The 61,326-nt window shown below is 41.6% G+C and overlaps 2 protein-coding genes across 5 annotated transcripts; one reads left to right on the plus strand and one right to left on the minus strand.

Moving 5' to 3' along the window:
• The first annotated feature begins 12,242 nt into the window (after positions 1 to 12,242).
• On the plus strand, positions 12,243 to 48,890 carry LOC119783685 (perforin-1-like). 4 transcript variants are annotated; one of them, XM_038285314.1, is made up of 11 exons: positions 12,243 to 12,393; positions 12,823 to 13,092; positions 13,170 to 13,249; positions 13,500 to 13,545; positions 13,642 to 13,787; positions 13,884 to 13,995; positions 46,356 to 46,382; positions 46,466 to 46,546; positions 46,746 to 47,239; positions 47,331 to 47,424; positions 48,446 to 48,890. In XM_038285314.1, exons 2-11 carry the CDS (start codon positions 12,832 to 12,834, stop codon positions 48,653 to 48,655), a joined length of 1,551 nt encoding a protein of 516 aa, XP_038141242.1. In that variant the 5' UTR covers positions 12,243 to 12,393; positions 12,823 to 12,831; the 3' UTR covers positions 48,656 to 48,890. The 4 variants fall into 4 exon arrangements, with proteins under 4 accessions (XP_038141242.1, XP_038141243.1, XP_038141244.1 ...); XM_038285315.1 differs by lacking the exons at positions 13,642 to 13,787; positions 13,884 to 13,995 and adding an exon at positions 42,391 to 42,533 and having other exon boundaries at positions 46,244 to 46,382; XM_038285316.1 differs by lacking the exons at positions 13,170 to 13,249; positions 13,500 to 13,545; positions 13,642 to 13,787; positions 13,884 to 13,995 and adding exons at positions 41,928 to 42,007; positions 42,246 to 42,291; positions 42,391 to 42,533 and having other exon boundaries at positions 46,244 to 46,382.
• A 1,022-nt stretch (positions 48,891 to 49,912) lies between these two features.
• pin1 (peptidylprolyl cis/trans isomerase, NIMA-interacting 1) lies at positions 49,913 to 57,901 on the minus strand. Its single transcript, XM_038285359.1, has 5 exons — positions 57,745 to 57,901; positions 56,805 to 56,887; positions 53,685 to 53,793; positions 50,836 to 50,946; positions 49,913 to 50,729 (listed from the first exon to the last, which is right to left on the minus strand). Exons 1-5 carry the CDS (start codon positions 57,800 to 57,802, stop codon positions 50,620 to 50,622), a joined length of 471 nt encoding a protein of 156 aa, XP_038141287.1. The 5' UTR covers positions 57,803 to 57,901; the 3' UTR covers positions 49,913 to 50,619.
• Between the last annotated feature and the right edge of the window lie 3,425 nt (positions 57,902 to 61,326).

Consider the following 61,326-nt stretch of genomic DNA (forward strand, 5'->3'; position numbering starts at 1 on the left):
ATTGTAGAGTTTTTTAGGCCTTCAGTAGGCAGTTTGCTTCTTGAGAGTAGTGTATGCTTATCCAGTGTACTCATTACAGATTGGTATGCATTTCAGGCTAGAACAATGTCATGATCTCAAAAAGTTGGACCCAGAATTCAAGGTGAGACAGGCAGTGGGAAAGTTCAAAGAGTTTATTAAACAAACAGGAGTGCGGGGCTGCTCGTCTGCTGCGGGGCGGAACTCTGCAGGGATAGGAGAATACAGGTCAGTGACTGGATGTGGAGCTGAATACGACTTGGAGCTAGTCACTGACCTGATTCAAAGTTCAGTCCGTTCGTGGAGAACACAGCAGAATCCAGGAGGGAGGTTTGACCGCAGTTGCGGCGGGCGACGCCCCCAGAGTTCCTAGAGAATGAGCGGAGCGGGCGCCAGCCGACGCCGAGCAGCAACAGAGTCCAGAAGGGAAATCCAAGGCCGAAGTCAGAAGACAGTTCCAGGTTCAGAAGCCGGTAGAATCCAAGAACAGATATGACAAACAGAGCAGAAAGGGTCAAGGCAAAGCTTGAGATCCTCAGGGCAGAAACTGGTCAAAAACAGGAAAACAGACAGACTAAAGAACACTAGGAAACGTCTCACCAAAACACACGAATAACCTGGAACTGATGGGAGGCAAACACACAACATAAATAGTAGAGGAACCAGGTGGAAATGATCGGCGATAATCAGCCATAAAACCAATTAGACAGGGGAGCAAGGAGCAAAGGAAAAAAACAAGATCATGACAAACAATCAGAAAATAGTTTTAAGTGGAATAGACAAGGAGCAGGGAGTACCAGAGAAGGAGAGAAAAAGATACAGAATTTAAGAAAGGACTTTTATGGAGAAGAGAACACAAAGAAAGAGGGCAGAGGGAGGAAAATAATATGTTATCTCAGAGAAAGATATAAGAGGCGATAAAAGAAGATTTTGGAAGCAATAACAAAAGGAGTCACAAGAATGCAGAAAAATAGCACAGGATAGTCATCATAGTGTAGATATCCTGCCAGAGTCCAGCAGATTCAGATTTTTAAGAGCCATGGATTAGTAGGCAGCAAGGCTGTGTAATTAAGTTGCAAAATTTATCACTATATTACCTTATCATGACAGGAGCTCTATTTTACCCTATCATGTCAGCTATCAACAAGTAGTCATAAGAATTATTTGTACCTACTTGATAAATGACAAGTGAAAAAAAAAGATTTTTTTATTGTAACCCTAGCCCTACTTAAACTTAACCTTTTACCTTTGAAAGTAGGTCAGCTCTATTACCAAGCTTCCTCATTAGCTGTGAGGTTGAGAGGCTAGATCGTTATATCTGCCTATATATCCCAGAATATATAATTCAGTGGAATTATAAAAAGAAATATTGGAAATGATTATATACTGATAGTGACAGGTTGTCTATTGGGATATATAAATTGTGATATATATATATATATATATATATATATACCCAGCCCTGGTATCTTTTGTTCGGTACAAATTCTAATGCAGTACAACATAATGCACTTTTACTACTAATGTCATATTTGTTCATGCTTTTTTTTTTCATTTAAATAGAGGCATGCATAACATTTACACCAGTGCTTAAAGTTTAAGTGGCTGTTTCTGTACTGACCCTCGCCCAGAACTTGTTTTGAGCATGTAAGTTAAATATTTTTGACCTTACATATGAGTATATGTTGAAACGAATGTTGAAACTCTCAGTTTCAGAGGGTTGTCAATTCCTGATTCCATATTTCACACAGTGGGTAGCACTGCCGTCTTGTAGCAAGAAGGTTCCGGGTTTGATTCACGGAGTGTGGTATTTCTGCATTGAGTTTGCATTTTCTCCCTGTGCATGCATGGATTCTCTTTGGGTACTCTGGCTTCCTCCCACAGTCCAAAAACATGACTGTTAGTTTAACTGACTTCTCTAAATTCTCCTTAAGTGTGATTGTGTGCCTGAATAGTTGTTTGTCTCTGTGTTGCCTTAAAATTTTCAGTAAAATCCTGTTTGTGTCTAAAAACAAGTACACTTTACTTAATTCGTTTACATAAACCTAACTTACAACTTGGATGTAATGAAATAAATGTCACTTAACATCTTCTTAATTGTTGTGTCTAATGGAAAGTAAAATTTACTTGATAATGGCAAGCCTGTGTTAGTTTATATTGCAGCATTACATTTTACTTAAATCATTTGTCTGCAAATACTTATATATTATATTTTTTAGGTAAATTTTATGAGTTGTTTTTTTCAGTGTACTTTCAAAACAGATCAAACCTCTAAAAGAAAACGTGTATAAAATCCCAGAAAATTTGTAAAAATAGACATAGTTAAACATATGTTTAACTGGACCAGTATTAAGTTCTGTTGGGATCCTGAGGCTTGCCCACCAGAGGGCGCCGAGGATCCTCTTCTGTTTTTTGTTTTCTGTTAGGGACTGGGGTTACTGTTGGGATCTGGGGATGTACCACCTTTCTCCAGCAGAGTGCGCCGTGGGTCTCCTGGGCTGGAGCCCTCCAGCACACCTGGAGCTCGTCTGCTCATCAAGAACCCTCCCTACATAAGCAGCTGCCAGACCTTCCTTCAACGCCGCAGTGTTGACCTTAGTTTGGTTAGCAACCTGAGCCTCTGTTACCAGAAAGAATCTTAGTCATCTCAAGTGAGAAACTGATTCTAATCCACCTCTGTCTTTGCTCACAGGAAACCTGTCTCAAGTCTGAAGCTCTGGATTAGCTTAACCTGCCTTCCAGCCCTGGTGAGACAAACCTGAAGATTCCAGTCTGGATTCCTCCTGCTGCTCTCAGAGAAGAGCTGGAAACTCTGATCAAGGTCTGCCTTTCAAAGTCAGAAGCTAGACGCTGCTGCTGCTTGTGCACTCTGCTGAACCCACAGTCTCTGGAACCAACGGTTCCCTCTCTCACAAGTAAAGCCTGGACTTCTTCAAGGTAGACTCTGAAATATCTTAAAGACTCAATCAATCATCAGACTGCCTGGCTAATCAAACTGTCCATCTCTGCAGACATCAGTGAACCCAACCCGGACCAGTGCCTGATCCAGTTCTTGTCTTTGTGTCTAACATATTCAATAAACTCTGTTAAACTTTTACTCAGCCTCCTTTTGTGTTCTGCATGAGGGTTTAACCTAGAACCAATCATGACAGAACACTGCGGCCACAAACAAAACCCAGCAGACACCCTCCGGAGGAGGCTTGAGGAACAAGCTACTCAGATCCATAAACACGACTCAACCTTCCCTGAGTTAAATCCCAGTTTTGTGTTAAAGGAACAAACTTTTCAGGAATTAGCAGGCAACGTGAGGAATCACAACATGGCGCCAGCTCAACTTCCGGTTCCGGAGTCAACTCCGCCTCAAGGGGCGGGGCCAGTCTTGTCACGTCCGGAATTCCGCCCGTCACTTCCGGTTTCAGTTCCAAGGTCAGAACCAGCTCCGTTACTTCCTGTTTTCCGTCCCTCACTATTTTCTGGTGAATCTAGTGAATATAAAGGTTTTCTGTGGCAATGTAAATTGTTCTTTGAACTCAATCCGTCCTGTTTCCCTGACGACGAGAGTAAGATTGTGTTTATCCTCTCACAGTTATCCGGTAAAGCCCATGAGTGGAAAGAGACTCATTTTTCTCCTGAATCTTGTATAACCTGCACCTTAGATCAATTTCTAAATGAATTCACTTTAAAATTCTCCGTTAAATCAGCTGAGTCTCATGGTCTGTCCAAATTCACACAAGGAAATAGAACCGTAGAGGAATTTTCGATTGACTTCCAGGTCAGAGCCGCAGCTTCTGGCTGGAGTGATGCCATGCTAAAGAACATCTACAAAAACACATGAAATAAAGAAATCAGAATCAAACTTGCAACTATAGATGAACCTGCAACCCTGGAAGAGCTCATTTGTATAGCCATATATCAAGATCACAGACTACGAGCCAGAGCCAAGCCCAGTTCTAGGAAACCAGTTCAACCCAGCCCAGCCCAGTCCAGTCCAGCCCAGTGCGGTTCAGCGCAGTCCTGCCCAGTACAGCTCTGTACAGCCTTGTTCAGTCCGTCTCTTCGTCAGGTCAGTTTCTGCCACCACTTACATGATCGTCAGTTAGCACCATCCACCAAGAAGCTTAGAATAAGTCCAGTATACTCACCTTCTACAGTCAGAGCTCCCCAGATCCAAGAGTCGGACCTCTGGAACTTTTTCTATTGGGGTAGAGAGGATCTCTTCCCCTTTATGCCACCTCATACATCTCCCTACCAACCAGTTAGTTTAGCCTCTGAATCCATTAGCACACCAGTTAGCCTTTTGTCTGAACCAGTCCACGAACCAGTTAATCCAACTCTTAAACCTGTTAGCAATCCAGCTAAACCAGCACCTGAACCCACTTGCACACCAGATAGTTCGACTCCTGAATCAGTCTGTGAACCCATTAGCCCAGCTTCTACTGGATTTCTGAATGCTTCTCAGTGTAAAGTAAGCTTCCCAGTTGATATATACGATTTAGACCCCTTTCTCGTAGTGACATCTGGTGGTGGTGTGGAGGAAACGAAATTTATGACGGATTACCATTTAATACCACTGGTTATTGTGCACTTATTACCTTATTGTTACCTGTTTCAATCTATCCCATGTCAGTTGAACAGCTCCTGTCCCTCACAGACAATGTCATACCTGGACATTGGTCTAGAAGTAAGCGCTCTATTCCAACTTCATCTCTTGCTCCAGATCAGGGGCGTTGCTAGGCACAAAGCTTTACTGGGGCACTGGCCCCCTACCGCATATGCCCCTCCTGCCATACACAAATACAGACAAGCACACTGCCGCACCCTGATAAATTCCTACCAAAATTACCAGTTGAGATATTAATGAGTGTAAGAGCATATTTGTTTTAACAAACATGAACATTTTCAACATTGCAGCTATAAAAAATAAGACATTACCAACCTTAAAAATAAAAAGTTTCCTTATACACATTCTGAAGTAAACATTAATTCCTAGGTTTCAGAGTTTTAGTTCAGGGGAAAGTTTAACTGAACTAAGTTTTTCTTTTATATTTTGAGCATTAAAGTGTACCTCCTATTTTTCATTTTTGCAAAACGGTCAATCACTTGACTGTGACTCAGCTTAGAAAGTTCTTCCTTTTCAACTGATAAAATAGCCGGATGATGGTGCCTGTCTTGTCCCATTGTGCACCTCAGCCAAGTGTGGATCCTTCTCAACACACTGAATGACGTTTCACAACTCCAGTTGTTGATTATGATTGTGAGAGAGAGCTGGATGACCTGCGTTAGTGTGGGGAACATGGTGTTATCAAGCAAGTTGAAAACACACTGCATATCCTTGATGACAAGGATTTCTTTTTCAACCAGGAAAAGCTTTCAAACCATTTTGAATTAAATGAAAGTTGTTTTTTTTACTCCAAAATTGTGCTGGGGATAGTGGGACAACTTCACTTGTTTAGGTCCATCATGCTTTCCCCCTAAGTCACTAATGTCCCCTTCTTGTTTGTGGACGCTGGTTGTTGCATCCTCATCACCTTCATGGTCCTGTCTCTCTCCTGTCTTTCACCTGTCTCTTGCCTGTCAGTCTCGCCTCCTCCTCCCTTTCCTACTTCAGCACCTTCATTCTCATTCTCTACAGCAAACATTAAAAAACGTAAATGTATAATTATGTAAATATCAATCATATTGCTTATAACGTTCCTAATGTAACTAGTTAGCTTAAATCTCTAATTCATCACGGGACCTTACCTCCCTCTCTCTCATCTTGTTTTACTGCTTCCCTGTCTCTGCTTCGTGTGAGGAATTTCCTGATATCCATCTACAAACCACTGCAGTAATTTTCAGTTAGTAGCCAATAAATCATGTGGTTTCACTGGGAAAATAATAAAATTGACAGGTAAGAAACGTTACCAGAACTAAAAATGCGTCGCGGCCACACACTGTCCCATCCAACTCAGTTGAGAGCAGCGTGTTAGTTTACCTGCAGTTCATGCAGTGACATGCGCTGACGTGGGGGCGCTAATACATCCTCAATTTGGAGTTAACAATTCCAGTGGATAGGCAATTCCACTGAAAACGCTCTGAGGGCAGTCCATGAGCAACTTGCTGCAACATCCCTGATGGCCTTCCAAAACCGCATTGCCCTGGACATGCTCCCGGCTGAAAAAGGAGGTGTCTGCGCCATTTTTGGTGAGCAGTGTTGTACTTTCATTCCTAACAACACAGCTGCGGATGGAAGCCTTACGAGGGCCCTTGAAGGCCTGCGTACACTGAACAACAAGATGAAAGAACACTCTGGTGTTGACACAGAGATGTGGGACTCATGGATGAATGTGTTTGGTAAATATAAGACTCTAATATCCTCTGTTCTCATTTCGATAGCTGTCTTTACAGCTGTCTTAACATTGTGTGGATGTTGTTGCATTCCTTTTTTTCGAGCTCTGCTTAACAGACTTATAACCACCGCCATTGCCCCTATGGAAAAACAACTATATACTTTGATCCCATTAAATGACTTGGATCGTGTAGAAGATCCCTTATTGGACACCGACACTGATTCAGAGGAAGAAAAAGAACAAGAAGAAGAACCTTCCCTTGACTTTACAGATCTGTATCCTGACCCTGATGGTTTTGACAATTAACCCCTTTTCCCCTAGGTGTAAACATGTGTTTTGCATATTATGATCTTTCAGCTGAAAATCTTTAAGAAGAAGCTGTTCAGTGATTCCTTTTTGCAGTTCCATATGATAAACAGGAGGGAAATGTTGGGAAAATCATGTATATATTTTATCACATTTAACTGCGTTTCTACTTAAAACCTTATAACCTGATGTTTTTCATACACTGCTGGTTCCCATAGTAAAAAAACCAGCCCGGCTGCAGCCTGTGTGCATGCAAAGGCTACATGCACATGAAGATAGGAATGGAATGTTCCTATCTCACCGTTATGTTGTGAAAATTGTATCTAGGCGCTTCAGCCGTGTGTTCCCCTCCCTTACAAAGCTGATAGTGCCCATTTGTAATCTTAGGGAAAATCCCTTCAATAAAAATGCGAGGAGAACCAGAGCGTTTTTCAGAGTGTGTTGGAGATTGTAACTGAAATACGTCTCTGGGGCACTCTCCTTGCGAGTAAAACTCATCTAACTGTCTTTGTCTTTCTTTCCAGAGTTTGTTAATTGAATGTTACGGTATCAAACCTGACAATAACCCACATATTAACTGGTCTAAGAGACATGTCGAGTCCAGGTCTATTTCCTGTCACTGTTCCTGTCTCCGCTCCGCCGCTCCTCCGACCCAGTCGCCGGCCAGCCGTCAGGAGGCTGACCCGCCTGATCTTTCCGCCATACCCCATGACTATCATGATTTAGCTCCTGTATTCAGTAAGGCTAGAGCTCTTTTATCTCCCTCCGCATAGACCTTATGACTGCGCCATTGATCTTCTCCCTGGGGCCCCTCCACCTAACAGTCGGCTCTATAACATCTCCAAACCAGAGAGGGAAGCTATGGAAAAATATATCAATGAGTCATTAGCCGCTGGAATAATTCGACCGTCCTCATCTCCACTCGGAGCCGGTTTCTTTTTTGTCAGTAAAAAAGACGGATCTCTGCAACCCTGTATTGATTACCGAGGGTTAAACCAAATAACCATCAAGAACAAATACCCGTTACCCCTGTTAGCTTCAGCCTTTGAACCTGTTCAGGGAGCCACTGTTTTCACCAAGTTAAACCTGAGAAACGCTTATCACCCTCTCAGAATCCGTGAAGGTGATGAATGGAAAACCGCTTTTAAAACACCTCTGGGACCTTTCGAGTATCTTGTAATGCCCTTCGGTCTGACTAACGCCCCAGCTTGTTTCCAGGCTCTGGTGAATGATGTTTTGAGGGATTTTTTTGAACGTTTTTGTTTTTGTCTACCTAGATGACAATCTGATTTACTCTAAAAACATCTCCGAACATCAGAAACATGTCCGTTTGGTCCTGCAAAGACTTCTAGAGAACAAACTGTTTGTGAAGGCAGAGAAATGTAAGTTTCATCGCCCATCTGTCACTTTCCTAGGTTTTGTGCTCGAGGGCGGGCGGGTGAAGCCGTCGGAGGATAAAATCAAGGCGGTTCTGGACTGGCCCACTCCCGAGAACCTGGAAACAACTGCAAAGATTTCTGGGGTTTGCCAACTTTTACCGCAGATTCATCCCTAATTACAGCCAAACAGCCCAGCCTTTGACAGCCTTAACTTCTGTCAAAATAACTTTTCACTGGTCTGCGGAGGCTGAGGCTGCTTTCAAGAAACTCAAAGCTCTGTTTTCAAATGCACCCATCCTTATTCAACCGGACCCCTCCAAACAGTTCATTTTGGAGGTGGATGCTTCTGACTCAGGGGTGGGGGCTGTTCTGTCCCAAGTTTCTGATTCTGACCAGAGAACTCACCCGTGTGCATTTTTCTCCCGCAGATTCACCCCTGCTGAACAAAATTACGACGTCGGTGACAGAGAACTTCTCGCCATAAAACTGGCTTTGGAAGAATGGCGGCATTGGCTGGAGGGCGCAGAGCATCCCATTTTGGTATGGACTGATCACAAAAATCTTTCATACGTTGGTCTCTGTTTTTCTCCCGGTTCAACCTGATCATTTCCTACCGGCCAGGCTCTAAAAACATCAAACCCGACGCTCTGTCTCGCCTATATGCTCCTGATGAACCTGAATCTTCTGCTAATATTTTACCAGCTAGCTGTACTGTCGCTACGGTCTCCTGGGAGATCTCTGACCAGATTAAACAGGCCCAAACTTCCGAACCTGATCCTGGCACTGGTCCGCCTAACAAGACGTACGTCCCCTCATCGGTAAGGTCCAAATTAATTCACTGGATGCATTTCTCTAAGTTTTCAGCTCATCCTGGGGTCAGTAGAACTGTTGCTCTGATTTCCCGTCGGTTTTGGTGGCCATCTCTCCACAAGGACGTTAAGGAGTTTGTACTAGCCTGCACTATCTGTGCACGTAATAAACCGTCTCATCAGCCTCCCTCTGGTCTCCTCCATCCTCTGCCTGTTCCCAAACGCCCTTGGTCCCACATAGCAATAGATTTTGTCACAGGGTTACCGGCATCCAAGGGTATGACCACCATTTTCACCATAGTTGATAGATTCTCCAAAGCCTGCCATCTCATCCCTCTGAGAAAACTCCCCACCGCTTTTCAAACAGCTCTTCTTCTAACCAAGCACGTCTTCAGATTGCACAGCATCCCTCAGGAGATCCTGTCTGACAGAGGACCACAATTTACAGCCCAGGTATGGAAACATTTTTGTTCTGCTCTCGAAACCAAGATTTCTCTAACCTCTGGTTACCACCCTCAGTCAAATGGCCAAACTGAACGCATGAATCAGGAGCTGGAGTCCACCCTCAGATGCTTCACTTCTACCAACCCGACTGACTGGAGTCAGTACCTGCATTGGGTGGAGTATGCTCACAACTCTCATATCTCATCTGCTACCGGTCTCTCCCCCTTCGAAGTCTCCTTAGGGTACCAGCCTCCGTTGTTTCCTGTCGAAGAAAAAGAAGTCTCAGTCCCATCTGTCCATCACCACATCCGCCGATGTCGCAAAGTCTGGAGAAACACCATTGCAACCTTGAACCGTTCATCAGAACTAAATCGCTGATTCGCAGACCGGAAAAGACGCCCAGCTCCCACATACTCACCAGGACAACAGGTTTGGCTTTCTACCCGTGACATTCCATCGAAATCTATGTCCAAAAAACTGTCTCCACGTTTCATTGGCCCGTACAAGATCGACACCATTATTAATCCATCTGCTGTCCGCCTGCATCTCCCTCCTTCACTCCGGATCCATCCCACCTTCCACGTGTCCCAGATCAAACCCGTCCTGACCAGTCCACTTTGCCCTCCGTCCGACTCCCCTCCTCCCCCCCGTGACATTGATGGACATCCTGCATACACCGTTCGCCGGATCGTAGACTCCCGTCGCTGGGGCCGAGGTTGGCAATACCTGGTCGACTGGGAGGGCTACGGTCCGGAGGACCGAACTTGGGTTCCTGGTTCTTTTATATTAGACCCTGCTCTCATCTCTGATTATCATGATTCTCTGCCTTCCTGTTCCTTTGGACCGCCAGGTGACGGTCGTTAAGGGGGGGGTACTGTTGGGATCTGGAGGCTTTGTCCACTTTCTCCACCAGAGGGCGCACAAGATCTCCTGGGGGCATGAGCTGACTGCAACACCTGTCTTCCATCTGCTCATCAGGAGGCTCCATTTAAGGAGGAGGAGGCTAACACTTCCCTGCCAGAGTGTTTGCCAGTAATGGTAGAGCTAGACCTGAGCCAAATAACCTGATCTGAATCTCTGACTTTTTGAACCTGCCTGACCCTGTTTCTCTCTGCCTCACAGATTGAGTCCAGTCTGAAAATCTGAAATCCTGAAGAGTGATCTCTGTCTGGAATCTGCCTGCCTGCACTCAGTGATATCCTGGAGAGTTTCTCTGTCTGGAATCTGCCTGCCTGCACTCAGTTAAGCCTCTGCCTCAGCCCTCAGCCTGCCGACTAGCCTCTGGACCCTCAAGGTTCCCCCCTCTGCAGCTCCGTTCCACCCTTGAGCAGGTATATACTCCTACATCAGAAAACCTGCAGTAACCTGGATCAAACACTAACCTCTCGGTCCTCCTCAGTGGTGATCCCCTCGTCCCCAGTCTGCCAAACCAAGGACCAGTTTACATTTCATTGTACATTTTGTAAATAAACCTTTGAACTTTTTCTCTGCCTCCTGAGTGTTTTCTGCATGTGGGTTAGACTCCTTGAACCCAACATGACACATGGTGCGTTTAAATGCTGGTGGAAAACTGGGTTTTCTGACTTTTGTTTAAACTCTGGCATTTTTTCTACTTTTTCATTATTCTATGGTTGTTTATTTACATGCATTCCCAGACAATTTTTTTATTTTCTCTTTAAAGACAAAAAACAGACTACGCAAGTGTATGATTAAAAATAAAATATTGATTTAGATTAGTCAGGAACATGCATATGTAGCCTATTTAAAAGTATACAAACCTTTGTGCGTGTGTATGAATATTTACTGTATATTTTGCCTGTCATTCATTTTGTTTGAAAAGAAAACAAATAAATGAATAAATAAGTGTCATCTGTGATATATAACACACATTTGTATTGTATGGAATAGTATTAGTTTATTCCAGCTGTTGTCAAAATATTAATATTGAGGTGTTATATTAGAAATACAGAGAAATGAGGGAAATGATAATTTCCAGTTGGGGGAATCACATAGCATTTGTGCTCTGGGCCTCCAAATGGCTTTTGTCATCCCTGATCTTACTTTCAGGACTTCCCTTTTGATGTGGTTTTTCTAGCTCGCAGAGTCAGAACTCCATTTTCTTTTATAATGAAGAACTTTAATTTTGTGATACTGTTATCTGTAAGCTCTGTTTATCTTTGAGCCGTTTCAGAGCCAGGTAAACATCAGAGCTGTGATACTTTATTTCCTCCACTTTTCCTCACTTATTCTAAAGTCCTGGAGCTGCGTGAAGCTAGGGCAATTGTTTGGATCAAATCAGTGGATCTCTTTTGAAGCAATTTTTATCAACCATTCAGCTATAAGCTGCAAATGGGAGTTAATTACATTACATGAACAGATTTTAATGTATCTGCTAAAATCAAATACATTTTAAAAGTTTTAGGTACTAGAAGAAAAAAATGAATTGCTTTTTTATTTATACTTAATGATAAGCATTATAATGCCCAGTTGTCTTTTGCCTTTCTGTCATTTAGTTTCGAGATGGCACTAGTTAGTAGTCTTTGATCAAGTTAAATCATTAATTTGTTTGGTCAACAACCAGAGTTTCAACAAATACGATAAAGTCAACCCTTGCCCCTGTTGCCAAAGAGCAAAACTCTTGTGCAACTGATATTCAGAACTCTGTCCAGGTAGGTTTCATTAAAAATAATTAGCTTTTTTGAACCTTAACCACAAATTAATACATTTAATTCAAAATCCTGATTCTGTCCATAATAATATACACTTTTTTATTTTGAAAAAAAGGGAAACATTTGGTAAAAATCTCAACATTTAAAAGTGTTTTCATATGATCTACTATTTGGATGTTAAACAAACAGAAGGGGGGGGAAAGTGCCTTATGTAATATTTATCTTTACTAATAAGCTCATCTTATTTAATTATTATGCTTTACCAAGGACATTTCCTGTAACCCCTATCAATATCAGATGGTTCTATGTTTGTTAAGCCAACCATATATCTTTGGAGCTTTTGGTCCTCCTCTTTCTGTCCTCTTTATAAACTGTGGTCCTCAGCTCATTCTCCTCAGGTCTTGCTTGAGCTGCTGAATCTGGAAGTGGCTCTTCAACAGTAGGTTTTTCAACTTTTGCAAATGCTTGAAACTACCAAAACTAGCCCTGTTTCATTCTTCAACCAAAAGATAAAACTATAAGGAGTCAATTTGATCATTTTTGCTAATGCACTGCTGAATGACGGAGAAAATAAAGTTGAGCTGGGTTTTATAATGAGTGAAAGACTTGTGTTACTTCTGAATTTATATCATTACAGTTAATGTTTTTTTTTTCTTTTAGCTTTACAGTCTTTGAATTGTAAATTGAGAAGGCTTATTATGTCTGAATAACGGCCATATTAGTGTTAGTAAACTCACGATTTTGCATATGGACTATTTTAAAGTAAATTTTTGATGCGGTGTAATTATGCCTAACATTCACTCTTTATAGTACTAGCCATCTACTCTGAAACAGCAGTGATTCATGAACTTTTCCATTTCTTTTTTAGCCCCTAATCATGGCCGTCTGCTCGACCTTGATGCCTCTTCTGCTAAGCCTCCTCCTGTTTCCCTGCTCTGTTCTCTGCTGTCTGAATGGGACTCAAGCCCAATGTGATGCTACTCCATTTGTACCAGGCCACAACCTGGTAGGAGAAGGTTTTGATGTGGTCACACTGCGCAGAAAAGGCGCTTATGTGATTGATTTTAAGACTTATCTGAGCTCCAGTGGAACCTGTACCCTCTGCTCCAACCCTCTTCAAGGGAACAAGCTCCAGAAAGTACTGTCAAATCTGAAATAAACACTATTGTGTATTTCATTTGTCAAATATTAATTGTCCTGCTGTTTTATTTTAAGCTACCATCTTCTGTAGTGGACTGGCGTGCATTCAGCACATGCAGTGCTGATATCGAGAACAGTTTTCACACTTCTTCAAGGTACAATGTCAAAAAATATCATAACTAGGATTTAGATACTTCATTGATTTTCTGGAGAAACATTTGTTCTTAAATTGCTACTACTTCATGAAAATAGCTTTTCCTCATTTTGTCACATTACTAAAACAAAATGAAACCTACTTTATAGACAGTTACCATCCTCACAATTCTACCTTTTGCATTTTTAAAATTTCTTTTAATTTGCCTGTTGTTTTGACATGTGGTAATTCATACTAATATGTGCCAACAGCTCGATGGTTAATACTTACACAACCCAAGACAGCAGTGACTGGACGGTAAAAACACATTTCAGAACTACTTTGAACACAGAATGTCAGAAGCTCATCCCTAATTATCAAACAACTAAACAGCCCTTTTTGTCTTTTTATTAGTTTGGATTGGATATACATGATCATAGCGCCTCTGGCAGTCTGCAGCTGGGAGGAACCCGCTCCTCTGCCTACAATTTTGCTTCTGAACGAACAAGAGAGGACCGACACACTTTCAGCATGCACAGGGTCACCTGTGCCCATTATGGGTACAATAAACTTTAGATTTTTTTGTTTTAAGTTCAGAGGTCATATTCATTAAAATGGATAATGATTTTATGGTCTAACTTTCTCTTGGTGTTTAGCTTCCGTGTGTCAAGCACTCCATCCCTCAGCCCAGAATTTAGATCCCACTTAAACTCACTGCCAAGTCACTATGACTCCAACAGTACTGCTGCGTACAAGGATGTCCTAAACATCTACGGCACACACTAGATTGGCTGAAAATTGATGTTTGGGACTGGGACCCTGGATATGATGACCTTATGATTTCATGCAGTAAGCAACTGAGCCAGTGGAGCAACTCTTTCACCTGCTCTGGGATGGGAAACATAGAAGTGAAATACTCTCTGAAGTGTGATCCCTACCTCACTGGAGACAGATGCGACCAGTATAAACCTGCTCCACAGTAAAAAAAACTGGATGTCATCAGTTAATTCATTGACCTTAAACAACACACTACTTTATGTAGCATTGTAATCAATTATCTTTATACAAGGTCGATTTATCTTATTTTTTATAATCCATAATTTTACAGAATTAATTTCAGGATTTGTTTTTTATTGTAAACATCTTTAATTGTACTTTGCATAAATGTTATTAATGAACTGTTACAATTCCCACTTTTCCATCTGGAACCAATAACGTCATTTTGAACTGACCTGACTTTTATTTTAAGTAATTCGTTTTTGTGTTTTATCAACTACACTGTTGGAAACAATACTACCTTGATAATTACACGTATATATTATTTGGGTGAACCAAAATCTTTCCTGATGTTTCAGCAAATTTTTGAGATTTAGTCAGTGAGATCTTCTAGGAGCCTTGATCTGAATCTTATTGAGCATCTTTGGAAGGAGCTAAAACCTTGTCACCCTTCAAACCTAAGACAACTGCAGCAGTTTGCTCATGGGTATTGGACCAAAATACCTGCTGAGAGGACCAGAAGTATCTGTTGTAATACAGTAATTTGAAAATGCAGGTCAGGATGTGAAATACTGCCACCCACTGGTGCTTTGTATGTTCCGTTTTGTTCACTTCAACAAAGTTAAGTGAAAATTCAACAGTTTATCGGCCCAGTTGGTCACAAGTAGTTCCAGTAGAAGAGCTTAAAATAGTGGTTTTACACGGATTCTGTGTAGAGTACTCTGTGTTGTGGGATTCACAATGGAGGGCAGACTGTTTATCGACAAGCTAAGTGGACCAGACAACCGGGCTACGTGCAATAAAAACTCAAGTGCGTGGGGATCCACAGCCGGAGGAAATTGACAAATCCACATGGAAATGTTTTAAATTTGTCAAGGAGGGACATCTGAAATGAAATTGTCCAAAGATAAGAAATAAAAATCAAACCCAAAAGGCAAAACAAGTGACATGTGAGGAGAATGAAAATTCTGAGAGTACAACTGAAAGTGCATTTGTTGCCAGAGAGAATAATCAGGGTGAAAAAGTGAAACAATTCGAATGGCTGATTGATTCTGGAGCGTCAAGACACATGACATGCTCAAAAGAAATACTACAGGATTACCAGGAATTCACATAGCCACAATCAGTGAGACTTGGTGATGCTAGAGTAGTCGATGCACAAGGACTCGGCAATGTTAAAATGAGAATGACTTTCAAAGTTAGTGATGTCAAAGATGTCATAATGTATGATGTACTGTATGTTCCCAAGCTGTGTGAAAATATTTTCTCAGTGGGAGCTGCTGTGAAAAAAGGGAATACCGTGCAGTTCAAGAAGACCCGGTGCTACATGCGTGGGAAAGATGGAGGGGAGTACGCCTGTCCATCATGCAGCAGAAAGTGCATCAGTTGCAGCCCGCCTATGGCATCAAAGACTGGGCCACACTATCATGCCGAAGGAGCTGAAATCTCTGATGGGTAAAACTGACTTTTCTAATAATGAAGAGAACTCCTTCGGTGAAGTATGTGTGGAGGGCAAGCTGTCTAGAAAGCCATTCAAGTTAGTGGGAGAAATGCAATCCTATGCAGACTGAATCCATAGGAAGGTCAAAGTACTTTGTGACATTCATTGATGACTACTCTAAATGCTGCAAGGTATACTTCATGAGGCAGAAAAATGAAGTGCTCAGCAAGTTCAAAGAGTTTGAGAGAACACCCCCCACAAGGGGGGGTGGGGGGGTTGGGGGGGGGGGGGCGGTGTTGGGCAGTCCGGGTCTTCTCTGCTAGGTAAGAGAAAAAATAAGGGAGAAGGAAAGACAGTTTGCTCGGAGGGAGAAAAAACTGCCGGAGAGCCACTGGAGTTAATACCGAATCGGCAGGGCATGTTCAAGGGACATAGTTGCAGGGAGTGTTTTAGTTCATAGTTTCATAGTTTCGCCGAGTTTATAAGCCTCAACCCAGCTCGAGGGCTGGCTGAGAAAAGTTAGCCCTTGCTAGATGCAGCTCGGAGCTACTCAGTTAGCGCCCTGGTTTCCGAACAGCCAGTGGTTCCACTGAAGTAGCCGGCATGGGAGCAACGCTGCCCGGATAGCGCCCTGGTGACGAGGAACGCCAGAGGTTCCTCGGGCAACAAGGGAGGGACTTCATCAGCCACCCGGCTGGACATCTTGTGCGGCTCGCACACAGGTTTTCTTTTTTTGTTTCACTGGAAGACTGGGACTACGGTACTGTGAGTAAAGGACATTTGGAAAAGGATTGTTTCTTCAGTTTACACAGATAACAGGCCTGTAACAATTTATTTCGGGGGGTATTTTCTTTTGTGTGCCTGCTATTTTGTTTAGTACCTGTGCAGGTGTTTCGAAGTTTTTGTTCTAGTGTGGCCACACGGTTTTTCTGTCATTTTTAGAGATTATTTGCCCTAGCAAAGCGGCTGAGGAGTACTTTTTTTTTACTGTGAGGGGGAGTTTACTGGGGAATTATCGTTTGTGTTCAGTGTGTTTAAAATAAATACCTGAGTTTTGACCACTCACTGAATAGTTCCATAGTTTAAGGTATAGCTACAGAGAGAACCCCACCACACTTAAGTGATCATTGGACATGATTCGGGTTACAACAGTTGTGGCAAGTAAACTTGCTAGCAACCTGCCGGTGCATAGCTTTGACTCCGACACCCATGTTAAAATAAAACAAGCCTACTCTTGTGATTTTATCCCAGTTGACATGTCCAGCATTCCCACAAGAGAAACTGCACTTCAGTGGCCACACCTTAAAGGTATAGCCAACCAGTTACAGCCACTAGATACTAAGATTGTGAAGTGGGTTTGCTAAATGGCTATGACTGTCCATCAGCACTAGCCCCCCTAGAAGTTCTTACAGGACAACTAACTGAGCCTTTCGCACAAAGAACCATACTTGGTTGGATATCATTGGGTCTAGTGATCACCACTTAGACAGAGAGGGAAACCAGAGTTATGTGCATCGAATCGAAGTTAAAGAAATGCACACACCCTCTACAGCTGATATGCTAAAAGTCTTGGAGTCAGACTTGAATGAGAGAAACTTTGAAGATAAGTACGTGTCTCAGGAGGACCTCTATTTTTTACAGCTCCTCAGTGACACAATAAAGCAGAGAGATGATGGACATTACCAGATGCCCCTTCCTTTCAGGGATCACAAGTCACCAGCCCTTCCCAACAATAAGAAGCTAGCTACAGTTCGACTGCACTACCTAAAGAAAAGGCTCAAGGCTGACAAACAGAATCATGAGCTTTACATTGCCTTTATGAGACACATTATCAGCAGTGATGATGCAGAACTAGTCCCTCCTGTGACTGATGAGACTGTATGGTACATCGCACATCATGGGGTTTACCATCCCAGGAAGCCGACAAAGTTAAGAGCAGTCTTTGACTGTTCTTCCAGGTTTCTTGGCGTCTCACTGAACGATACTCTTCTCACAGGAACTGATATGATTAACTCCTTGGTGGGAGTGCTCTGTCATTTCAGAAAAGGGAAAAACTGACATGTTCAGTTTCAACGTAGATACAAAGAACCAGCCTCCTAGTCGTCGGAGCATACCATCAGTGATTTCATCTTTGTATGACCCACTAGGGTTTGTAGCCCCTTTTTGCTTAAGTGGTAAAAGTATAGTACAGGAGCTCTGCGGTAAAGGCATCGGATTACCGTATTTTCACGACCATAAGGCGCACCGGACTAAAAGGCGCACTCTCAGTTATGTGTCCCATTTCTGTATTTAACACACACATAAGGCGCACCGGACTATAGGGCGCGTTTTTTATATACAGGTACAAGTCCTCTACTACCTTTAAATACCTCTACTGCGTATTTAAAAGTACAGCGGGGGCAAAACTGAGTATGACTGTGCTTTATTCATGTATTTATTACAAAGTATTAATCAAACCTGGCAGCTGGCCGTGAGACAGACACATCGCAGATGACACAGCGCTGTGGTCACTCCTAAATTAACTTAAAATCCTGAAACCTGCTGACGGAATATGTTCGCTTTTATTGCCGGTATCCTGGTGCCTGCAGCTAAAATTATTTAGATGAAAAACACCTGCCAGCAGCCGCGGTGAACCCCAGGCTGCCCAGCCTACAGGCTGCTGATGAAGAGATTTCTGCTGTCAGCGCACCGCTGGTATGTGGGGGTCTGAGCGCCTCCGACAGAAATAGATAATCTGGATGAACTGACTGCAATTATTAAGTTTTCAGGTGGACTTTCTCACTTAAAAACATATTAAAACTACTTTATTCCCACTGATCACAGCAAATATAGCTGCAAGATTTAGATTATTTAGATGAAAAAACACCTGCCAGCCACCGCGATGAAGAGGAGGAGACGCGCCGGGGATGCTGTTGAATTAAGTTTTCAGGGAGAAAAATACAGCGGGAGCAAAACTGAGTATGATTGTGCTTTATTCATGTATTTATTACAAAGTATTAATCAAACCCATCAAAGTCATCATCCTCTGTTTCTGAATAAAACAGCTGCGCTAAATCAGACATGCCAGTTTCCCCTTCTTCGCTGTCAGTCACTTTCCGTGCAGCGCAGCTCCTCAGAAATAATGCCGGCTTTTGCGAAAGCTTGAACAACAGAGCCAGCAGACACTTTAGTCCAAGCATCTACAATCCATCCGCAAACGGTGGCGTAATCTGCCTGGCGCTGCCTTCTTATCCTGAAACTGTGGTCTCCGTCGGTCATCCATCGCTCCCACGCCGCTCGCAGCCTTACTTCGAACGGCTGCTTCACACCGATGTCGAGCGGTTGAAGCTCCTTTGTCAGACCCCCGGGATAACGGCGAGCACAGCGTTTCACACACATTTGATTCACCTTTTTTTCACATCGGCTGTGAGATGGGCACGCAGCGATGGTGATGCGTGGAAAAAACCACCTAGTCTTCTCACATACACCTGCCTCAGCCACGCATCCATCCAGCCTTTTCCATTTGCGTTAATATCATATGTCATCAGAGCGCTGTCTGTCTCGCTGGCAGCTCCCAGATCAGCTTCTCTGATTGGTTGATGCGGCGCGTCCAGCAGCAAAACTTCAATTTTTCCATCTCGAGCAGCAGAAGCGCGTTGGCGGCGCTTCAGATGCTTAAACGCTCCCGACGTGCTGCACCAAAATGCGCTGCGGGACCTTTTGCTGCACCTATATGCGCGTCAACCATTGACTTTGCATGTAAACACGCTGCTTCTGCTGCACCTGCTGGGTCCGGTTCACACCGATGTCGAGCAGCGTTAATTTGTTTCCCCATGTTTTTCACATCAGCTGTGAGATGGGCACGCATGGAGTTACATATTAACAGCGATGGTGAGGGGTGGAAAAAAAACACCTGGCCTCCTTACATTCAGCCACTCTTTCATCATCTCCTCAATGAGGTGGTCTCAAAAGTCGCAGTTACAACACACATAAGGCGCACCGCACCATAGGGCGCACCGCACATTTTGAGGAAAAAAAAAGACGTTTAAGTGCGCCTTATAGTCGTGAAAATACGGTAGATGATCCCATTCCTGACAACCTACGTTCAAGGTGGGAGGACTGGAAAAATAGTTAGGAAAAGCTCAAATTAGTTGAAGTACCCAGATGTTACCATCCACCAGAACTAAAGGACATAATTAATGTGGAGTTGCATCACTTTTCTGATGCCAGTAGCATTGGCTATGGGGCATGCTCCTACATTAGGTTCAAAAGTGATAACAACAAAGTACACTGTAGTCTGGTCATGGCTAAAGCTACAGTCACACCTACCAAAGTTACAAGCATCCCACAACTAGAACTCTCAGCTGCAGTCATCTCTGCCAAAATCAGTGTAATGCTAAAATCAGAGCTTGAGATGCACATTGATAGGGAGTTCTTTTGGACAGACTCCCAAGCTGTTCTAGCATATATCAACAATGAGGCACAAAGATTTCATGTCTTTGTTGCAAACCGCGTCTTGCTGATTAGGCAGATTACAAATCCTAAACAGTGGCACTATATTGATACAGCTCAAAATCCAGCAGATCATGCTTCCAGAGGCCTTAGTGCATCGGTGTTGTGAAAAAAAAAATAAACTATTCATCCTAGTTAAATAAAAGGAGATCGATGGATTTCACTCAGTCGGCACATGTATTTACATCTTTGCAAAGAGAGAGCAGTTCATCATACAGCCCTTATGGCAGCATTCTGCCCTGTTCTGCATGAGCAGCATTCGTTCCCCCTTACTTACAACAATGGGAAAAGTAGACAGAGTCAAAACAAATTACACACACTTTGGCTAACAGTAACATGTTATGAATAAACCTTGAGAAAGAATTTGGTTTGTTATGGGAAGAAGCTATTTCTGGCCTACAAACACCATCCTATAGAGAATTGTGTGGCCTTCAAGGTGAAACAGACTGAGTGAAAACTTTTATAATGAGTGAATAGGATGAATTAATATGTAATAGAAGAGAAATCAAAATTTTCTGACAACAATCGGAAATCATGAAAACTTGCTGGTTGTCTGGCCCAAAGTTTCTGTTTCTGCAAGAGATTTCCTTCCCAGCCACCCAGCCAGCTGAGGTGCTGGTGGGAGATCCCGAAGTTAAAGTAGCCAAAACCTTTAAAACTCAAACAAGTGAGCAAGACATCCTCCTCAGTCGCCTTGAAAGGTTTTCGAGCTGGTCAATACTACTTAAAATGGTTGCAAGAATAAAAAGACTGACAAATAAATCCCAGCATGGCAATATTATTACAGTGGATGAACGTTAAAGAGCTGCTGATATAGTAATACAACTTCTCCAGCAGCAAGCCTTTCCTCAAGAGCTAAAGTTGCTGAACACAGATGAAAGCCTGCCAACCTCTAGCCCTCTTTTCCTGCTGGATCCCATTCTAGATCATGGACTTCTCAGAGTTGGCGGAAGACTAAAACACTCAACGCTTTTCAAAGAGCTGAAATACCCAGTCATCCTCCTGAAAGACCATCATATTACAACATTGATCATAACTCACTTTCATGAAAAGATTTGTCATCAAATCAGAAGCCAGACACTCATGGAAATCAGAGCAAATGGGTTTTGGGTGATTGGTGGGAGCAAGCAAGTTGCAAAGCTAATAAGCAAATCCGTGCAGTGACGAAAACTTTGTCGGCCCTCAGAGGAACAATAAAGGTCAGAACTACCAAAGGAACGAGTCGAAATCTCAGATCCTTTCATTTACTGCGGAATGGATTGTTTTGGACCTCTCACCACCAGACAAGGCCGCAAAGAGCATAAAAGGTATGGACTCCTCTTTACCTGCCTCTCTTCATGTGGAGTCCACATTGAAATGTTAGAGAACTTCTCTACAGACTATTTCATTAATGCCCTTAGATGCTTTGTCAACTTAAGAGGAGCTGTAAGCTGTACTGTGATCAAGGCACAAATTTCAACGGGGCCAAAAATAAGTTGAAGGAAGCACTCAAAGAATGTGATACAAATGCTCTGGAGGCGTTTCTTGCAGACAAACAATGTGAATTTGTATTTAATGCCCCCTCCACTAGCCATGCTGGAGGTGTGTGGGAACGACAGATTCGAACCATAAGGAACATTCTCAATGTCACCATTGCCAAATCACAAGGCAGGCTGGATGATGCTTCTCTAAGAACAATGTTTTATGAGACTATGTCTATCATCAATGGTCGACCACTCAGTGCTGATGGAATTAATGACCCCAAGTCACCTGAACTTCTAACTCCAAACCATCTCATTTTAATGAAATCAAAGGTTGCTCTACCTCCCCCTGGACAGTTTGTCAAGGAGGACCTATATGCAAGAAAAAGGTGGCGCAGAGTTCAATTTCTCACTGAACAGTTTTCGAGTAGGTGAAAAATGGAGTACCTTCTAAACAAATCTATAAGACAGAAATGGCACCAGCCACGGCGCAATCTTAAGGTGAATGACATTGTAATCATCAAGGAAGACATGGTTCCCAGAGGCCAGTGGCAACTGGGTCGGGTTGCTGAAACTCCAGAAAAGAGGATGGCTTGGTGCGCAGAGTCAAGCTTCAGGTTGGCAATTGAAATCCAACAATGAAGTGGGACAAAAAACCCACAAATCTCATATAGTTGAGCGACCTATTCAAAAACTTGTAGTTCTTCTAGAAAATCACAAACACATTTATTGCTCTCATGTTTGACATATAACAGCAAGGTTGGTTATTAATGTTAACTGCATTTTGTTTGTATACTACTCCCTCAAATGTTTGTTGTTAAGCTGGAAATCATGTATGAATAGTTTATTTTTTAGTCATACATGATTTGGTGGGAGTTCTTTGTTTATAAGCTGAATCAATGTTGTTACTCCTACTGTACAGTAGGGGGTGCTGTAGCTCAGTTGGCAGTTAGCTGCGTGCAAATAAGAAAATTTCTGTTACCTTATTGTCAGTCAGTGCTCAGGGCTTAATATCTCACAGACGAGAGAACGAAAGAAGGCACTCTTTTTTTTGTTAGAGATTAGGACTGAGTGCACTTTTGTCTGAATGCATCTTGATGAGGCTCGATAGCAGCAGATTTATGGACCTACAGCTAAAAACCTTGCAGCCCTTGGACAGCTGAGCGAGATTGTCATGATCTTATCTAAAGCTCGGACCCACATGCAGAGAAACCAATTCAGATAGACCAAGGAAAAGGTTTAACAGGTTTTATTGAAGAAGTTAAACAGAGGACGAAGTGTTGCTCTGAACACTGCTCAACCGGAACTGTAAAGTGAGGGGAAGACACAGCGGTTTATTCAGGCTCAGTGGGGAATATGACTCTTGAACTTGAAGAAGAGGATTTGGTTGCCGACTCACTCAGAGAAGTTGTTGAATCCTTGACTCTTGTCTGTGTGCCGTGGTTCCAGTGTTTGTCTTGCATTTGACGCACCACTACAAGATGAATCGACAGATTCGGCGGTATTCATTGGCGGCAAATCATTGCAGCTTGGTGGCGGTGGCGTTAGCATAGTAGCATGGACGACGAGATGATTGAAAATGAACACAACGGAGATCTAGTCCTATTGGCAGACATCCATTTAAAATGTAGGCAACGGCATGAAAAAAGTGGTTTCTACTTTTACTTTTATACTTTAAGTAAATTTACAAGCCTGTACTTTGTTACTTTTACTTGAGTAAAGAAGTTTAATCAGTACTTCCACTTTTACCAGAGTATTTTTTAACACAAGTATCTGTACTTTTACTCAAGTACGGAAAGTGAGTACTTTTGCCATCTCTGGTTTTCTGCCCAAATATATAAATATATATTTGTAGATTTTTGTAACGGGGATAAGGATAATTCAAAACAGCTTTTTTTTTAAATTAACCTGTTCTCTACTCCCAAACTCCTCTCTTTTCATTCTTGTAAGTTTCTTTTGAATGGATTTGATTAAAGTTTAAGTCCCTCGGTATAAAATAAATATTTTGATGGAGATGAGAAATCTGCTTCCTGGTTGGTGAATAACCAATAGTTTGGATCCAATCATTTAAATAAACTGTGTTATTTTTATTTTTTTTATATATATATAAGAATTGTGCTATAATTTCTAGTCACCGATCTGTTGCTGCTATATTTTAATTTGACGAACCGGAATTTGTCGATGTTCTTTTTCCTGTTTGGTGCGATTGCAATTGCGGATCTTGACCTGGCCGGACCGGAGCAAAAAATAGCTCGGCTCCGTAATTTGTCGGTGACGGACGGAGAAGACGTACGTGGACGGAGACGTCTGAGGAGTAGCGGTGGATGTGGAACGGCTCTCATTGAGTTTCCATGAAAGACAAGCGCTCCGCACGACGTACGTCAGCGGGGCGGAGCGGAGCGCTGACGGAGTATGTGGAATCTGGGGGTAAGACTCAGTTGATCCCACTTGGGAGAAGGCGGTCTGAAAAGGTCCAGTTTGCAGGAAGGCTTCCTGCCAAAGAACAAACAAAGTTGAGACTCAGTGAGAAACAAGCGCTCAGTAAAATTCAATGTGATCTCAGCTTGGCTAGAGGACAAAAAACTCAAAATGCAAAAACTCAGATTAGACTCAGCATAAACAAGGCTTGGCAAGAGTACCCCAAACTGGCAAACACTCTGGCGTCGAAGTAGTAGCAACCAGCAGAGCACTCCGGTGCTTGCCATAGCGGGTGTGTGAGGAGGCGAACTGGAGCCAGAAGCCTCCTGGTGGTGGAAGGGAGAAACACAAAAGACAAGACAAACAGACGAACACAAAAACTGGGATCCTGACAGTCACTTTGTTTCACTTAAATCCTCTAAAAACCTCCAACCTATAGCTGCACCTATCCCCATCTCACCCTGACAGGATTCCCCAAGGTTTAGTGAAAAATTGGCAGCCCTGCATAATTTGTATATTTAATACATTTGACATTCCAACGTTTCTTTTTATGTTGCTGTAAATTGTTACTTCTTATGAAGAGGTGCCTTAAAAAACCCTACGGTTTTCTCAACCTTTCCTGAAGATTTTTAACTGTATATTGTTGTTTTTTTGTATGTGCAAATAAATCTAAACAGTAGAACAAAACCCCTAAAACGACTAGATGCAAAAATAAATGACAAAGTGAGAAAGTTTTAATTCTTTTATTTTCTGTTTTTGATTATTTTGGTCCTACATTTGTATTGACTTTTGCATGACTGGCTTTTATTGCATGATCTGAGCATACCTTTTTAGCACTTTAAGGCTTTCCAGCGGAGCAGATGAGCACACATACAGTGTACATTATTACAAAAACATTATCATTATACTTTTTTTTTTTTTTTAGCTTAAATTGAATATTATACTTAATTTATGTAGAAAAAAAGTAGATATAAAAATAAATGTGAAATCAGTTGTTGAAATATAACTTAAGAAACAACCTTGTTATTTTTTTAGTGGTAAAGAAATTAATCTTGAGCATTATCTAATCATGCCCTATAGTGTTTTTATAAAAACACTTTACCTCCAAAAGAAAACTATTATATTTTGGAAGGCAGGGGGCGCTCTTGCAGAGCTTAATTGACTCTGTGGTGGTGTGGAATTTTGGATCAGCTGCTTATTTGCAGGAAAGGAAACAGAGCTGAAGAGCTCATTCATTAAAAGACTGCTGAATCATAAATAAATAAACTTACTTTGACTAACTGTTGGACTTTAAAATTATTGCTGCTTCCAACAGATCAAATAAGTGTTCACAACTGAACTACTGGCAGGACCTTTATCCGATCAAGATATATTTACAATGTTTCTAAACCCCTTAATTTGGGTCTTACAGATCTTAATAATTTCTTTTTGACAGCTCTGTATATGTTGTTTTTAAAATCCCTTTTATTGCAAATGTTTTCACATTCTTGTAAAAATTACTGCAACATGTATTTTTTTCTTTTCAAATTAAATATTTCAATTTTTTTCTCTATGTTTTTCTTATGACTGAACAGTATTTTCTTAGAGGGGTGCTTCTTTTGTCCTCTGCTGTAAAGCATAACTTAAAATTTTTGTTTTTTTTATATTATTATGTTTTGCATGTAAATTTATGTCCTCTGACTACTTGTTTTTGCCACTGTAACAACTACATTTCTCAACTGTAGGACAGATATCAAGAATGCTGAACTAACAACAATTTCAAATGTATCTGCCTAAAACCAGGTCTCTACAAGATCTCTACAACTCAACCATCTTACCCAAGCCACCTGAATTTTTGGCTTTAAAAGCATTCATTCTATCATAGTTACTTCTATTTAACAAAACTACATTTAAAAGCATATGTTTATATATTAAACATTTTCTATATCAGTATCAGCAATGCTAAGTAAGTCATTCTTATTCTTCTTAACAAAACTTGCATAACATAATGTTCTCACACTAATATAAGGTAAGCCATACCTATCGAATAATAGAAAGATAATTTACTTCAGGTTCTTTGATCTTTGCAATTTTAGTTACTGACGATAGACAATATTTCAATCTGAAAAACTCACACAAAGAGAAAAGATAATTTGGGAGAAATGTATTGATACTTTTGCGCTCAGACCTCGGCAGGAAACATAGTTCCCCTAACTTTGATAGATATGCATGAACAGAAGCAAAGAATATGGCTGTGGAACAATGAACGCAGTAAAAGTCTGGGAGGAATGAGACTCTGATGAAGCTTTAGCTATGAAGGTGGAGGAGGGGCTGGAGGTGGGTTGAAAGGGTGTCATCTGAATGAAGTCATAGCGAATCCGCTGGCTGTGCACAGGAGCAGACAGGTGCATAGCGGAGGCCTTCTAAGATGAACTTTGAATATCGATTGGCTTTCATGGAGGTGTGGTTCAAAGCGGATTGGCTCTGTCGCAGGTGGATGTATAAAAAGCAATGAGTTTCTTCTATAAATAGTTTGGAACTTGCATGACTGACAAAAAAACAGTTGTATCACTTCCACCTCTTCTTGACGGCAATAAAGAGTTCGGTACTGCTGGTGTGAAGTCAGCTTTATTAAAATTCTTCTTATTATTTCTTTTCCACTGACACCAAAACCACCGTCGAACTAAAATACAACATAAACTTAAATGAGATGGTTTCCTTTGTACAAAATGACATAAAAAATAATATAAATACATATAAACATACCTCGCTGGCTGACCCTTCCTTTTGAGGTAGAAATGAGAAATAAAGGACCTTTTAAACTAAAATTTCTCTGTAAAACTTCTTGCAAATGTCATGCCTTCATGCTGTGTGCATCTTTTTCTTCTAGTTTTCCAGCGAACATGCTAGATTCCACTTCCTAAAGAAGCCTTTCAAAATAAGACTCATAATAACAAAAAATCTGCATAATACAAAATAAAACATGTAAACCAAAAAATATGGTAGTAAAAAGTTGTATAGAAAATACTTTGTGGAAGGAAAGAGAAACTATGAAAAAGTAAATTACCATAGTTCCAGCAAAAATAACAAGACTGCAATCAAATAAGACCATCTTATTGGATATAGATAAAAGCCTTTTACAAGTGCTAATAAGTGTTTGCCTAAACTACTTTCTAAGACAAATGCTAAATGCTTGATTAGTATCCTACATCAAACATCTTGTAAAATATATAATTTAATCTGAAAAAGAATGTTTGCTATTTAAACATAATCCTTTTTTCAAATTGAGGAAAAGTGTAAAATCAATAATATTATCAAAACATAATAAGTTAACTCAACTCAACTCAACTTTATTGTCAAATGTGCTACATGAAACATACAACACAGATGAAATTTCCATCCCCTCAACCCCACGGTGTATAATAAAATATAAAAATATATATATATATGAGCACGAAAATAAAAACCTAAGATATAAAATAAATATTAAAATATTAATATGTAAACAGTAGTGTGAATGGTGCAAATAGTGCATAGAGTAGCAGTCCTGGGGAGAGTAGTGGAAAGTAGTGGAGGATGGGGATATTGGGGGGTCAGGGAGGGGCGAAGGGGGGCAGGGCAGGGAGGGAATTGAGCATCCTCACTGCCTGATGGAAGAAGCTGTCTCTGAGCCTACTGGTTCTGGCCCGGAGACTCTGCAGCCTCCTCCTGGACGGCAGCAAGGTGAAGACATTGTGGGCGGGGTCACCTGCGATCCTGGTGGCTCTGCGGGTGAGGCGGGAGTGATAAATGTCCAATAGAGAGGGGAGGGGGACACCGAGGATCTTCCCAGCTGCTTTCACGGTGCGCTGCAGTGTCTTGCGGCAGGCTGCAGTGCAGGCTCCATACCACACGGTGATGCTGCTGGTCAAGATGCTCTCGATGGTGCCCTTGTAGAAGGAGTGCAGGATGGGGGACGGGGCTCTTGCTCTCCTCAGTTTCCGCAGGAAGTAGAGTCTCTGTTGGGCTTTCTTTCCCAGGGACGCGGTGTTGGTGTCCCAGGACAGGTCTTGAGAGATGTGGACACCCAGGAACTTGGTGCTGCTCACCTGCTCCACCTCAGCACCATTGATGATCAGGGGAGCGTGCTGGGCAGGCCTTCTCCTGAAGTCCACCACAATCTCCTTTGTCTTCTCTACGTTCAGATGGAGATGTTTGTCCTGGCACCACGTGGCTCACCTCACTCCTGTAGTTTGTCTCATTGTTGTTGTTGATGAGACCCACCACAGTTGTGTCGTCTGCGAATTTGATGAAGATGTTGGAGCTGAATGTTGGAGTGCAGTCGTGGGTCAGCAGAGTGAAGAGGAGGGGGCTCAGCACACATCCTTGGGGGGCCCCCGTGTTCAGTGTGATGGTGCTGGAGGTGTTGCTGCCGACCCGAACAGCCTGTGGTCTCCCCGTCAGGAAGTCCAGCAGCCAGTTGCAGAGGGAGGTGTTGAGTCCCAGCTGGACCAGTTTGCCGATGAGCTGCTGGGGGACAATGGTATTGAATGCTGAGCTGAAATCGATAAACAGCATTCTGACATGTGAGTCCCTGGTCTCCAGGTGGGTGAGGGCTGAGTGGAGGGCGGTGGAGATGGCGTCATCGGTCGAGCGGTTGGACCGATATGCAAACTGGTAGGGGTCCAGATTGGGGGGGAGGGCAGACTTGATGTGTTGCATGACTAGCCGCTCGAAGCACTTCATGATGATGGGGGTGAGTGCGACAGGGCGATAGTCGTTGTGGCAGGTGGGGGGCGACTTTTTCGGTACCGGGATGATGGTGGTGGCTTTGAGGCACATCGGGACGACAGCTTGTCTCAGCGAGATGTTAAAGATGTCAGTGAAGACATCCGTGAGCTCTGCAGCACAGTCTCTGAGGACGCGGCCAGGAATCCCGTCGGGACCGGGGGCTTTCCTGGCGTTGATCCTCCTGAGGGTTCTCCTCACGCAGTCCGAAGACAGTGACAGCACCTGGTCACCGGGGTGCGGAGGGATCCTTCGTGCTGGGGTGCTGTTGTCTACCTCAAAGCGAGCGAAGAAGTCATTCAGCTGGTTCAGCAGGGAGGGGGAGTTGTCACAGGTCTGCGGTGGGGGCTTGTAGTCCGTGATGGTCTGGATGCCCCGCCACAGGTTTCTGGAGTCTCTGCTGTCCCTGAAGTGGTCGGCGATCCTCCTGGAGTGCTGCCTCTTGGCCTCTCTGATCCCCCGTGACAGGTTGACCCTGGCTGTCCTCAGGCCTGCCTCGTCCCCAGCCCTGAAGGCAGCGTTCCGGGCCTTCAGGAGCCTGGGAACGTCCCCTGTCAACCAGGGTTTCTGGTTAGCCCGGATGGAGATGGTTCTGGAGACCGTCACGTCGTCCATGCACTTCCACATGTACGCTGTGACGGTTTCTGTGTACTCCTGGAGGTCTACAATGTCATTGTATGTGGCTGCATGTCTGAAAATTCTCCAGTCAGTGGTAGAAAAGCAGTCCTGGAGAGCCTCTCTTGAGCCCTCTGGCCACACCCGGATCTCCTTCTTGGCTGGTTTAGTCACCTTAACCAGCGGTCTGTAGCCTATGCAGGGATTAGCATAACAGTGGAGTGGTCTGAGGCACCAAGGTGGGGGAGGGAGAGGGCTTTGTAAGCTCCCTTCTGAGTGGTGTAAACATTGTCCAAGATGTTGTTACCTCTTGTGGGAAAGTCAAGTAAAATGAAATCATTCTTAATATTTGTTTCCAATTTACAGAGTCAATAATTGGTGCCTGTCATAGCAATGCAAGGAGCATAGAATGCCTCTGCGTGATTTAACATCTGGAAATGGACTCTATATCACTGCTGGGCATGACCTTTTCCTTAAAACACAACCCTGCCAGACTTTAAAAATAAGACACCACGGACTCTACAAAATAAAAGCCTCTTCATTATATACACTAGATGTCATGTCACAGATTAGCAGACCGCGGTCTGGATCTGGACCCATTTGCTGGCTAACCCAGACCCAACCTAATTTAAAACATTTGTAAATTACTGCATTTTGTCCAACAACATTGTCTAACTTCACTTGCACCGCTTTCCTGTTAATATGGTAAAGCCATCTGGAGCGTCCGGGAACAGGCTGCACGTGATACAAATTAGCCAATGAGCTGTGTTAGTCAGGGTCACTGCTGCTAGCCACTTTTAGACACAGCAGGCAAACCTGTGGAAAGCTGGGCGATGGGAAAGAAGGAGAAGATGATGAGAGAAAGAGAGCAGAGAAAGAGTGGAATGCTGGAAGAACTGCGGTGAACTAGTGAAAGAAAAGTGAAAGGGTGTGCTCAAAGATGACCCTGCACATTTTAAGTATGTTTGGCTCAACCTGCTGCTGTGAAGCAGGATTACCCACCATGACCATGATAATAAATATTGATCCAGGCTCAAAATGAGCACCTTGATATGTGCTTGAGAATGGCTTTGTCGCCATTCAAACCCAGTTTTAAAAGCCTTGCAAGACAGCCTCTTCTCTCATTAAGCCATAAAAAATAAAAAAATAATAAAAAAAAATAGGTCAGTTCAGGTGTTTTATAAAATATATGAATATACAAACCTGAAAGATTGTTGTTCTCTACTTCAAAAAAACTATTTAGTTTTTAAGATGGAAAAATGCTCTATTTTTTAAAATGTTTTTTATTTAAAAAAATCAATGTACAACATAAACACCTAATTTCATTTCAGTTTTAAATTCAGTTTAAATTAACAGATTATAATTGAAAATTTCTTTAGACCTTTACTGGTTTTTGATTTTCTTTATTCAGGGCCTGCGGATTTTTAATTGGTTACCCCTGACATACACTAATTCATTTCGCCATGAGGCCCATTGTTACGACCCCAACTCAACCAGTTTCTTGAAATTAGACTATCAGGGCCTTTTCACAACATACCTGAATGCACCTTTCCAAATAAAGCTCTCCCATTTTCTCTGTAATAAAGCAAATAATAATCTAATAAGAAGGAAAAAGTACTTTCAACAATTGTAAATGGATTCGATATCCCTCCAGAGGCTGACCGCTAACGACACAGTCCTGCTAGACCTTCAAAATAAGACAACAGGTCCTCTACAAAATAAAAGCCAATATAATATACTCAGCAATTTATTGCATTATAGGGATCTTTATCATTACCCACTCGCAATTGGGTCTGGCGACACCAGTTACCAGTAGGTGTGACAACACCAACCGCCACTAGCTGTTATGACATCAGTCAGCCACTAGGTGTGGCAATGCTAGTCGCCAACAGGTGTTTTGAAACCAGTCCCCAGTAGGTGAGACTACACAAATTGCCACTCGGTATGGTGATGCCAGTCACCATCATCCATGAACAAGTAATTTGCTACCTGGTATAGTGACATATGCCAATGTAAGGTGAATCCAACTAACCCCATTAGGCCTTTGGTTTGTTGAAAACCGTCTTTGCTTCAGAGGGTCCGTTGATTCGAGTGCAGGTCACTTAGATGGAGTGAAATAAAGAGACTGGACAATGAAGATTTGATTTTTTGCAAAGGGAGAGCAGCAGCAGCACGCATCTGCGAAAAGCAACTCTGATCTCCTCTCTAACACAGTCTCTTTTTATTATCTTCATCAAGGAGAATCTTACAATCACAATTTCACACAGTCCCACAGAGTGGTCATACTCCCTACATTCCTATCTCCATGTATGGAGTTGTTTCCTGTTTTTCTGCTTCAACAAAATCAGCTCTTTCTGTGTGTGTGTGTAGCAGCATGGTCATTCTCAGCCTTCCACCTCCACATGTTGTTTTGTACACTCTGTCCTGTAAATCTGCCCTGATACATGTGAACAATAAGTTTTGCTGCAGCTTTAACTTAGGTGTTTACTTCTTTTAGCTTAAACATGTATATATATCTTCAGGTGCCAGTCCAAATAATATGCACACATGTGGTAGGCACCTCCAAGATCTCCTTTGGGAATTTTCTAGTTCAAAATACTGGGCTAGAATTACAAAGCAGAAACATTGTATTCATTTTAGTATAATCATTATTAATTTTATATGATTATATAAACCCTTATATAAAGCTCCCCCTGTAACACATGGCTTTCTCATGAGTCAAAATAGCAAGATTGTTCTATAGGTGTGATGATCTGGAAAGGAAGAGCATTTCAGATCCAGGGAAACTTTAAGAGGCCCCTTATTTTATTTTTTTACAACACTGTTATGAGGTGGGACTTCCTCAGGTGTTTGCTGGATGCAAAATTATCAAATTAATGATTTTTAGTTATGACTAGGTGGGATACAAAAGGGATCAGATTAGAATCGCCCACAGTTTCTTAAGAAATGCTGGGCTAGCAGTGTATTACCCATCACAAAACCGCAGAATATGTGACAGCCCTGTTATTACAGCATTTAATTTTGAGAAGAAAGTTAACTATTGCCAATTTGTTACCAAATCATTGGAGCAATAAAAAAATCTACAGTCTCCCTCCTCATGCACTATTCATGGTTAAACAGACAAAGTGGATTGGAAAACACCAAAGTGGGAACCAATACAAATTTTTCTTAGGCACCTTAGGTAAAAAAAATACTCTCCAGAGGTCACATATTATGAGGTGAGAACACAGGCCTGTTTTATATTAGATAATCCTCAGAGATCTCTAACACAGCACATCATTAAAGGGGAACGCCGTTTTTTTTACATTGGGCCCTTGATTTTAGGTTATTACATCATGTTGTACTCACCCATATGAGTTTTGGATCTGTCCTGAAGATATCCTGGACAGCTCCAATTTTAGTTTGTGCCTTCAAGTCTTTTGCCCATAAGAAGATGTTACTTGGATATAACCTATCTTCAGAACATATGGGGCGCATGCGCAAGTGGTAGTGCTACCGTTTGTTTGTTTTTTGTTTGTCCGTTTAACAAAGTGTCAATTTCAGGTAAATAACTTAAACATAGTACACCACCAAGGTGCAACATGGAGTGTGTTGTTGTCTTTGCACTAATCTTACTATCGCTTGCTTTGGAGCAAGCTGGCATACTGCGACACATCCGACCAGGATTGTATACTCCAGAGACTTTCTTTTAAATTTTCAAGCGACCGCGGACAATGGGCCGCCTCCTCCGGATCTGCTGTTTCCGGACCTAACAGAACTTTATGCGGATACTGCAAATAGAAACTTTTCCAACTCATCACGCCTCAAAATCAGGAAGCGAGATAGGAGAGGCAGGGTGCGACAGCGATCAAGACGGCCCTTGGCACGCATTCCCCTGCCTTCAATCATCTTACCCAACGCGCAATCTCTACAGAACAAAATAGATGATCTCCAAGCTCTTGTGTGCTACCAACACGAGTACAAGAACGCGTGCATCCTCGCCCTGACAAAAACTTGGCTTGGAGAGAAGGACACGAACGGGGATATGGCTATCGATGGTTTCGGGATGCCACTGCAGACGGACCGGGATGCCACTACTACCGGGAAGATGCGTGGAGGAGGTGTCTGCTTGTACATAAATGATCGCTGGTGTAGAACAACACTAGTACGAGAGCAGCTTTGTACAAAGGACAAAGGACAAAACATACCCTAATAACAAGCCCTGGGTCAGTAAACACCTGCAAACCTTGCTGAAACAGAAAAAGAAAGCATTTAAGCAAAATAACTCCACTGAATTACACAACATCCAAAAACACATTAAGCATGAAATAAGAAAGGCTACGTTCGGAATATAAGCGCAAACTGGAGCTGAAACTGAGCACCAACAGCCTAGGCTCAGCATGGGACTCAGTGAAAACAATGGTTGGTTTAAATTATAAAAATTCTAAGAAATTGGCCTTGGATGATTACCAAACTGACTACATTTTAGCCGAGGAGTTAAACACTTTTTACACACGGTTCGATAGGAAATATGATTTTAAAAAGGAAATCTCAGATTTCGAACATGAACTGCTAACCACCACCATGCCAGCAATTTGTTATTCCCTACCAGATTTGGTGAAGGCCTTTAAATATTGCAAAGTTAAAACTAGCCCTGGACCAGACAAGATATCTGGTTGTCTTCTGTCCTGCTTAGCAGAGCAGCTTGGCCCAATTTTTTAACACATTTTTAATCTGTCTATGGCCCTTCAGACAGTTCCTGATCTACGGAAACAATCCACAATAGTTCAGATAGCGAAAAATAATCACCCTAGGACCCTGAATGACTTCAGGCCCATAGCCCTCACTTCTCTTGTAATGAATTCTTTAGAAAAACTGGTCAAAAATAACATTATTTTAAGAACTAATCACCTACTTAACCCCCTGCAATTTGCATACAGAACAAATATAGGGGGTCCTGGATGCAACCATAACCCTGTTAAATCTCATTCTCAAACATCTTGAGGGCCCCAAAACCCATGTCAGGACAATGTTTGTGGACTTCTCTTCAGCGTTTAACACCATCCAGCCCCACCTGCTGGTGCAAAAGCTTTTACACCGCTTCCAACTGGACTCTACCATCTCCGGCTGGATACTGGATTTCCTCAACAACCGATCCCTGCGAGTGAGAGTAAACTACCATCATTCTGGACTGTCTTTTACATTTACAGGTTCTCCTCAAGGTTGCGTTTTATCTCCACTTCTTTACATCTTCTACACTGATGACTGTTGTTCTAAAATTGACAATTGTCAAGTTTGTGGACGATACTGTCATTGTGAGCTTGTTGGAGGACAGTGAAACAGCACATGGCCCCATCATTGACTATTTCACAAACTGGTGCCAGGAAGCCATGCTGGAACTGAATGTCACTAAAACAAAGGACATGTGTATCGATTTTAGGCACAAGACCTGCAACCCCTCTACAACCATTATAAACGGGCAAGACATTGAAATTGTTTATCAGTATAAATATCTTGGGTCTATCATAGATAACAAATTAACTTTCAACAGCAACACAGACATGCTATGTAAGAAAGGGCAGCAGCGCTTATACTGCCTAAGAAAGTTAGCCAGGTTTCAGGTTGACAAAACTCTAATGAGCATGTTCTACTGATCTTTTATATAGTCCATACTTACCCTCTCTGCAATCTGCTTGTACGCTCTTGTTAATGTAAAGAACAAAAATGCCATGTCTAAGATTATTAAGGTGTGCAGTAAGATCATGGGTGTTCAACAGAAAAACATGACTGAAATGTATGAAGATCAGGTAATCAGGAAGGCTAAGTCCATTTTGGATAATTATACCCATCCCCTACATAACAAATTTCAGTTTCTACCCTCTGGTTCCCGTTTTAAATACCCACCAGTTTGGGAAAAAAGCTAATTAAAACCTACCCAACTGTTATTGAGAGTTGTAGTTACTGGATATCCATTATTAGATGGAAAAGGAATATAAATTCAAACATGAGATCAGCAACTCACCGTAGTAAAAAATAAAAAATATTGTCCAGAAACTAATACATGTCCCTTAAATGTACTTTGTGGGTGTGTGTGTTACTTGCAGTCTGTCGAACCGGGGTCGCTCCAACTGCTTCTTTACTAGTCAGTAGATTAACCTCGCTTAGGTGCGTGGTATCCTCTTTGCTGAGAATGACTTCTGCCCCATGGTTGTAGACTCCTCTCTGTCCTCCCTGGCCTCCATGGTAGGGTAGTGGACCCCCATTATGAACTGAGCTTCTGCCACATCCTCCTCTGCCCCCACGTTTTTTGTGTGGACAGTTTCTGGCCCAGTGATCACGTTTGCCACAGATGTAGCAGTAACCCTCATTTGGAGAGCTGATCTTGTCTGCATGGAGAACATTTTGAACATTTCAGTGGTAGTTTTGGAGGAGGGTCAGCTGTACCTCAGGCTGTTATTTTCTTTTTCCGTTGCACGTTTCTATCTCAGTTACTCAACTGTCCTCACCGCGGTCCCTCCTTGAATGAGGAGCTGGTCCATACGGGGCTGTTCGCAGTCTGTTGAGGATAGTGGCTCCTACTCAGTGACCATGGAGCAAAGGTGATAGATGGATCCCCGCAGTTGGCCCCAGGGATAATAGAGTCTGGTTGTGAGTCGGGGGTCAAATGATTGTCTCAGATCGCCACCGTCGTCTTCCTCCCCTGGTTCAGCTCTCTAAGAACCAGGGTAATAAAAATTGTCCTCTTTTAGAAAAGGATTTGTAGCCTTCGGTTGATAAGGTGGAGGTGGAGCAGAGAGCAGCAGGCTTGTGGTAAACTGGGATACAGGCTGGAGGTGCTCAGTGGTGCCGTTGGAGACGAAGCTGCGGCCACAACAGCCAAAGCAGAAAAGTATAAGAGAAAAGAAAGATGTGCATTAGTAAATAGAACAACAGTAAATTTTCTTAAATTGTTCCTGTCATTATATTAAATATTATATTGTATTATGAGATGTTTTTATTTTTCTTATTTTTTCCTTTTCTTATTTTGAGCTGTCATAAATACTCCGGTTCGTTGTTTTCCCTTTTTATTTTGTGGCAACACTCTGTCTACCTTCCTCAGTAAGACATACAACCTTGGTCTTAAAAAAGACTTACCCTCAGCCTATTTAAGGCCTACATTTATTCTCGGCCTATTAAGGTAAGAGACCTACAAGTTTTCCTCGGTCTGTCGACCTACCCTCAGCCTATAAAAGGCCTACCTCGTTCAGTCTTTTGACTGCCTGCTTAATGTTATAACGATATTTTAGTCATTCTTTTATTTTTTACCTTTAAAGGAGTTTGTTAGTTTTCTTCCTCTCTCAGTCTCCCGAAGTGATTGTCCTGTCGAGATCGATCGACTCGGTGGTGTCAGAGTCTTGGTCTGTTTGTTCCTGTTTTTCTTGGTTTTCCATTTGTTGTCCTCTGCTGCCCTCTCGTGTCCTCCCTTGCTCTGTTTTTCTGTTCTGCCTGCACCTGTTTTCAATTCCCTGGTCAGCTCTCTCTTTGTCTCTGTCCCCTTTAAAAGCCCTCCCTCTTCAGTTCCTGTTTGCTGGATCCTCGTCTAACATCTCGTCAAACTTCTGTCTGTGTACCTCGTCTCTCCCTGGCTCCTAGTTTGGGTTTACCCCTGATATCTCCTTGGTTCAGGTTTGTTTGCTGTTTTCTGTTGGACTCTGATTCCTGCCCCTGGATCTGTGAACTTTAATAAACCAACTTTAATTCACCTCTGCCAACTGGTCTCTGCATTTGGGTCCTCCAAACAAACACCGCCTCATGACAGAAGGATCCAGCCAACAAGATGGACCCAGCAGAGAACCAGGCATGTGAACTCCTCAGAGCTCCCCAAATACAGGAGTCTGACCTCTGGAGCTTTTTTTATGGGGAGAGAGAAGATTTTTTTTGTACCTGCCACCACCATCAGCTCCAAGAGCCCCTCGGCGGGGGCTCCAAGCCTCCAAGGCCCCTCAGCGGGCGCTCCAAGCCTCCAAGGCCCCTCAGCGGGCGCTCCAAGCCTTCAAGGCCCCCTCCATGGTGGTTCCTGTGCCGCAGTGGACGGCCCCTTCGGAGCCTGTTCCTGTTCCTGAGCCGCAGTGGGCTGCCCCGTCCGAGCCTGTTCCTGTTCCTGAGCTGCAGTGGGCGGCCCCGTCCGAGCCTGTTCCTGTTCCTGAGCCGCAGTGGGCGGCCCCGTCCGAGCCTGTTCCTGTTCTTGAGCCGCAGTGGGCGGCCCCGTCCGAGCCTGTTCCTGAGCCGCAGTCGACGGCTCCCTCTGAGCCTGTTGCAGAGCAGCAGAAGCGGAGGCGGCGTCCTCCTCGATGCTTTCTGCTGAAGCGGAGGCGGCGTCCTCCTCGGTGCTTCCTGCTGAAGCGGAGGCGGCGTCCTCCTCGATGCTTCCTGCTGAAGCGGAGGCGGCGTCCTCCTCGGTGCATCCTGCTGAAGCGGAGGCGGCGTCCTCCTCCGAGGTTCCTGCAGCATTGGAGACGCTGGCCTCCAGAGCGTCTGCCTCGCCTCCGGCCCCGCGGCCGGCCTCCAGAGCGTCAGCGTCGCCTCCGGCCCAGCGGCCGGCCTCCAGAGACTGTGCCTCAGCTTCGGCCATGCGGCCAGCCTCCAGAGACTCTGCCTCAGCTCCGGCCCCGCCGCCGGCCTCCAGAGACTCTGCCTCGCCTCGCCTCCGGCCACAGGGGCAGGCCTCCAGAGCGTCTGCCTCGCCTCCAGCCCCGCGGCCGGCCTCCAGAGCGTCTGCCTCGCCTCCAGCCCCGCGGCCGGCCTCCAGAGCCTCAGCGTCGCCTCCGGCCCCGCGGCCGGCCTCCAGAGACTCTGCCTCAGCTCCGGCCATGCGGCCAGCCTCCAGAGACTCTGCCTCAGCTCCGGCCCCGCGGCCGGCCTCCAGAGACTCTGCCTCGCCTCCGGCCCCACGGCCGGCCTCCAGAGACTTTTCGTTGCCCTCGCCCACCCTGGGTGGCTTATTTTTTGTTTTCAGACTCTGTTTTGTTTTCGTGCCTGCCTCCCTGGTTCCCCCTCCGCCCACCCTGGGTGGGTTGTTTTCTGTTTTTTGACATTTTAGGGCGTCTGGGATCCGCCCTTAAGTGGGGGGTACTGTCAGAGTCTTGGTCTGTTTGTTCCTGTTTTTCTTGGTTTTCCATTTGTTGTCCTCTGCTGCCCTCTTGTGTCCTCCCTTGCTCTGTTTTTCTGTTCTGCCTGCACCTGTTTTCAATTCCCTCGTCAGCTCTCTCTTTGTGTCTGTCCCCTTTAAAAGCCCTCCCTCTTCAGTTCCTGTTTGCTGGATCCTCGTCTAACATCTCGTCAAACTTCTGTCTGTGTACCTCGTCTCTCCCTGGCTCCTAGTTTGGGTTTACCCCTGATGTCTCCTTGGTTCAGGTTCGTTTGCTGTTTTCTGTTGGACTCTGATTCCTACCCCTGGATCTGTGAACTTTAATAAACCAACTTTAATTCACCTCTGCCAACTGGTCTCTGCATTTGGGTCCTCCAAACAAACACCGCCTCATGACAGGTGGAGCATCAGAAGTGTCCTCCTTCTCTAAAATTGGCCTATTTGAGGTAGACGAAAAACCCAGATGGTTTTGGTGATAGGCCCTTCTTCTAGAATCCACCGAGCGAGACAGATCAGCACAGGATCCTACCAGCAACGCCAATTTGTGAAGTAAAAATGAGTGTTGAGAGGCAATACGCAAGGAAGAAAAGGTTTTATCTTACTCTGCATGGGAGAACGACAAAAACAGCTGAACCATTAGTGTGGCTCTTGCGAGGTAGCTTTCCACCCCTGCTTATAAGGAGACTCCACACACACGTCAGTGTGTGAGTGTGTGTGTGAATGGGTGAATGAATGTAGTGTAAAGCGCTTTGGTCAAGTCTCCTAACTTGAATAAAGGCGCTATATAAGTACATGCCATTTACCATTTACACGAACAATGAGTCTTCCTAAGAAAAACACTTTAATTCATCAGGGACATCAATTCAATCAGATAAACATTTCAGACAACTGAAACAGGACGTGATAATCATAAGGACATGTTTATCTATGTTTCCCCCTTATCTAAACTATGGAAAAATACTGCTTCTTTTCACACTTCCTTCCTTTTCCTACATCTCAGAATAAAGAATGGAACAGTGTTACTTTTATTTAATCAAGAAAAAGCACAGTCTAATAATCCGATTCACAGACACATTTCACGCATTTCAGAGCTCCCAGATCTGTGTGTACATCCATCCATCCATCCATTTTCTGACATGCTTAATCCCAAGCGGGGTCACGAAGGGTGCTGGTGCCTATCCCCAGCTGTCTACAGGCGAGAGGCGGGGTACACCCTGGACAGGTCGCCAGTCCATCGCAGATTTGTGTGTACATGGTGCGTTTAAATGCTGGTGGAAAGCTGGGTTTTCTGACTTTTGTTTAAATTTTTTCTACTTTTTCATTATTCTATGGTTGTTTATTTACATTCATTTCCAGGCTATTTTTTTTCCTTGGTCATCAACACGCCAGACTGGAGATGTGACAGGCATCCCGGGCCACAGGCAGCTACGCTCTACCCCTTATATTCATTCAGCTAGCTAATCTGAGTCGTTCAATTCCATTACGAGAGCGAGATCATCTGTGGTAGTAGCACTAGACATCTTCCAGGCATGTGAGGAAAACTAGCAGCAGTTCAGTGGACAGGATGAATGAGTGGTAGCCGGATGACGTCATACACGCGCCGCTTTGTTTTTAATAGATATTAATATAAAAAATATAAGCGCGAATGTCTGGCGGACAGTGATTCGCCTACATGTTATAAACTGACTGACCATAAATGATAAATTATGAGTTTAGCTTGTGCCTTCAAGTCGTTGCCCATAGGAAGACATTACTTGAATATAACCTAACCGAATATCTTCAGAACAGCTCCAAATGACACAAAACTCATATTGGTGAGTAGAACATGATGTAATAACGTCAAATCAAGGGCCAAATTTAAAAAAAAACAACGCATTTTTCCTTTAATCTTTAAGCCCTTTCGGAGCCAGGTAAACATCTAATATATCTGTTAAAATCAAATATATGTTTAAAGTTTTAGGTGCTAGAAGAAAAAAATTAATTGCTTTTTTATTTATACTTAATGATAAGCATTAGAATGCCCAGTTGCCTTTTGCCTTTCTGTCATTTAGTTTCAAGATGACAATGGTGGTCTTTGATCAAGTTTAATCATTCATTTCTTTTTTCAACAACCAGAGTTTCCACAATAACAACAAAATCAACTACTGCCCCTGTTGTAGAAGAGCAAACTGTTCTGTAACTTAAATTCAGAACTCTGTCCAGGAAGTTTTCACTAAAATAATTTACTTTTTTTAACCTTTACACTAAACTAATACATTTAATCCAAAATCCTGATCACCAATACTTTAATTCTGTCCACTATAATATACACTGTTTCATTTTGAAAAAAAGGGAAACATTTGGTAAATATCTCAACATTTGGAAATGTTCTCATGTTATCTCCTATTTGGATATTATACAAACAGAAAGGGGGGAAAAAGTGCCTTATGTAATATTTACCTTTACTAATAAGCTTATCATCTTTAATTATTAAGCTTTACCAAGGACATTTCCTTTAATCTCTATCAATATCAGATGGTTCTATGTTTGTTAAGCCAACCATATATCTTTGGAGCTTTTGGTCCTCCTCTTTCTGTCCTCTTTATAAACTGTGGTCTTCAGCTCATTTTCCTCAGGTCTTGCTTGAGCTGCTGAATCTGGAAGTGGCTCTTCAACAGTAGGTTTTTCAACTTTTGCAAATGCTTGAAACTACTAAAACTAGCACTGTTTCAATCTTCAACCAAAAGATAAGACTATAAGGAGTCGATTTGATCATATTTGCTAGTTCACTGCTGTATGACGGAGAAAATAAAGTTCAGCTGGCTTTTATGATGACTGAAAGACTTATATTACTTCTGAATTTATAGTATTACAGTAAATGTTTTTTCTTTTAGCTTTACTAACTTGTAATTGAAAACTGAGAAAGCTTAATATCTTGAATAACAGCCATATTAGTATTAGTAAACTCACGATTTTGCATATGGACTATTTTAAAGTTAATTTCTGATGAGGTATAAATATGCCTAACATTCACTCTTTATAGTACTAGCCATCTACTCTGAAACAGCAGTGATTCATGAACTTTTCCATTTCTTTTTTAGCCCCTAATCATGGCCGTCTGCTCAACCTTGATGCCTCTTCTGCTAAGCCTCCTCCTGTTTCCCTGCTCTGTTCTCTGCTGTCAGACTGGGACTAAAGCCCAATGTGATGCTGCTCCATTTGTACCAGGCCACAACCTGGTAGGAGAAGGTTTTGATGTGGTCACACTGCGCAGAAAAGGCGCTTATGTGATTGACTTTAAGACTTACCTGAGCTCCGGTGGCAGCTGTACCCTCTGCTCCAACCCTCTTCAAGGGAACAAGCTCCAGAAAGTACTGTCAAATCTGAAATAAACACTATTGTGTATTTCATTTGTCAAATAATAATCATGCTGCTGTTTTATTTCAAGCTACCATCTTCTGTAGTGGACTGGCGTGCATTCAGCACATGCAGTGCTGATATCTACAACAGTTTTCACACTTCTTCGAGGTACAGTGTCCCAAAAATATCATAACTAGGATTTAGATACTTCATTGATTTTCTGGAGAAATATTTGTTCTTAAATTGCTACTACTTCATGAAAATAGCTTTTCCTCATTTTCTCACATTAATACAACAAAACAAAACCTACTTTATAGACAGTTACCATCCTCACAATTCTACTTTTCTTCTTGTTATTTGCTTGATGTTTTGACACGCTGTAATTCATACTAATATGTGCCAACAGCTCGCTGGTTAATACTTACACAACCCAAGACAGCGATGACTGGACGGTAAAAACATTTCAGAACTACTTTGAACACAGAATGTCAGAAGTTCATCCCTTATCAAACAACTAAAAAGCCTTTTTTGTCTTTCTGTTTTTTTATTAGTTTGGACTGGATGTAGATTATAACGTCTCTGGCAGTCTTCAGGTGGGAGGAACCCGCTCCTCTGCCTATAATTTTGCTTCTGAGCGAACGAGAGAGGACCGATACACTTTCAGCACCCACAGGGTCACCTGTGCCCATTATCGGTAATAATAATACATTTTATTTAACAGCGCCTTTCTAGACACTCAAGGTCACTTTACAAATAATACAAAAAATAAATAAAAAGAGATGAAAATACAAAATACAGATACAGGAACATAAAACAACAGAGAACAAAAAAAACAATTATGGATAGGGAAAAGAGCAGTGTATTCACAGATAAGCGAGCTGGAACAGATGGGTTTTGAGTCTGGCTTTGAATAAGGGGAGAGTGTCAATACTGCGGAGGTCGGGAGGAAGTGAGTTCCAGAGCTGTGGAGCAGAGCGGCTGAAGGCTCTGCTCCCCATGGTGACAAGTCGAGCTGGAGGTACAGTGAGGTGGATGGAGGAGGAGGATCTAAGGGAGCGGGAGGAGGTGGCAATGTGAAGGAGGTCTGACAGATATGAAGGAGCAAGGTTATGGATGGCTTTGAAAGTATAGAGAAGGATTTTGAATTGAATTCTGAATTGAACTGGGAGCCAATGGAGTTGGTGAAGAACAGGGGAAATATGATGGAAGGAGGGGGTTCTGGTGATGACACGAGCTGCTGAGTTCTGAAGAAGTTGAAGTTTATGGAGAGATTTATGAGGGAGGCCAAAAAGAAGAGAATTGCAATAATCAATACGGGAGGTGATGAGGCTGTGGATAAGGACAGAGGCAGTATGAGTGGTGAGGGAGGAACGGAGACGGTTAATGTTGCGAAGGTGGAAGTATGCAGACCTGGTAATTTTATTTATGTGAGACTGAAAGGAGAGGGAAGAGTCGAGGATGACACCCAGACTCTTGACCTGAGGGGAGGGGGAGACTAAGGAGTTGTCAATGGGTAGTGAGAAACTTTTGATTTTTGATAGGATGGATTTAGTGGCAACGAGGAGGAGTTCTGTTTTATCACTGTTTAGTTTAAGGAAGTTTGAGGTGAACCAGTCTTTAATTTCAAGTAGGCAGTTAGTAAGGGACAAGGGGGGGAGAGAGGAAGTGGGTTTACTGGATAAATAAAGCTGGGTGTCATCCGCATAACAGTGAAAGTGAATGTTGAATTTCCGGAAAATACTGCCAAGGGGAAGAAGGTAGGTGATGAAGAGGAGGGGGCCAAGAACTGAGCCTTGAGGAACACCAGAAGTGACAGGGGAAGGGTGCGAAGTGAAAGATTTGAGCTGAATAAACTGAGTGCGGTCGGAGAGATATGAGCGGAACCATTCAAGAGGGATGTGAGAGATGCCAAGAGAGGATAATCTATTGAGGAGAATGGGATGAGAAATGGTATCAAAGGCTGCACTGAGATCGAGAAGGAGGAGGATGGAGAGGAGTCCAGAGTCAGCAGCTATAAGGAGATCGTTTGTGATTTTTATTAGGGCAGTTTCAGTGCTATGAGAGGGGCGAAAACCAGACTGGAAAGGTTCGTAAAGACTGTTGAGGGTAAGAAAGGTGTGGAGTTGAGCAGACACAGTTTTTTCAAGTATTTTAGAGATAAAGGGAAGATTAGAAATGGGACGAAGATTATTAAAGTTAGTGGGATCAGAACCAGGTTTTTTCAGAATCGGGGAGACAGATGCAGTTTTGAAAAGTGAAGGAACAATACCAGAAGAGAGTGAAGAATGAATAATGGAAGTAATGAAGGGGAGGAGGGAGGTAAGACAGGTTTTGACCAGAGCCGTGGGGAGGGGGTCAAGAGAACAGGTAGAGGACTTGGATTTTTGAATGAGGTCAGAAATTTCAGAAGAAGTGGGCAGTAGGAAGGAGGAAAATGACTGGCTACGGGGGAGGGGCGGAGGGGAAGTGGGAGGCAAGGCGGTCATATGTAATTGCTGGTGAATGGAGCAGATTTTTTCATTAAAGAAGGTTGACAAAGAATTACAGGTCTGAGTAGAATACATGTAAGAAGGCAGGGTGTCAGGGGGGTCAAAGATCCTATGCATTATGGAAAAGAGAGACTTGGAATTTCCATCATTGGAACAGATAAGGTCAGAATAGTAATTTGATTTAGTAATGGCTATTGAATTTGAATATTGAAGTAGATGAGTTTTATGCATTTCTTTGTGTATGGAGAGACCAGTTTTTTTGTGGAGGCGTTCCAGTTGCCGACCTTTGGCTTTCATGAGGCGGAGCTCAGGAGTAAACCAAGGGGCAGAGCGGGAAAAGGATACAGACCGGGTTTTGAGAGGGGCAAGGGAATTGAGAATATTGGAAAGCCCAGAGTTGTAGTGGGTGACAAGGTGGTCCGGAGAGGAAAGAGCAGGGATTGGGATATTGTCAATGTGGGAGGATAAAATGTCTGTGTTTATGTTCTTAATATTGCGGAAGGAAATCTGGCGGACAGGCTTGATTATGGAGAGAGACAGGGAAACGTTGAAGGATAAAAGAAAGTGATCTGAAATATGGACATCATCAGCAGAACAGTTAGATGGGATTAAACCAGAGCAGCAAATCAAGTCCAGTGAATGTCCTTTTATATGGGTGGGAAAATCAACATACTGATGGAATCCAGAACTGTCCAGGCAGGAGGAAAAGTCTCTGGTGAGTGAAAGGTTTACATTGTCCATATGGATATTGAAATCACCGAGGAGAATGACATTAGGAGAGAGAGTAGTCAGGTGGGTAAGTAGTATGGATAATTCGTTTAAAAAGTCACTATGTGGTTTGGGGGGACGGTAGACTATGGAAATAAATATTGGAGTAGGGCCAGGCAGTTCAAATGCAAAGCATTCCATAGAGCGGAAAACAGGAATAGAAACAGGCAACAACTTCCACTTCTCGCGATGAAGTAACGCGAGACCTCCCCCGCGACCGGAAACACGAGGAAGAGAGTGGTAAACAAACCCAGGTGGAGAGGAGGCGTTGAGCTGGGAGAAGTCTTTAGGTTGTTGCCACGTCTCCGTGAGGCAGAGGAAGTCCAGCTTACGGTCATTGATGAGATCCTGGATGAGCTGACCCTTGTTTGTGAGAGAGCGGATATTCAGGAGTCCAAAGTTGACAGGAGAGTTGATATGACCGGAGGCGGGGCTTGCTGCCTTAGCCAGGCTAGCAAGCGAACTGAAGTCAGCGGTCCGACCGGGATATCGGCGAGAGCGGCGTGAAGTGGACCAGAATGATGGTATTGGATTGGAGTCATCGATGTGGAAATTCCGACGGGATCCGCGGTGGATGTATCTCCGGCGGGGAAGGAGCATGATCTCCGGGTGTAGCTGGAGAACTGGCGGTGGAGGCGCAGACAGAAGCCCACGGAGCAGGAGGAGATCAGCAGCCGAATACTGGAACAGACCAGCCCCAGGTCGGTGTAGAATGGAGAGGACAGTCCAGAGGAGGATACACCAGATGTAGAACTTGGAGGTTGACATTGTTAACGGCAGCGGGTGGCTAACCAACAGCAGCAACGGCGTCGAGTCAGGAGAACAGTTGGAGAGTGAGGTTAGTTAAACACACTCAGACACAAAAACAACGGGATGGCAGCGGGAGTTAGGATGATCAAAGCGAAGGCAAGTGTCTTTGCTCTCACTTGAATGTGAGTACACGGCCCAAAGTGTCGTAAAAACGTTGAAAAATACTTAAAAACAGGTAGCGGAGAGCAGCGGCTGCAAAAACGCGCCAGCGTCCACTCAGCGCATGCGCACTTTAGAATAAACGGTAGAATAAACGGTAGAATAAACTTTACATTCAGAGGTCGTATTCATTAAAATGGATAATGGTCTAATGGTCTAACTTTCTCTTGGTGTTTAGTTTCCGTGTGTCAAGCACTCCATCCCTCAGCCCAGAATTTAAATCCCACTTAAGCAGACTGCCAAGTCGCTTTGACTCCACCACTGCTGCTGCGTACAAGGATGTCCTGAACATCTACGGCACACACTACATCAGACAGGTGAGAACTCAGAAGCAAAGAACTCCTTTAATTCACAAATATAGAAGGAAAACTTTTTAGACAAACATAAAACTTTGTATCAGGTGGATCTTGGGGGCCGAATTAGAAGAGTGACGTCTTCACGCACGTGTTTGTCCTCCCTTAATGGCCTGACCTCAGATGAGGTAGAAAATTTCACATTTAAGAATATCAAATTTATTCCAGTTTGTAAGCCATTGTGATAAAACATTGAATGTGTGCAAATAATACACAATCTGCCTTTTCAACCTAAAAATTATAAAAGATAGAAATAGAAAACAACATTTGCATTCCACAATATTTGCGGTGAATATTAATTATATCATTTTTCCTTTTGTTATTCAGGTCCACTCCTGTTTATCAAGGGGTATTTCTGTCGGCCTTGGGAAGATTTCACTTTCTAGTGTCTCTAGTTCTTGCAAAAATGTTCTAGAAAACCATGACTCTTCCACCCAATACAGCTCCGGTCTCCACATACACTACACTGAAGTATCAGGAGGAAAGGGTTGGTTGGGGGAGTTTTCAATTTCTAAAAACGATTCTACTGGCTTCTCAACTTGGATGAAAAGCCTAAAAAATGATCCAGATGTTGTTTGGTACTCCCTCCGCCCACTTTATGAGCTAATGCCAAGCAGCTCACAAAAGACAGGGATGAAGGTTGCTATTGAGCAATATTTGGAGAGCAATGCTATGAAGGTCTCACCTAAAGAACCAACCTGTTCTGGTGTTCCCAACCTGGGCACCAACTGCTGTCCAAGGGAGGCCTCAAAGGGGACCCTGTCTGTGACCATTGTCCGAGGCTGGGATCTCAAAGGAGATCCAGTTGTGAAAACTAAAGCGTGAGTTGATGCACAGTACAAAAATTGAGATCTTTCTGCCATTCATAAAAGCAGTTTTTTGATATCTTGTTTTCTTTCTTTCTGTTCTCAGTTTTGTTAAGATGTGGTATGGCTCCATATACCACCAGACCAGCACAATCAAATCAAACAATCCAACTTGGAATGCTGTGTATAATTTGGGCCATGTAAGTATAATTGCTCATTTTAGATTAGCTGAGACTCTTCTTGACTTACGTTTTTACCCAACTCACTTCAGGGGGCGCTGTGGAGTCATTTGATGACGGCCATTTCTTATTCCATTAAAATTATGCGATTTCAAGTTTCAAGTTTCATGACTCTTCATGTATGTTAAGCCCCCCTCAAATCCATTCAAACTGCCAAAAGAAAAATAATAAGAAACCTTACAATTACAATAGGCCTACGCAGCGCTTTGCTGCTCTGGCCTAATAATAACATTAATAATAACAATACACGCTACAGATACCAGCTCACTTATTTTTGTAAATACACTGCTCTTGTCCTTCCCCGTAACTGTTTTTATGTTCCTGTATTTGAATTTTTGTATTTTCATTTTTAATGTCTGTAAAGTGACCTTGAGTGTCCAGAAAGGCACTGTTAAATAAAATGTATTATTATTATTATACAATAGGCCTTCGCTTGGGGCTGGTCATTTTAGTCATTCTAGGGGGCGCTGTAGAGAAAGTAAGCCACGCCTACCAATTATTGGCCTAGATTCCTGTGTGGGCTTAAACAGGTTCCATCATAGAAAATTTGGTGCAGACTGAAGGATCTATCAGGAGATGAGAGCCAAAAGTATGTTCATGGCGAAACGCATCACTTTGCCAGGTCTCCATGGCAACACCATTCAACTAAAACTCTCTATGCCTTAAACAAAGTTAGACCAGCATGTTTTCTGCCTTCTGACCTAGTTTGAAGGTGAAGATATTAAAAAGGACAGAAAGGGACCCTCCTAAGTGAAAAAAGTGACTTTCCTCCCTCAGGGGGAAAAAGTTTAGATTACAGCAAGTGGTCATTTTGGCCCAAAGTGAAAAACAGTAACTCTTAAATAAACCGTTCAAAGTCTAAAATAGTTTTTTGATCAGAATCATATCCATTTTTTTTTTTTTTTTTAATTAACACTGGAAATAAAAAAGAAAACCCAAAGTGGAACGCTTCATTAACTACATTTAACAAATTATTTTATAGGTGGACACACAAATAGACCTAAAAATTGAGGTTTGGGACCAGGACCCTGCAAAAGATGACCGTATCATTTCGTGCACCAAGCAACTGAGCCAGGGGAGCCGCTCTTTCACCTGCTCTGGGAAGGGAAACGTAGAGGTGAAATACTCTCTGAAGTGTGATTCCTACCTCACTGGAGACAGATGCGACAAGTATAAACCTGCTCCTCAGTAAAAAAACTGGACTTCATCAGTTAATTCATTGACCTTACTACTTTATGTAGCACTATAATTCATTATCTTTATACAAAGTCGATTGATTTAATTTCTATAATCCATAATTTTACAGATTTGATTTCATGCTTTTTTTAATTGTAAACATCTGTAATTGTACTTTACATAAATGTTAATAATTAACTGTTACAATTTCCACTTTTCCCTTTGGAACCAATAAAGTCATTTTGAGCTGACCCGATTATTATTTTTTTTTTATCTACTACACTGTTGGAAACAATATTACCTTCATAATTACACGTTGTATACTTTACCTGGGTGAACCAAAATCTTTATTGATGTTTCAACAGATTTTTTAGATTTAATCAGTGAGATCTTCTAGGAGCCCTGATCTGAATCTTTTGGAGCATCTTTGGAAGGAGCTAAAACCTTCCATCAGGCACCCTTCAAACCTCAGAAAACTAGTAGTGGACCAGAATACCTGCTGAGAGGAGCAGAAGTATCATTGACAGTTTCAGGATTTATTCCAAATGATGGCCTCAAAAGGTTGTGCAACAAAATATTAAGGAAACCATCATTCTTGACCAGGCCTGAATTGGTTGAACACCAATATCTGACCTTCATTGTTACTATTTCATATATGGTACATGTGCCACATTGTTTTAAAAACCATTATTACATAAAAACAATATACCTGAAAGCCTGCCACAATCACAAAGACCATGGAGGGCATGAGCTCAGCAAAGAATTAAAATTATTCAGATCTGCCATAGACAGATTGCTCCCAAATCCTGCCCTACAAAATAGGCACTTTCCTGATAAAAGAACTCTTGACTGACTTGGCTTATTTTTCTGACAAATTCAATCAGAGCGCTCTCTGACGACCAGTCGCCTGGAACGCTCGTTGAACAGAGCATCGCTTTGGACAGATATGCACAGGTTTCACAAACAACCTCCTCCCCACACTCTCGTCAGTGCAATCGCAGTAGTTCTAGTACGCACATGATGCATGAATTATTGTACTGCCTGCTCACTTTCACTCGCATAAAAAAACAAAAAAACACCACCTTGCATAGTCTAAAGTCCGGGATAATTTATCGGACTTGCAGGCATCCGTGAACAACTATCTATATCAGGGAGACCCTCGAACTTCCGGGAGACTTGGGATGTCTGAATTTGTTAGGGTATAAGTAGATTTAAAGTAACAAGCTGGAAGCTTTAAAAAAAAAAGTAAGGCAACAACAAATGACAAAGAAACTGTTGTATTTATAGTTTATTTCCCAGTTACAGTGTCAACAAATAATATGAATATTGATGCTTATAAAAGCTGTGGGACCCCAAGTTAAAACCTACAAGCTTTCAATGCCATTTTTAAATTAAACATGGACTTTCTAATGTATTATTTTAGATTAACAAATTGTTAGCTTTAGAATGTGGAAGAAAGTCCAGAATGTGCAGAAAAAAACCCAAATAACATCTTATTCTCCATATACAGCAATGTGTGACATCTTAAGCACATTTGAAACATCCTACTTATAATTCAGGAAAGCCTTGTTCAGATATAGGAACTGCTTTGGCACAGAACAGTAATGGAGAAGAAAGAAACAAAATCTAACAATAAATGGTTCATCTTGAAGACATGCACATGTAGGTTACAAGTTCGTCTTGCATCTGCTTATAGGGGCTCAGCCCCACACCAGGCACTGTTCATTCCATCATAGTGTTGCTATTAGATAAAAGCTTAAAAGTCTTCAGGAAAAGTCTTTTATGTTCAGAGTAATTTTAATAATCACACCTCTTCTTAAGAGATGGAACAAATAATCCCATCTAAAATATCAGTGCAGGTTGTATGATTGACGTAGTGGGGCGATGACTGCAGTTTAAACAAATGGCAAGCCTGCTTGGGTTAGTTTCAGTGAATGCATGTGGTTATAGAGAGGGAGAGAGAATTTGATGTCTCCCTTTTCAGCCAGTGCGCAAGATGATGTGAACTCCAGAGTCGGTAAAAACGGGGCCACTCATGTCTCCGACTTTAAGAGCAAAGGAGGCGTCTTCAAAAGGCTTTTGCATTTGACCTAAAGCATACAGAGACACTCAGTGCATTAGAGAAAGAAAACAGTTTTCCACGTATCAAAACAAATGAATCATGTATTCTTTTTTTGGGGCCATTAAAGGTTTCACCTCTGCCAAATACTCCAAGATCTCCACCGTTTTTCGCTGAGCTGCAGTCACTGAACTGAGAGGCTAAGCTTTCAAATTTCTCCTCTCCAGACTTGATCTGTTCGATGTATTCTGAGTGGAAAACAGGGGACAACACATGTAAAAGCATCCAAATAAATAAAATAATTAAAAATATTTTTATTAATTCCAAAATGTGTACTTTTTGCCTCTAAATTTAATGATTATGGCTAAAACACACAATGTAATTTTCTAATAATATTCAAAATTTTCATAAGAAAAGAAATTCTTTTCTGCTTCCAAACATGTCCATGTCCATGTCCCATGGAGTATTCCTACTCGATGATTGGTCAGGGCTCCTTTGTGTCAGACAGGTGTCAGACAGACAGTTGACTTCACTCAGTGTTACCATGGTAATGAGGTAATGATTTTTGTGTTAAACCCCTTTCTCACTGGCCGAAAAAAAAAACGTTTAAATCAAAGAAAAAAAAATAATCAGCTTTTAGTTGCAGTAGGAACAGCTCCTGACGGTTGTCTACCCAGGTTAAATGACCCACGTTAAAACCTCCTCGGCTCTGATTGGCATGCGGTAAGAACATTTGATCCGCTAAATGACGTGACACCATTGAACACAACGTATGGATGTTTACACACTGCGTCAGCCACGTCAAGATCTAGCAAACCGAAACAACTCTGTTTACATTCGATAAACATGGAGCAGCACTATTAAGAGGGATTTGGACAGACAAAAGAGCAAAACAATAAAGCACACTTATTATGCTCTGGCTTCCTTACATGTTGCTGTCCATTGTTTACTTTTTTGATTTCTGTCACACTGGTGACATCAGTAATGCTAAACCAGCGCGATGCTGACACCAGACATGCAGCTGTGGGGGGACACAGGCCACTCAGCTGCCAGCAAGGGGTTAGACCCAGCTTTTTTTGCAACTGGAAAAGGGAGCCAAGTGTTAGCAGGTCAATCCATGTTTACGTGGTATTTTCAGTGGGAGAGAGGCTTTAGTGTGAGCAGCTGATGGGAAATGAAATCAATAACTTCCTAAAGCTAAAGCTGAACAGAGGGAAGCATATTTGGATTTGAAATTCCCAGATAGCTGGCTGAGTTCACTATGAAGGCCTACACAGCACTTCAAGCAATTTGGATTCTTTGCTGCTCAACTAATTCTTTTAGAATCTGGGAGCCTTATTTCGAAATAAGTTCTAAACTTTACTTTAACTGAAATGAGGACGTCAAACTACAGGGGAAAAATATGGTTCTTTTTTGTCCTTAAAGCCAAGAAGCTTCTGATGCAATTTCTTTTTTCCTGAAGGGTTGTTTCCTACTACTGGTTGTCTGTGTATAGTTTTCCTGAGTCCAAATCGGTCTAAAGGGCCCAGGTCTTTCAAATTTTCTTGTAAATCACCTTTTAATTCTTTGCTTCAATAGCTACGTTTACATGGACACAACTAATCGGATTGAAGGCCTGATCAGATCAAAAATGTTTCATGTAAACATGTCAGACTGAAGATTCTAATCCGATTCGGTCCGATCGGATCTAAATTTAATTCCGAATGAGAGAGGTGGTTTTTGCCGATCGCCATTCCGATTGGCGTCCATGTAAACACCCATTCGGATCTAAAGAGTAAAATAATCTTCACTGCGCATGTGTGCGACGTCAGCGTGACGTTTTCCGCCTTGTCAACAACAGGAAACCACCGGTCGCTCTCGCTGTGAACAACATGGCGGGGGGAGTCTAGGAACGCCGACTTATAAGTTAATTTAAAGCTGCAGGAAGCAGGAATTTATCCTCCTCCTCTTCCTCTTTTCTCTCTCCACAGCCCACTCGCTCTCCCACGCCGGTTCAATCGCTCATTCTCTACATTTTCTCTCGGACATTTCGCTGCCAAACGCTTTTTTCCTCCTCTCTCCTTTTTTCTTTCCGCTCGCTCCGAGCGCATCGTTTGTCAGGCCTCCCAAAAACCAGACGCAGACAGAACTGCCAAGTTTGGCAGGAAGTTCTGCGCATGCTTAAAAGATTTAATCTGATCCAACGCTTGGTACATGTATACACACGTCATGATCGGATCATTTCATTTAGTGTCCATGTAAACGGAGATTTTGAATTTCCGATCAACCAAGGTTTGGATCGGATCGGGGAAATTTTGCGCATGTAAACGTAGCTACTGTCTCTTCAAAGATGTGGCTACTTTGGTCACTTGTACACCTTATTCTTGCACACTTTTTCCTTCCACTCAACTTCCTATTAATGGGTTTAGAAAAAGCACTCGAACTTTCTGCTTCCCTATAAATTAGCTTCTATTGACAGACTACTTATGCAGAGTACCATTGGTTTCTGCTGGATTAGTGTCAAGTCATCATGATTTTATAGGCCAGTGATCTTCGATCCTGTTCCTCGGGATGCTCTGTCCCACATATTTAAAGCTTTCCCCCCTTTCATATACAAATTTGAATAAAAGTGTGATTGTGCAAATGGAAATCCCGCTATTGTCCCACGATGGGGAAAGTCACTCTCTGCATTTTAACCCATCCCCTTGGAGAGCAGTGGGCTTCCATTGCGGTGGTTACGGTTCTTGCTCAGGAAGCCAGAATGGAGGCTGTGGGGATCAAAGCTGGTACTTGAAACCTTCTCAGAGCAGAAGCTCACTGCTCTAACCATTTCGCCAACACTCCCTCATCAGATAACAAACGTCTGAAGCCCTTGATGGCAGCTGAGGGACATGATTAAAAACCACTAATCTAGGTTATAATTAACAGAATTCCATAGTTACTTTTTTTTGTTTTAATCTCTTATGTAAAAAAATTATGTTTTACATGTTTAATAATTCCTACTTACTCTGAATGAGGTCCAAGGCTTCATCTTTGGTACGTGTGATATTTTGCTCTCTCCAGGAAGACGGACGACGTGACTGATTATGTTTCACCAACAGATGAGAGCAGCGTACCTGCATGGGGAAAAAAAAGACATAACGCATGAATAGACCAAAAATAAATCTAGAATAAAAACTTTAGAATGGTTATTGATAAGAGAGCATAAAAGGCACAGTAGCACAATTTTCTACCAGAGGTCTAAACATATAACTGTTGAAATTGTATTTACTAATATTAATCTTTCTTTTAAGGACTGGTCGGAGTAGAATTATCCAGTACAGGCTTCCGTCTGAGTGTTTTTATCCTGTTATGAACAAATAACTTGCTCATAACATACCAAACAAATTTTTTTTTTATTAAAACACTTCTAAGTGGGTTCTATTTGGTAGAAGTGACAAATGATGCACTACCAATAGTGTATGCAAGTGTGTCCCAGTGAAAAACAATACAGCTCTGTTGGTTTGGTATCCTTCATCCTTTTACATTAGAGACTGAAAACGTACAATATTGTGTTTGAAAACTGGCTTGAAACAATTAATCAGATTAATCGTGATTAATTGATTATTGAAATAATTGTCAACTAATCCAGTAAGCGATTAATCGTTAACTGGAGTATAGAGACTCTAAAACAGCTTCAGCTGACAGAGCGACCCACTTTATCCTATGCTTCTATTTTTATCCTGTCAATATTCTCTATCCAGAACTCCTCAAGTTGAAAAATTGTAGTTTCACCAGAGTGAGTTCATAGAACTGCAGCTCAGAGTGATATTGCATGGAGGCTGTAGAGGACTGGTGTATCCAGGAGACTGGATGAAAATCTGTATAAAATCTTCTTTAAGGAACCTTTGGCTGTCCGGTTATTAATCGATTAATCAAAAAAATGATTGACAGATTTATCTATTATCGAAATAATCATTAGTTGTAGCCCTAGTTGTTGCTCTAACACCAACATTTCCCCAATGTGGGACAACAAAGGGATTTTCTATTCTAGTTTTCAGCATTCTGTAAAACAACTTTAAAAATAAAAACAGAGAGGGAAACTCCCTGCTATCACTACATGCTGCTGGTTGACCACATTAAAACTTCTCATTTTGCTACAATTGGGAAAGAAAATCTCAAGACAAAACGACACATCAGTGTGACATGTCATTAAAAAATTAAATAAAATCAGTTTTAGTATCAAGCCGACAAATTTATTTAGATTCATAATGTTCTAAAATAGGAGAAGGTGGATAAAACAGAAACGATGGGAGATTCAGTAGGATTAGCTTTTTCATTAAATAAAAAAAGTATAAGCAGATATAGCCAATGCTTGTTTATAGTCAAATTATGCAGGAAAAAAAAAAACTTCAGTCAATGTAATGTTTAGATTTTCATAGATCATATTGTGCCCAAATAAGAGAATAAAGCACGGCTACATTCCCTTTAAATTACGTTGATACTTATGAGCTGTTTTTATATTGAATTCAAATTATTATTTTGTATATTTTGTATTTAATGTACTGTATGTACATCATTTATCAAGTTGAAGGAATAAAGACATAAGGGAGTCTATCTAAATTTATCAAATTGGTATGGACTCTTAAGCCTGTTGTTCGAATGGTGTTGGCAGTAAGAAGGAAACAGGACAAGGAAGCAGGTTGTTTCCTCTCAGTCGTTCATTCAGCAGGGACCTCCATAGATTTTCATCGCTGCTTAGGAGCTTTACGGATTGCCACGATTATCTACATGACACGATGTCAATAAACATAGTTTAGCAACAAAAATAAACATTTTTTGCAGTTCTTTTTTTAGAAAGCTTTAGTCTCAATTTGACCAACATCATCCATGTGCGTTTCAATCTGGTAATGACAACCATAAGGCTAACCTGATCAAAAGGTGAAGGAAGAGGAGCTAGGAGCACATACTAGAAGGTACAATCTGCAGAATATGGACTGAGGAAAGTTTTAGTTCTTTCCTACTTTCTTAATCCACTCAAGTAGCGGAGTTTAGGGATAGCTGGGCGTCTTTTCTGTTCTGTCATAGTGTCACTACTTCAGAACATGCAACATTACATCTCTCAGCTGACAGGCCTCTAGTGATTATTTTCTGTAAGGATGCACATACATTCCCAGGGATTAAAGAAAAAAAAATTCCTGAACCTGAACTTTTTCCAACACAGCCAAGAAACTCATATATGTGCGTTTATTTTCAAGCCATGCCAGGAGAGTGTGGGGGCATGGGATCAGAGGCTAAATTTGACTTATAAAAATCCCTTACCAAAAACTGCCAGAAGATGGCAAAAGTGCATTTATATCTAGTCTGAAAGAGAGGTCGTGTTCGGCGAGGAAAGCACAAAACCTTATTTTTAACTCGCATACACGGTCAGTTATTGACGCTGGTACATCAGCTGTTGCCATAGCTCCCGGGAAACGTGGAGTGTGCGTGGAACAGCAGCTTGATGACCAGGGTCTAATTCAGTTTGCGTAGCACCTTTTTGCCGCTGGATGCGTAAATAAGCATAAACGGCGCAAGGTGACTTTCCATGTAGAACTTCAGCACTGTAACAATCTATCTAGTGACTTGAGGAAGAAACGAGAGGAGGAGGTACACGTCTTTCTAAGACCCACCCCCTTCTTCTTCTGATTGGCTAATACTGTTAGTTTCAGAGCGCTCCTCTGGTACCATTGGCTGACAAACGCAAGGGGGTTTTCGATTGTCTTTTTAAAATTTATTTAGCGTCAATTTATATATGAGTGAATTTTTTTTACCCATGGGCAATCGCCACGAGCCGGAAATCCAGCCTGGGGCTGCAATACTTTAATCCCTGCATTCATAATACATGCCTGCTTCACACCAAATCCCTTCTTTGTAGAGCATTTTAAAAACAGCAAGGCTGAGCACAGTGAGACAATTGGAGGCCACTCAATAAGAGGCACAGAACAACAAGAGCAATGAGTAAAATCACAAATGAGCACTTGCCTAAAACAGTAGAATCATTAAGGTTGTAATATATTTATCATCAGTCCTATTGGGTTGTCACCAAATTAGATTAGATGTGAAATTAAAATTCATATAGTGAGAATTAAAATGATTTCAGCTCAACCTTTTCTGGTTCTCCACGGCCGTCTCCCACTGGGCGTTCCCACTGGCTGGCATTGGTGATGTGATTAAAGTAATACACTTTGCCTGGAAGAGTAAACACAGTCATAAAGATATAGTTTTTAAGTCATTTTTATCGGTAACTTAAACTGGAGATCAAGCAATATCCAACATTTTTTTTAATTTGTCAAATTTAGTGCCAAAAATAAAATCGGATTAGTAAATTATTAAAATAATTGTCAACTAATTTAGTCAGAAAGAAGAAGAGCCCATTTCATAAACATCTGTCCTTACTGGCAGATTAAAACCTGCATTTTAGCTTGACCTTTCACACCTGCAATTACTGTCTTTCTCTAAGTAATCCGATTTCAGTCACCTACCAATAACAGAATTCTGGTTACATTGCACCTTTGATATGTTTAGAATTTCGATCTGACACAGAAAGAAAACCATCTATGATGTGTTTCTATGATTTATTCATAGCAAGAAGTGGTCATCTATATACTTTGGTTCGATCTCGGGACAATCGAAAATAAAAAAATACCACACAAAAGTAAGGACAAGGCATCGTGAAACTTTCCTACCAGGTATCCCTTTCTTATTTTTCTTATGTTTGATTATTTAATTTGGGTCTCTGGCGCTTAAACGTGAGCCCCTGAACGGAATGACGTCATGCGTGGCCCTGCAGCACTAGACCTGAATGAATTAGCTCCTAAAACACAAAACATCCCAAGAGTTCAGTTCTACCTATATTAAAAATGTAACTGGTGGTTGACATTTCCACTATGCTTTTTAGCTAATCATTGTGGAATAAAGGGTTTTTTCTAATTTGATTAATGAATGCACCACGATGCACATGCAGCTAGCTAACTACCCAAGCCTACTTGCATACAAGCTCTAAGGCTTTTGGCTATGTAGTTTAACTTCAGATTATGGTTTATTACCTGAACTACGGCTCATTCTTTTCTCCCATCCGGACGGTAAATTCTCTTCGTCTGCCATGTTTGTTTTAGCTACGTTTTCAAATTTGAATTCAATGTTGCAGAGACGCAAGGCAGGAGTTTCAGCGCAGAAAACGACAGTTGGCAACTTGTTTTCGACACACGTTGTTTTCAGTACATGTCCCGCCCTAGGTTTGGCTTCCTTTCCTTTCATTGGTTAGTTATCTCTGTCAATAAAAATGTTACTTGATTTCATTGGTCCAGAGGTGAAAACGTCATTAAATCTGCTTTACGGCAAAAGCCTGACGGGAGCGTTCCAGAAAATACCAGCTACGGAGGAATATTTTTCATTCTTTTGCAACTTTCAAGGTATGTTTGAATTACTTAACTCTCAAATAAATAAACATGTGCTTAAGGGATTTTGGTTAGTATATCATACATTGGGTGTTTATTTTGTTATTATGGAATGCTGTTCTTTAATAGATTTAGTGTCGCTGTTGTTAGCCTGTGAGCTAACTTACACAGTTTCTGTGTTTTATTTAGAGATTTTCCGGAAAAATCTATGTTTTATTTAGCCTCAAGTGTGTAATGAAATTACTTTGTGTTAAACGTTGGCCTAACTAAGTCACCAATCTTCATTGAAGAAGCGAAAAAATGAATCAGGTCAGGGATCTGTCAATCGAGAATCGACTTGCACACAAGTCAAGAATAATCAATGCAAGGGTTTTAGCCTTCTTTGACGCATTGAAGCGTAATTAAATGCAATATATTTTTTCCTCATCAAAATTATTTGTTATGAGAATAAGGATGCCATCTGATTTTTCTACTTGGAGACTATGTTATATTTTCAGCCTGTTAGATTTGTATTTTAGCGCCATGACAAAGATGCCATTCAATACATTTACGGTACTATTCAGTTAATATTGAGAGATGCATCATATCCTTAATTATGATTAATCAGCATAGCCAATATAGCCTCGTATGGTAGTGTGACATGTTTCATGTGTATGGTTCCCCTAAATCCTAATTATGTATTCTCTTGAAAATGGTGATATTGTGGTCCTTAAAACATAACAGGTGACAAAAGTAAAAAGAAGTAAAACTGTGTGTAACTACAAAACATATAGAACAGTGAATGATAATATATGACAAAGTACCCATATCAGTTCTAATTCATTTCAAGCAATTACAAGCTTTCAAAGTAACTCATGTATAACATTTAATTAAAATTCTAGGAAGCGAAGTCTTCAACCTGAAAGTCCATTGGATTGTTTTAAACTTATCGAAAAAATATGTAATGCAGCAGTATTTGTTAAAGTATAATATCAGCAATGATTACTGTTGTTCTTAGTACGACATTAGTATCTGGCAAAATTGTTTGTTACATAAAGAAGCATTTAAAATTAACTGAGTTTGTCTTTCAATTTGGTTTAAACAATAGATAACTCATAGCCTATTATTCAAGTCAGTTTGAATAGAAGCAAATACGGTCATTCTTTCAGAAATACACTAAACTAAATGAAATCATGTGATAACTAGTTGAATAACATTAATTGTTATGTGATAAGTTATATCGTCAAATAATGATCCATCTATGATCATGAAATATAACAATCCAAACAGGTTTCTGACAGAGCAACTACTAAGCAAATTATAAACCTGTATGAAATATTAAAATACATTAGATAAAACATTTCATCTTATTTGTTTATAAGATCCTAAGTGAAATTTTTAGTTTACTTGGTCTAAAACTGTAAATGAATTATTTGGTACTTTGTCAAGGGTAAGTAATGTAATTATTATAACTCGTGTATTAATGAACCCAAAACACTTTAAAGTTGCACAGGCTTGATGATGTAAATTATATCTGTAAATTCTCATAATAAAAGTTTGAATTGAGGTGAGAAATGGTTTTTGGAAGTTTGAATTTATTTGTTGAACCATGAACTCTTATCACAAATTTCATTATCTTAAGTGTATGGATGTAAGAGAAATTTTAATAGATTATTTACATAATGTTGTTTTCAAGTTATATGTTAGGTTTAATTGATTGTACACATTGGTCTTATTCTTGTTTTTTCCTATTTTCTTTTTTTATTATTCTTTTTTTTTTTTATTTTTATATATTTTTTTGAGTGGTATTTAACAATCGATTGATTTTTTTTTTATCCTGTTTCTACTTCTGCTCTTATCCCATATCAGTTGAGGCGAGTTGAAGAATTCAAATGCGGCCAGACAGCACGTATACAAATCTATTTGAAGAAAATGGTAAGTACCAGCTGAAACACTCATTTATCTCGTCTATTTAGCTGCAGAAAAAAGCTGATTGTATTTTCTTTAGATAATATTAACCATGGCTCGGGGAATGTATCCTTTACTTCTTTGCTATTTTCAGTTAGTATGATTTAGAAATTTAACTTTAACAATTCAAAACAACTGTAAACCCTGTTGTCTTGAATTGATGTTTTGGGTTAGATATAGATTTCATACATTTTTTTTTTTTTGTTCATATGGGATAGCTGTCTCTTATGATTTAGTGTGCTTTCTGCTATCACCTGTGATGTAAGTATCACAGTTTTTGCATTTGATTTAGGAGTAAAGATCATTGAAACATCTTAATTTTAACATTGGATGAGCCGGTTAAGAGGGCCTGTGTAAGTGGATAAACAGATTGGTCTAAAGTTGCTCTCCACTATCAGTACCTAATTCTTACATCTTGACGAGGCGGAAAATCATCGAGATTATTTTAGTCCAACATTGATTCTTAGGGAATGAAAGGGTCGCAATTAATGTAAGTAATCAACTTTAATAATGTAGTAACGCAAATTGAATGCGTTAATTAGAAATGAAGTTATATTTTTTGTCTGCCTCAGTCAGAAATTATTTGTTTATGATGTTAAAGGATGTCCATCTGTTTTTCTCACTCTGCGCGACATTATTGTTTATATTTTCCAGCCCCCATTGTTAGTTTGTGTATTTTTGGAGGGCCTATGAACAATAGATTGCCATTTCAATACATTTGACCAGGTAACTGATTGCAGTTAATATTGAGAGATGCATCATCACACCAATTTAATTCTATGAATTTAATTCATGCATACCTTCTGGCCAATATTAGCCTCGTATTGGTAGTAAGTGACATGTTTTCTGTGTATGGTTACCCAGCCTAAAATCACTAACATTATAGTAGCATGTCTTCTTGAATAAGTGGTGATATTAGATAGGGACTTCTCACTTTTAAAACATCAACAAGGGAAAGAAGAAAAAACAAACAGAAGCACTGATGTGGTAGTACTTGTACTAAAACATAATAGAGACAGTGAATGCATAATATATAATGAGCAAACGACCCACTCATCAGTTTCAATTGGCATGTTTCCAAGCAATACAAGGCCTTTTCTATATAATGCCTCAAACTCATGTGAATGCAGACATTTTGAATTGAGAAAGCTTCCTGGAGGGGAAGCGAAACGTCTTCAAACCTGGGAAAGTCCAGTGGATTGTTTTTAAACTTTTACGGAAAAAAATATATAATGACAGTGATGTATGCTTGTTATAACAGTATAAATTACTTCTAGCAACAAT

This window comes from Cyprinodon tularosa, unplaced genomic scaffold, assembly GCF_016077235.1.
Source record: "Cyprinodon tularosa strain WSP-4 unplaced genomic scaffold, ASM1607723v1 ctg21, whole genome shotgun sequence".
Taxonomy (NCBI): Eukaryota; Metazoa; Chordata; class Actinopteri; order Cyprinodontiformes; family Cyprinodontidae; genus Cyprinodon; species Cyprinodon tularosa.

What these genes read in the sequence shown, in the direction of transcription:
- LOC119783685 (XM_038285314.1), top strand. Translation starts at nt 12,832, where the DNA reads ATGGCCGTCTGCTCGACCTTGATGCCTCTTCTGCTAAGCCTCCTCCTG. An exon ending in GTCACCTGTGCCCATTATGG is followed by an intron (nt 13,788 to 13,883) that starts GTACAATAAACT and finishes CTTGGTGTTTAG; the next exon opens with CTTCCGTGTGTCAAGCACTC. An exon ending in CCAGTTGTGAAAACTAAAGC is followed by an intron (nt 47,240 to 47,330) that starts GTGAGTTGATGC and finishes TTCTGTTCTCAG; the next exon opens with TTTTGTTAAGATGTGGTATG.
- pin1 (XM_038285359.1), bottom strand. Translation starts at nt 57,802, where the DNA reads ATGGCAGACGAAGAGAATTTACCGTCCGGATGGGAGAAAAGAATGAGC. An exon ending in AAGAATGAGCCGTAGTTCAG is followed by an intron (nt 56,888 to 57,744) that starts GTAATAAACCAT and finishes TTACTCTTCCAG; the next exon opens with GCAAAGTGTATTACTTTAAT. An exon ending in TCTTGGAGTATTTGGCAGAG is followed by an intron (nt 50,730 to 50,835) that starts GTGAAACCTTTA and finishes TGTATGCTTTAG; the next exon opens with GTCAAATGCAAAAGCCTTTT.